The following is a 70,858-nucleotide window of genomic DNA, read 5'->3' as shown; positions in this document are numbered from 1 at the left end:
GATGATGGCCACTAACTTAGATGGCTAGCTTCATTACCCCAGTTTGCTGGTCTAGGTGGGTGGGTTGGATGTCTGTCAAAAGAGGACAGAGAAAAGAAGAATGTAAGAAGAACCCTAAAGCTGGATCACATTAAAGAGCTATTCAGAGAAGGAACTGGAGGACACAGCAATGTTTCTTTCAAAGGATTCCATACACAAATTGGCTATTTCGGGGGCCATGGGGCACCCCATGGCCACCCCTTTAATCTGCCAATAATACGAATTGCCAAACCTGAAATAATTTCTTCACATTGCTATTTCTGCCAATGTGCAAAGAAAGTAAGTGGGAGGGATGTCTGTCAGTACGCTTATCCAAAGTTCGCTGAATAATGTCTAGGGCTTGTTCCTGCGGAATATTGGTGTAGAGAGATCTAACATCCATTGTCACCAGGATGTCCAAAGGTTCTACAGAGGTGGACTGTATCTTATTCATAAAATCTGTAGAATCCTGTATGTAGGATGGAATACTGGGTATGAACGGTTTTAAAAAATGATCGCAAAGACAGAGGTTCTAGAATTGAATTACAACCCGAGACAATGGGGCGACCAGGAGGAGACATTATACCCTCATGAATCTTAGTTAGCGTGTAAAACAATGGAACCCTGGGATTTTTATTCAACAGGAATTTATACTCATCATTGGTGATGTGACCCAGGTTAAGACCTTCCTCGAGGACATTAATAATTTCATGAGCAATGCTGGAAGTGGGATTGTCAGAACATATCATGTACTCTGCTCTGTCCGACAGTTGGGAAAGAATCTCCTCCTTATATTGCTGGGCATCCTGGATGACTATGGCACCACCCTTGTCAGCTTGTTTAGTTATTATGGAGGGGTCCCGTGACAGACCCCTCAGAACTTGTTGTTCTTTAGTGTTCAAATTGCACCAAACCCGCTGAGATGTAACTTCTATCCTCTCCAAGTCTTGAGAAACTAGCCTTTCGAACGTTTGTATGGAGGGATCCGTGGGTCCAGGAGGCATGAACTTAGAGGGAATCCTAAACATGCTTTTGGAATCTGTGAATTTAGAGACAGTCCCTCCAAAGTACTGACGTAACTTGATATTCCTGAAGAAACGAAACAAGTCTAATCTCACTTGAACTGGATCATGCAGGGGAGTAGGTACAAAAGAAAGTCCTTTGTCAAGTACATGTCTTTCCATATTGGGTTAGATATCCCATATCCGGGTCAGAGGCCAAAGCAGGCAGAGGAATGGATGTGGCTCTTCCCTTTCTGCAGTAGGCTGCATTCCAGCTACACAAAAGTGGGAGGCGTCTACACTCTCTCTCTCTCTCTCTCTCTCTCTCTGTCTCTGTCTCTCCCTCCCTCCATCCTGTGCCAGGCAAGCCAAAACGCATTATCACAGTTCAAGGACACCTTCAAGCCAGTCAAAAGCACTTGGAGAGGGTCAGGGACGTGTGTGGCTTGGAGCAGTGGCATGGACTGGGAAGAGTCCCAAGGGCCAGATAGAGAGGTCTGGGGGCCACATTTGGTCTCCAGCCTTGAAGTTCCTCACACCTGGATTACTGTAGTGCACTCCCTGTGGTGCTGCCTCCGAGGAGTGATCAAAAATTTTCAGCCAGTTCAGAAAGCAGTGGTCAGACTTTTGACTGGTGCAGTTATAGAGTCTGTGACCACACGTTACAACTGTAATGGTTCTTCTTCCTGGGCTATTACATGGGGTTGGCCTTTGAAGACTGTTCAGAAGCAGCAGCTAGAGCAGAGTGCAGCTCCCTGATTGCTGACAGCCTAGAGGTGAGCCAGTCGCATAACGCTGATCCTGGCACAACTGCACAGGCGGCCTCTATGTTTCTGGGCCCAATTCAAAGTGCTGATTTTGACCTATACAGCCCTGCATGGCTCAGGACCCCAACATCCCTCAGAGCACCTCTCCCGATGTGAACCTACCCAAAACCTACATCTGAGGCCCTCCTCTGGGTGCCTCCTGGAAGAAGACTACAAGCCCTTTCAGCACTGGCTCCCTGCCTGTGGGATGCTGTCCCCAGTGAAGTCTGCCTGGCGCCATCATCAACACCCTTTCGGCGCCAAGGAAAACCTCGTCTTTTCTCCCAGGCGTGTGGCAGATTGTGCTATGTATCTTTCCTTTTTAATTCTGATTTTATGGTGTGCCTTATAGCAGCAATGGGGAACCTCAGGCCAGGGCCCAGATTTATCCCTCCAACCCTCTTTATCCAGCCCTCCCCCAGGGTCACACCCCTCGCCTCCTTGCTTTGCACCCTCCATTGACTATTTTTGCGTGGCTAAAATGTGTCCTTGACCTCTGAAAATGCTTGGATGGAGGATAAAGAGGAACGTGTGGGTGTATACAGAAACTAGTCAAGTATATCAAGGCGAAATTCACATTTGCTGCTCCGCCCACTTCTGCATCTGGCCCCTCCCACCATTGGCAAGCGGCCCCCAAAAGGCTGCCTAGAAAGGATTGTGGCCCTTGGGCTGAAAAAAGATATCCATCCCCAATTACACACTTAAAAGCTTGGAGACTCATGTGGTGAATGATTAATAAACTGAATTCATACTAATAATAATACAAAGTTTTGATCATGACAGTGTGATGAGCCGCAAGGGTTCAATGGTCCTTTTGCAGCACCTTGCCCTTTAAGAGGGCCCCGATCCACACTACCAAGCATCAACCGGGCCATGGCTTCTGACCATATGTAGAAACTGCCCAGGGGTTCCACCTGTGCTAGAATGAGCTGGGCAGGGCCCTCTTGTTCATCTATCCAAGAGAGAGAGTGCAGCTAAAGGATTTTACCTGGAATGAATGGAGGGGACACCTAAAGGATCTAAAATGCCTCAGAGAGGGGAAAGATGGGCAATGGAAGTCTAGGAGAGAGAGAGGCTGGAGTCGCTAGGTCTCTCAAGGGAGGGGCCCCCACCAAAAGAAGGCTTGGTTCTCCCTCTAAGCTCCACTGGGTGGGGCCAAAGCAGGAATAGCTGCATGTCAGGTTCCCCCAGCCACCTTCCTCCCCCGGAAGACCCTGGAGTCCTGGACTTGAGCCTGCCAAGGCCAACCCCATGGAAGCCCAGCACCCCAGGAGCAGAGGCCTACAGGACTGGGCCTACTGGTGAATGTAACCTGGGAAGCAACAGACCTGAAATAAAGACCCCTTTGGAGCAGACCCATCACGAGTCTGTGCCTTCTTTGATCCCCTAGTCAGCTGTGGGTCCCTGGGAGATGTGGAACACCCCTCTTTGGACAGGCCCCTTCTACAGGGTACAACACGAACAATCACAGCTTTAAAGAGTTTGGGGCCCAGAACCACCTTCTCCCGAGAGCCTGACGAGGCCTTGAGACTTTCCGAAGAGGTCCTTCTCTCAGCCCCACCAAGATCCCTGGCCCATTTAGCAGGCATTTATGGTTTAATTGTGTATTTATGCAATTTATGAATAGTTTTCCATCAGGCATCCTTAAAACCTCATAAGAGCCACATTCCCTTCACTGGCATATCAGGACCTTTTCAACATCAGCTGTGCACAACCGGTGCCATTCAGTCTCTCGAGAAATAATACAGCAGCTCCCTCTCTGATACTCTTCCACCATCATGCAAGCCTTTAGTTTGAATTGAATGACTTTTCAATTGATGCCATGGCTTCCTCCATTTTAACGTGCCTTTCTTGGAGTCTTGGGGAAGAGCCATAGCTCAAGGGTAGAGCACCTGCTTTGCATGCAGAAGGTCCCAGGTCCAACCCCTGGCAGCATCTCCAGGTAGGGCTGGGAATGTCCCCTGCCTGAAACCCTGGAGAGCTGCTGCCAGTCAGTGTAGGCAATACTTAGCTCGATGCCTCCATAGTCAACTCACCTGCCTGTTTTATCGGCTCTGCCTTTTAACTTTCTTGTGGTTGACATTTATTTTACTTTGTGCCTTTATTGCTTTTGATGCTCCTAGCTACCCACTATGCTAAATGCAACAAATCCAGATAAAATGAAATCAACAGATAAGTAAACAGAATCCACAGGTGCCTCCAGACTGTCAATATTTTGTGGGAAGGACTAAAGCACATAGTGGGACCTTTCAGTTTGTGCAATTCATTTATTTATTTACTACCTTTATTTCCCACATTTTCCTCCAAGGAGCTCAGGTAGCATACATAGTTTTCCTCCCTCTCCAGTTTATTCTCACAACAACCCTGTGTGGAAGGTTAGGTTGAGAGACTGTTGACTGGCCCAAAGTCACCCAGCAAGCTTCATGGCTGAGATGGGGATTTGAACCCTGGTCTCCCAAGTCCTAGTATGACAATCTAACCACTGTGCCACACTTGCTCTCCCATTTCATTCTCTCAACAACCCTGTGAGGTAGGTTAAGCTGAGTGGATTAAAGGGCTCTGCCACCCTAGCACAACAAAGCCACCCTGAAAAAATAGCACACTTTTTGTGGTTCAGAAAGCGGTGGGGAAATACATGGGGAAGTGTGACATGAATGTTTAACAAGACGATGTATAAACACCCTGCAAGGAAATCAGGATGAAAGTTCATCATCCTATGACCACCCCGTAAACACACCTGAACGAATGCTCAATAAAAGTGGATATGATATAACCTCCCTGTAAGCTGTAAGCAAGCAAACCAGGATGAACGCTCGATATATCTTGAAGGACTTACCTGCCACAATAGTTTTTCTTTTTCTTCAAGCCAGATGACATCAGATTTGGGCATCAGAGGCCCTTCTGACCTAGATAATTAAGAAACCCCAATCCTGTTATTCATGGCACCTGTGATTTGAAAAACACACAAGAAATTCACAACCTCTCTCTTTTCCACCGTCATCCCCGCAAAAGGCAAATGGACTGAAGATAAGTTGCTTGAAAACAAGCAACATTGGGCTCCTCTTTATAGTTCATTCATGAGGATTTGTGCTCATGATGCTATCAGGGCAGTGATACATGAACCCATTTTCAATACTATTTACACCTGCAAACATTTTTGGGCCATCATACTGCTTCGTTCCCAATCAGTAGACTTTCCATAACTTGAAATCAAATACTTTTTCATATCACAAATGTTTTGGGTTGGTGGTTTGTTTGTCCCATTTTTGTTTCAAAATAGCCCTTCTGGACAGCAGTAATCAGAATCATTGGGGAAGCATCACAGAACAACTAGTATCACAGAGTGATGTGCGGTCTGTCCAGTATAAATCCACCATTAACACCATTAATCCACTATTATTATGTAAAAATGTTGCAAAATACACCTGCAAAAAACACCAGTCTGGAGGGGCCCACTGTCAGCCTTTAGGTTAAGGCATTCCTGTATTAATCATTAGATGGTAATTAGATGGTAATGTGGTATTACCCTGGCCTCTTTCAGTGTTCCGCTTTTAGTGGGGTGGGGGTAGGATTCATCCATCTTATTCTTGTTGATGAGTGTTTTTGTTAGCTAACGTATTGTGCTAGCACTAGGGTTAAGCACACTCCTTCCCGCGTGCACTCTGCACCATCCCCAGATCTGCTCTGGAGGGTTGGGGGAAACCCCAAAATAGATTTAGGGGGCACACAGGGGGAGGAGAGGGGGAGGGGAAGAAATCCTTGTGCTGATGGAACAATTGTGTTAGCGCTATGCTGAAAACAACCCCTTATTTTTTTTTGTTTTCTTCTGTGTTTTGGATTTTACATATTTGGTATGGTGTTCTATATTTTAATATTTTTGCAAGTGACTTTGAGAAGTTTAAACAAATTTAATGATATTTGGAGGGGGGAGGAGCAGATCAGGCAGGGAAGTTAAGCTAGTTGGCTAAGCAGCTGCAGCAGATGGGAGCCAGCCCTGGGGACGAGTGGGCAGGCAGCAGGTCGGGCTGGTTAAGGCCTTTCCTCAGGGCTACTGCGGGTGCTAGGCATGCTTAGTGCAGCCATAAAAACCAAACGTCCAATTCTTACAAACTCAGAACACCCCTGGAAAGTGTCAACAGCATCACTCATGGAAATCCCAGGAGCCTCAAAGTGCAAACAGCCTCCTCTTCCTTCAAGCGCATCATTGTCACCAACTGTGGAGGGGGCAGGAGGAGCAAAACTGTCTAGAACAAGGATGGGGAACATGCGGCTCTCCAAGAGGCAGATGGGCTACGACTTCCCTACTACCCCAATCACCCTCTGCCTGGAGACTTAAGCCTGAGAAGCGCAGATAAGGGCCTGCGACCAGTTTCCAGCTGCCTCCACTTTCCCTTGCCCAGAAGGGGAACCTGGCAAGGCCCTTCAGAGGGGAAGGAAATTCAGAAGCTGTGAAATCCTCACACTCTTTGGCAGACTGGAAGCAGCACAGCTATCCCCCCTCTCAAGCAAGTCTGGTTCTTGTGGCCACATTCCATACAAATCACTTAGTTTTGCCTATACTCGTTATTTGAGGTGTAATTCCTCCCCCCGCTTGCCATTTTCCAAACATTTTTATACACCACACACAACCACACCCAGTCCCTCCAGAGATCCTCATTTCTAGGCTCAGAATAAACTTCACCGCTGTTGTGAGAAAAGGGAGCTACTCTGTCCCTTGAACCCTTTCCTCGGTTGGTTTCTTTGAGACAGAGAGAGAGCGCTCTGCCTCCCCCAGGCAAGCATGGCCGGTTCCTCTGCCCCAGCGCGTCCCCCCTCTTCACCCCCAGGGGGCCGGGCTGATCTTCAAGGGGACCTTGCAATGGAAACCCTGCAGCTCTTTGAGGCCCACTGTGCATAGATCACCCCCTGCCTTAAACTCTGAGAGGGGAGTTGGGGAGGATTTCCCCTCTTTTCACCCCAACCCTCCCCCAAAAGCACCTTCTGGGTCCTTTCCCCCCACGTGCCACTTTTACCTCTCTCTCCTGTCTGCATCAGCCTCGTCAAAGGATTCTCCCCAGACCGATTTCCTGCCCTGCCTACTAAGGGGGCATTCCCTATTGTCTTCCCCCACCTCAAACTTCCTCCCTCTCTAGGAACCGGATTTCCAATTGATATCTAATAGATCTTTGGAAAGTCCATTCAACAGTGTTTTCCTTGTGGCAAGGAGTTCTGGAGCTCACCTTTCCTTCAGTGAGGTACAGACATTTTCTCTGGAGTTATTGTGTCTCAGCCTTCCCGTTTTAGGCAGCATTTGCTCATCCTGAATCTGTAAGCGCAGAAACCTTTTTCTTTTTTCTTTTCCCCTTCCTACCTCCACATGCCTCTCACGTCCAGAGGGTTGGGGAACCTCAGAACAGATTGGGGGGCCTTGCGCGTGAGGGGAGAAGGTGGGGGAAGTCCTATTCCACAAGCAGAAATCCTCACACTGATGGGTCCGTGACTTAGCACTACTTTGGATAAAACCCAAAGTATTTTTATCCGGCTCCTGTAATTTCCTAGTTCCTTATCTCCCCCCACCCCCCAACCATTTGCCAGTTTCTTTCATCCCTCCTTCCTGGTCCTTTCACATTCACTTCTTCCTTTCCTCTCTTATCCCCTCCCTTCCATTTGCAGTTTATTTGTTTATTTATTATTCCAAAATACCAATATTCACCTTTTTCATTTCCTCTGGCCCTTTCTGCTCTGAGGAGGGAGACCTTCTTCTCCCCCCCCAACTTCTTTGTTTCCAAGCTCCCTTTATTCAGCATTCCAGGAGGTGCACTGGTCCTACCAAAAGATTGGGAGTGGCTAGTGGATGGTGCAGGAAGGTGAGGAGGCAGGGGGCAGGAGACCGACAGAGGCCAAGGCACACTCGAGGATCCTGCATCCCCCCACTGAGAAACCCTGCTCTAGAGTTCTGCATCAGGCTACACAGTAAGCTGTGAGGTGGGGTGGGTGTGCTTTAGATGGCTCTGTGTATTCCGTCAGTTGTGAGGCACATAATTAACATTTTTCTTCTTGCACCCCCACTGACACGAATGAAAGCCTATTTTCCCTTTTCCGTATGCACGATATTTGTATTTTCTTCTGCCCATACGAACGATGCCACTACAGCAAGGCCCCACTCATATGGCAGGTTACGTTCCAAACCCCCACCTTAAAGCAAAACCCACTGAAAAGCGGAATTTCATCAATAAACTGGCACCCGACACCCGAAAAACACCATAAAAGCGGAACAAGTGCCGTATGCTTGGGGGCCTTTAATTGAAAACCGCTGTATTAGTGGAATGCCAAAAAGTGGGCCGCCAAAAAGCGGGGCCCTACTGTATATGCTTCTACCTATGCATGTATTTGCAGTATTAATTAATGGATCTGTGCATAGGTTGTTTAGGCATTATTTTGTTATCCCACTTGTAGTAAACCATTATTATTATTAACATTATTAACTGATTGATTGGGTTTATTTATATGCCACCTTTCCACAGTGACCTGTGCCCAAAGTGGCTTACAACAAAAATAAACAATTTAGCAAACATAAAATAAATTCAATATTACAAAAGAAATAATCTTGACTTAAATACATAATTTCAAAGAAGAAAGCCAACAGCTCCAGGTGTGCATCTCGCTATTCTTATTTATTAAATTTATATCCTGCCCTTCCTTCCTCCCAGTAGGAGCCCAGGGCAGCAAACAAAAGCACAAAAAACTCTGTAAAACTTCATAAAAACAGGCATTAAAATATATTACAGCAAAATATATTTTGTTGTTGTTATGTGCCTTCAAGTCGATTACGACTTATGGCCACCCTATGAATCAGCGACCTCCAAGAGCATGTGTCATGAACCACCCTGTTCAGATCTAAAACATTAAAACAAAACATCTTTAAAATCATATTTTAAAAAAGCTTTTAAAACATCTTAAAAAGCAATTCCAACACACAGACTGGGATAAGGTCTCTACTTAAAAGGCTTCTTGACAGAGGAAGGTCTTCAGTAGGCACCAAAAAGATAACAAGAGATGGTGCATGTCTAATATTTAAGGGGAGGGCATTTCAAAGGGGAGGTGCCACTGCGCTAAAGGTCTGCTTCCTATGTTGTATGGAATGGACCTCCTGATAAGATGTTATCTGCAGGAGGCCCTCACCTGCAAAAGGGATAAGATGGTATTTCAGGTATCCTGGTCCCAAGCTGTATAGGGCTTTGTACACGAAGACTAGAACCTTGAACTTGGCCCAGTAGCAAATGGGCAGCCAGTGCAATTCTTTCAGCAGTGGGCTGACATATTGGCAGTACCCTGCCCCAGTGAGCAACTGTGCCACCACCATGTTGCACCAGCTGCAGCTTCTGGACCAACCTCAAGGGCAGCCACACATAGAGTACATTACAGTAATCCAACCTGGAGGTTACTAGTGCATGGACAACAGTGGTCAGGCTATCCTGGTCCAGAAACAGCCACAGTTATCTTACCAGCCAAAGCCTGAAACAGGCCCTCCTAGCCACTGAGGTCACCTGGGCCTCTAGTGTCAAAGATGGATCCAGGAGCACCCCCCCAGACTACAGACCTGGTCTTTCAGAGGGAGTACGACCTCATCCAAAGCAGGCAACTGACCAATAATCCAAACTCGGGAACCACCAACTCACAGCGCCTGCGTCCAGGGACATCACTACCGGGGTGCGGAGGGTGCGGCCCACACCCGGGTGTCACCATGAGGGGGGTGACACCCAGAGCCGCCCCGTGCCATTGCCCGGCAAGGCTGCTCCAACTCCTCCTCGGAGGCGGGCGGGCAGGCGAGACCGGGAGCAGCGTCGGCAGGGCAAGGGAGGCGCGCCGGCGTTCCCAGGCCTTCTCCGGCTGGGTGCCCCTCCAGCGCGTGCCCTCCCAGGGGCATGGATGGGGTGGCTGGCCTTGAGTGCGCCTGCACATGCGCACGCCCGCACATGCGCGCGCACGCAAACCCAGCCACCTCGTCCATGCCCTTGGGAGGGCGCGCACTGGAGGTCCGCACCCCCCTGCACTCCCGGTAGTGACACCGCTGCCTGCGTCTTGTTAGGATTCAGACTCAGTTTATTGGCCCTCATCCAGCCCACCACCAAGTCCACACACTGGTCCAGGGCTTGCACCGCCTCTTCCGATTCAGATCTTACAGAGAAGGAGAGCTGGGTATCATCAGCACATTATAGGTGAACCTGGATTTAATACCAGGAAGCATTGTTACAGTACAGCGTTTCACACCATGGCTGTATATTTTAGAGTTTAGCATCTGACATAGCATCCTATAATGTAGGAGCATTTCAGATAAAGCCAGGAAGGTTCACATCTCTTTCCATTCTGTTTAAATAACAACGTCTGAAGTGGACCAAATGTTTGCATGTAACTCGGAACTAACGAATTGCTCCAAGGCCAGAAATGAGAGCATGACCTGAATCCTGCAAGAACATGTAGTGGATGTTTGGGTGTGAAGAGTGAATGGCTCTTCTTTCTAGGCAACAAGGCCAGACTTGGAGGAGACTTCAAGGGCACTGAAGGTCATAAAGAGAGAGGGCAGGTCCTGGGGGTGTATGGAGAAAATCAAATATAAACAAATGTTACAACTGGAATGTACCTCAAAAGATCCTGTGATCAGCAGACTTGACAAGGCACCAAGCTGGTAAAGGAAAGTAGGCATGAGCTCCTGAGAGCAAAGATGTGCCAGGATATTGACATCATGAATGCCAATTCACAGATTGATGGGTGAGATACCAGGGACTCGGTGAAGACATTAAAAAACTTCAAAGGTTACTTTGGCTATAAAGACAGCCCCATCTTCACAGAATATTCTAGAAGTCTTCCACCACGGCCTGCAACAGAGACCCAGTGAGCATACCACCTCCTTCTCCAAGTCTCTCCTTTCCGCAGCAGCAACTGGTTGGCCACCACTGCTTGTGTGATTGTGTCCGTGTGAAAGATTAGGACTATTGGGCATCCTGAGTTCTGCACGCTTGTTTACTTGCATTGGATGACTCACAAGAGCATCCTGGCTGTGTTCATTGGTAATTTTCAATAAACCTTTTAAAACGTCTACAGTGGTGTGGTCTCAGACTCTTCAGGCTAGTATCCCATTCCTCCAAGCCTGATCAATTGGAGGCTCTGGACAAACTGGCAAGACCTAATTTCCCAGCACAACCACCTTTCATAAGCACCTAAGAGCCTGTTGGATCAGGCCAGTGGGCCATCTACTTCAGCACCCTATTCTCACAGTGGCCATCCAGATACATATGGGGCGTCCACAAGCAGGACCAGAGTGCACCAGCTGTCTTCCCTCCTGGTATTCAGTGGAAGTACAACAGAGCCACCAGGGTTAGTAGCCACTGATAGCCTTCTCCTCCATGAATTTGTCTAATCCTCTTTTATATCCATCCAAGTTGGTGGCTCTCACTGCCTCTTGTGAGAGTGAATTCCATATTTTAACTATGCGCTGTGCAAAGAAGTGCTTTCTTTGGTCTGTCCTGAACCTTCCAACATTCATTGGATGTCCCAACCCGACTGAGTTCTAGTATTCTGAGAAAATCTTCTATCCACTTTCTCCACACCAGGCTTAATTTTATAGAGTTCTGTCATGCTTTACAACCTTCCATGCTTTACAACTGCTTCTGCATTCCTGATACCTTAGAGTAGCAAAGAAACAGAATCGAGTTTGCCAGCCCTGCTAAAAAGAGGAATACCTCTGAGCATGTGCAATTTTGCATTTTTAAATCTCATCTAAACTGCAGCACCACGACTACAGGAATAAAATGGGAGCTGGAAGGAGAGATTTAATGCATTTACACTTAAAAATGTTTAAACTGGTGTTAAACTGAATACTTTCCAGTCCTCAGGTACACAGGCTGATCTTAGCAACATTACACATTTTTGATCAGCAATTTCACATTTGAGTTCTCTAGGAACTCTTGGGTGGATGCCACCTGGACCTGGTGATCAGCTGACCCCACCCACCTGTCAAAAGAGGTCCATGGAAGGTGGGCCTGTTCTGGATCTGACCCACTGGTATCCAATTTCCCTCCTCTACTTGGCCTTCTTATCAGTTCCCTGATATATACTAAGATCTCCATGTATTTAAACTTATTTATTTAGTCACCGCATACTTAGTAGTCTCTGAGTGATTTACAACACATTTTAAAATCATGTGATATAAAATGAATTTTAAATACACAATATACAAAAATCTAAAAACCCAAAGAAAGAAGACTAAGACAGCATACAAAACGTCTGCGTGAAAAGGAAAGTCTTTCCTTGGCACCTAAAGATGGATAAAGAACGTGCCAAGCATGCCTCTCTGGGGACACCATTCCGCAGATTAGGAGCCACCACTGAAAAGGCCTGTCCTTGTGCTGCCACCATCCAAACCTCCCATGGAGGGGGCACACAAAGAAGGGCCTCAAATGATGAACACAGGACCCAGGTTGGTTCATACAAAGAGAGACAGTCATTGAGATACTAAGGTCCTGAGACACATATGGGTTTAGAGGTCAAAACCAGATCTTTGAATTGAGCCTGGAAACTAATCAGTAGCCAGTCAGCCGAGCCAGAATTGGCATTATATATGTGAATCAACCTACCCCAGTCAGCAATCTGGCTGCCATGTTCTGCACTAACCGGAGTTTCCAAACTGTCTTCAACAACAGCCCCATGTATAACACATTGCAGTAGTCTATCCTAGAGGTTACCAGACCCTAGACAACTGTTAGGTTATACCTGTCCCGATATGGGTACAGCTGGGCCATCAGTCGAAGCTGATGGAAGGCACTCTGTGCCACTGAGACCACTTGAGTCTCAAGTGACAGCAATGGATCCAGGAGGGGGTTACACTCCCCTTGAAGGAACAGGTTCGTAGCTTGGGAATTCTTTTCGATCCTTCCTTGTCTCCCGAGGCCCAGGTGGCCTTGGTGGCATGGAACGCTTTCTACCGTCTTCGATTGGTAGCCCAGCTACGTCCCTATCTGGACAGTGATGACCTCGCCTCAGTTGTTCACACTCTGGTAACTTCTAGGTTGGACTACTGCAATGCGCTCTACGTTGGGCTGCCCTTGAAGATAGTTCGGAAACTACAGTTAGTCCAGAATGCAGCAGCCAGACTGTTGACGCGGACCAGATGGTCCGCTCATATAACACCTGTTCTGGCCCGTCTGCACTGGCTTCCTATTTGTTTCCGGGCTAAATTCAAAGTGCTGGTTTTGACCTATAAAGCCCTACACGGCATGGGACCGCAATACCTGGTGGAACGCCTCTCCCAATACGAAACTACCTGTACACTGCGCTCGATATCTAAGGCCCTCCTCCAAGTGCCATCACATCGAGAAGCTCGGAGGGCGGTGACTAGATCCAGGGCCTTTTCGGTGGTGGCCCCTGAATTGTGGAATAGTCTCCCCGATGAGGTACGCCTGGCGCCGACGCTGCTATCTTTTCGGCGCCAGGTGAAAACCTTTATACTCCCAGGCATTTAAAAAATTTTAAATATTCTTTTTAAAGAAATTGTTTTGTAGTGTATTTTAAAACAGTGTTTCATTGCTGGTATGTTCTGATGTTGTTTGGTTTCTGTTCTTTGTTTTGCTTTTTGATTTTCTTATATTTGTTCTATTCATATATTTTCTTGTTTATCCTCTATGTACACCGCCCAGAGAGACTTTTTGGCTTAGGGCGGTATATAAATTAAATAAAATAAATAAATAAGGGTCCCTAAGCTATATACCTGCTCCTTCAGAGGGAGTGTAACCCCATAGAGAGCAGCCATAACCCATCTAGTGAACATCCCATTGAAGAAGAAACTCTTCTTCTTAGGCAAAGAATGTGTATGTGCCTGGTGAGAGGAAATGGTTAAGAAGGAAGGGAGGAAGAGTTGCCAAGGCAACTAAGGAATGCAGCACAAACCTCAAGGTCCAGCCACATGTTTATATTTTGTAAAAGTTGAGTAAGGGAAAACAAGTACTGACTGTGGGGAACAGAAAGAACAGATTGCCTGAACATGTAGAGTCATATGCATGCGTAATTAAAACTAACAAGGGAGAAGGCCTTCTCAGTGGTGACCCCCAAATTATGGAATGATCTCTCTGACAAGGTGCTCCTGGCGCCAACACTGTTATCTTTTCGGCACCAGGTCAAGACTTTCCTCTTCTCCCACGCTTTTTAGCATGTGTTTTTAAATTGCTTTTTAAAAATGTTTTTCAGATTTGTATACTTGTGTTTAATGTTTTTAATTGTAAACCACCCAGAGAGCTTCGGCTATGGGGCGGCACTACGGCATCTTCCTCAATGGCTGTTTCAATAAAACGTACCTACTTGATTAGAATTGAGTCAGGATGGATTTTCTTTAACAGCATCTATTCTGTTTCATACATAACTATGTAACATGGTCTCTCTCCTGTATGTTTTGGTGCTATGAAGGACTGTGTTTTGACATTTCACACTTTCCTGTACAATAAGGCTTGTTTTTTAAGACTCCATTTATGTGGTTTCTCCCACTTGTGGATTGTGTGGCTAAAGCCCTTTCCGCTTTATGTACACTTATATGTGAAACTGAGGTACTTAATTTGCCCCGGTGGGCAAAAGGATTGTGACCAGATGTGAGCAAAGGCTGGAATCAGTTTGGAAATATTATTTAAACTACTTCAGTAGGAGATTATGAATCCCACCCATTCTGAGCACAGGAGAGGGGCCTTCTTCCCTGGGCTACTCTCCTGCCCCATTTTCCTAACCTATTGTGCCTTCTTCATTACAGACATGAAAGCAGGCTGTAAATTGCAACAAGCCATAAAATAATAATTTTGGCATCTCTCCAGGGGCAGATTTCCCTTAAGCCTGGCAGAAAATCCCACTGTTTAACAGTGTTAGAAAGAGGAAAAAGTGTTTTGTCTCAGAGGGCCAGGAAATGTACTCTCCCAGCACAAAACCATCCCATTTCACCTCTCCTTTCATATGAATTCTGTGAAGAGGAAAGTATATTTCAGAATGCAGTTTGAGGGAGATCTGAGCTCCAACATGCCTCTACACTCTCAAGGAATGCAACACAAATCTGGAAAGGAAGTCTGTGTCTCTGTGCAAACCTTGACACAGAGAGATTTCTTCCTGCTTTTAGTCGCAACTCCTTCACATCAGAAAGCTGAACTTCACTTGGCCTAGTCAGGTCATTTCTGCCACCTGTTATTTCTCATAGAAGTAAGGGCTTTTTTACCTCTTTAGTTCAGAGGTATGAATGTATTAGGATAATGATTAACATTACAGCATATGCAATGTATGAAAACAGATGTGTGCCACACATTCATTTAAACAGATTCTCCTGCATGTGGGTTCATAGATATGATGTCTATCATCAATACCTGGAAAAATTCTGGAGCAGATTATAAAGCAGTCAATCTGTAAGCCCCTTGAAAACAATGCTGTGATTACTAGAAGCCGACATGGATTTATGAAGAACAAATCCTGCCAAACTGATCTTATCTTGTTTTTTTGATGGGGAACCTCCCTTGTAGACTGTGGGAATGCTGTGGACATAATATATCTCAACTTCAGCAAAGCTTTTGACAAAGTGCCCCATGATATTCTGATTAGCAAGCTCGCTAAATGTGGACTGGATGGAACAACTATCAGGTGGATCCACAGGTGGATCCAGAATTGTACTAAAAGAGTGCTTATAGATGGTTCCTGCTCAAACTGGGCGGAAGTAACGAGTGGGGTACCACAGGGCTCAGTCCTGGGCCCAGTGCTCTTCAACATTTTTATTAATGACTTGGATGAGGAGGTACAAAGCATGCTTATCAAATTTGCAGATGATACAAAATTGGGGGGCACAGCTAATACCGTGGAAGACAGAAACAAAATTACATGGGACCTTGATCGGCTGGAGCACTGGGCTGAAAACTACAGAATGAAATTCAACATGGATAAATGCAAAAGTTCTACACCTAGAAAAGAGAAACCAAATGCACAGTTATAAGATGGGGGATACTTGACTCAGCAATATGATATATGAGAAGGATCTTGGAATTGTCATTGATCACAAGCTGAATATGAACCAACAGTGAGAAGTGGCTGCAAAAAAGGCAAATGCTATATTAGGCTGCATTAACAGAAGTACAGTTTCCAAATCGCATGAAGTATTAGTTTCCCTCTATTAAGCACTGGTTAGGCCACATCTTGAGTACTGCGTCCAGTTCTGGTCTTCGCACTTCCAGAAGGATGCAGACAACCTGGAACAGGTTGAGAGGAGGGCAACAAGGATGTTTTGGGGACTGGAAGCCAAGCCCTATGAGGGGAGACTGAAAGAACTGGGCATGTTTAGCCTGGAGAAGACTGAGGAGAGATATGATAGCACTCTTCAAGAACAGGAACGGTTGTCACACAGAGGAGGGCTGGGATCTCTTCTCTATCATCCCAGAGTGCAGGGCATGGAATAATGGGCTCAAGTTGCAGGAAGCCAGATTTCAACTGAACATCAGGAATAACAACCTAAGTGTTACAGCCATGTGACAATGGAACCAAGTACCTAAAGAGGTAGTGGACTCTCCGACACTGGAGGCATTCAAGAGGCAGCTGGAAAGCAATCTGTTGGGAATGCTTTGGATTCCTGCATTGAGCAGGGGGTTGGACTTGATAGACTTACAGGCCCCTTCCAACTCTGTGATTCTATGATGTAAGCTTTCCACTACACTTGAAGCTCTTCCCACAAACCATATGTTTATATGGTGTCTCCCCTGCATCGATTATTTCAAGTACGGTAAAGTTAGTACACTGAATAAAGCTCTTTCTGCACTCCATTAATTTCTATGCATTCATCCCCATGTGGGTTCTTTGATGTGTACTAAGGCAACTGCTTTGCATCAAACTCCACACATTCATATGGTTTCACCTGTGTGGGTTTTTTGATGTCTAGCAAGATGTGCTCTTTGACTGAATGTCTTTGTACACTCCACACATTTAAATGGTTTCTCCCCTGTGTGCATTCTTTGATGTGAAGTAAGGTGATGTGTACGACTGAAACTCTTTCCACACTCCACACATTCATATGGTTTCACCCCTGTGTGGATTCTTTGATGTGTAGCAAGATGTGCTCTTTGACTGAATGTCTTTGTACACTTGACACATTTAAATGGTCTCACCCCTGTGTGGGTTCTTTGATGTGCAGTAAGGCTATTTCTATCAGAGAAACCCTTTCCACACTCCACACATTCATATGGCTTCATGCCTGTGTGGGTTCTTTCATGTAAAGTAAGGCTTCCACTAGAACAGAAGCTCTTTCCACACTCCACACATTTATGTGGTTTATCCCCTGTATGGGTTCTTAGATGTAAAGTAAGGGTTCCACTCTGACTGAAGCTCTTTCCACATTGCATACATTTAAATGGTTTCTCTCCTGTATGGGTTCTTTGATGTTTAGTAAGGGTACTGCTGTCGATAAAGATCTTTCCACACTCCACACATTCATATGGCTTCACCCCTGTGTGGATTCTTTGATGTAAACGAAGGCTGTCACTACGTCTGAAACTCTTTCCACACTCCACACATTTAAATGGCTTCACCCCTGTATGAATTCCTTGATGTGAAGTAAGGTGTTCTCTACGAGTGAAACTCTTTCCACACTCCACACATTCATACAGTTTTACCCCCATGTGGGCTTTTTGATGTGTAGCAAGGTTTCCTCTCTGACTGAAGCACTTTCCACACTCGATACATTTAAATGGCTTTACCATTGTGTGGGTTCTTTGATGATTAATAAGGCTATCTCTATGAGAGAAGCCCTTTCCACACTCCACACATTCATATGGCTTCACCCCTGTGTGGGTTCTTTGATGTGAAGAAAGATGGCTACTTGAACGGAAACTCTTTCCACACTCCACACATTTATGTGGTTTTGCCCCTGTATGGATTCTTTGATGTACACTAAGGGTTGCACTTTGACTGAAGCTCTTTCCACACTCCACACATTCATATGGCTTCACCCCTGTGTGGGTTCTTTGATGTGAAGTAAGATGGCTACTCAAACGGAAGCTCTTTCCACACTCCACACATTTATGTGGTTTCACCCCTGTATGGATTCTGTGATGTAACGTAAGGGCACTACTCTGACTAAAGTGCTTTCCACACTCCATACATTTATATGCCTTCATCCCCAAGTGGGTTGTTTGATGTATAGTAAGGACATCCCTGCGAGTGAAACTCTTTCCACATTCCATACATTTAAATGGCTTCACCCCTGTGTGGGTGCTTTCATGGTGAAAAAGTTGTCCATATTGACTGAAGCTCTTTCCACACTGCACACATCCATATGGCTTCACCCGTGTGTGGGTTCTTTGATGTGAAGTAAGTTGTGTACTAGAATGGAAGCTCTTTCCACACTCCACACATTTATGTGGTTTCACCCCTGTATGGATTCTTTGATGTAAATTAAGTTTTCTGCTTTGACTGAAGGTCTTTCCACACTCCACACATTCATATGGCTTCACCCCTGTGTGGGTTCTTTGAAGTAAAGTAGGGCTGTCGCTACGACTGAAACTCTTTCCACGCTCCACACATTCATGTGGTTTAACCCCTGTGTGGGTTCTTTCATGTGAAGTAAGAATAGCTCTACGACTGAAGCTCTTTCCACACTCCATACATTTATATGCCTTCATCCTTGTGTGGGTTCTTTGATATGCAGTGAAGTTATCGCTATGAGGAAAATGCTTTCCACACTGCACACATTTAAATGGCTAGACCCCTGTAATGACTATTCGTCATAAAGTCTGTAATGACTGAAGCTTTTTACACATTCCACAAGTTTGCATGGCTTCTTCCCTGTATGGGTTTTTTGATGCAAAATAAGTTTTCTGCTGTCACCGAAGGACTTTCCCTACTCAACAGTTTCACTCCTTTGTGGATTCTCTGATGTAAAATACAGCTTTCGCTATGACTGAAGCCCTTTGCACACTTCATGCATTTAATTGATGCATATTAATTCCCCTCGTATGGATTCCTTATGCTCAATTAGGCCAGGACTGTGACTCAAGCTCCTCCTACACTCCATTCATTTACATGTTTTCCCCTTGTGTGAATTCTGTGGCGTCAATTTATATTTGATGTTTCCCCCTCACACTGGACGCTTTTCCCTTCTGTTTTCCTTGAGGTCTCTTTACTGGATCAGGCATTCATAGATGTCAACACCCTAAGGAGTAGAGGATTTCTTCATCTGAATCTTAGCCTGATTTCCCTCATGTCTTTTAAATCCCTTTCACTTCCAATCATTCATTTCACCATGTTATACTTCTTTCCAGTGACGCTGCAGATGGCTCTCAATCCTTCTCCTTCTCCTGCCCATTCACTGTATGGAAGGAAAAAAATTAGGAATCCAGATCAGAAACCAAGGATTGTATCAGGGACCAACTAGAGGCTTCTCTTTATTCAGTTTTCCCTCTTTTCTCACTCCACTAACACTGCAGAGCTTTGCTCTGTTGCTCTGTACTAAGGGGAATACCTCACCAGTTAACACCCAGTAACATTTCACCTGAAATCTGTGAATCTAGTCTATTAAAGGCAGGTGTTTATATTTCATATTTGTTTGTTGTTGTTATGTGCCTTCAAGTCGATTATGACTTATGGCAACCCTATGAATCAGTGACCTCCAAGAGCATCTGTCATGAACCTCCCTGTTCAGATCTTGTAAGTTCAGGTCTGCGGCTTCCTTTATGGAATCAATCCATCTCTCGTTTGGCCTTCCTCTTTCTCTACTCCCTTCTGTTTTTCCCAGCATCATTGTCTTTTCTAGAGAATCATGTCTTCTCATGATGTGTCCAAAGTATGATAACCTCAGTTTCATCATTTTAGCTTCTACTGATATTTCTGGTTTAATTTGTTCTGACACCCAATTATTTGTCTTTTTCACAATGGCTAACCGGGTGCCCCAATGAGAGGCCTACAAAAGGGACCTGAGTGCAAACCTGCTGTCCTTATTTGCGATTCCCAGCAACTGATATTCAGAGGCATACGGCCTCCAACAGTGGAGGGATAACAAGGTCATTGTTGCTAGTAGCCAATGATAGCCTCACCTTCCGTGAATTAGTCTAATCCTTCCCATAAGGAAAATGCTGAGGCAAAGAATATAGCACTTTAATCTGCCTTTAAAGCCATCCAAGTTGGTGACCATCACCACCTCTTCTGGGAGGAAATTCCAGTCATGTTGCGTGAAGTATTTTCATTTTTCACTCCTAAATATTCCAACATTCAGCTTCATTGCATAGCCTAGGTTCCAGTCCTATGAGAGACTAGTCAGTCTGCCCCTGCTCACTTCACTCCCAGCTCGCCTATTGTCACCAGCGCACCCCCCAATGGGTTGCCAGTGCTCCCCCTCCTACCCATGGATCACCAGCGCTCATTCTCCCTCCCCATGCACATGGGTTGCCAACACTCCTCCCATTCAGATGGGTTGCCAGCACTCCCCCTCCCATGGGTCGCCAGCCCTCCCACCCCTCCCATGGGTCTCCCCTCCGGGTCTCCTTACCTCTCCCCCTGCGCCGGCTGACCAGCCGTCCCACTAAGGGTCAGGCCAAGCCACCACTGGACGCCTTGCTTGCCTCTACCGCCACCGCAATGTCTCGTTCACCTGCTTGGGGCCACCACTGCTACTGGGTACCTCTGCTCCTGCTGCCACCGGGTGCCTCAGGCTGCTGCCTGCACAGAAGCATGTAGCATGACGCTTATGAAAATATTGGATTTGATGGCCTTATAGGGCCCTTCCAACTCTATGATTCTATGCAGACTGTTATGTTCTTTGTGCAAGCAAATCAGGATAAATGTGCAATAAACAGGTCATCTGGAGGGGCCCACAGTGTATCTTGAAGGACCTACCTGTCAGTCTCTCCCAGACAGATATATTCTTTGCCACAGCATTTTCCTTATGGCAAGGATTAGCAAAATACACCTACAAAAAACACCAGTCTGGAAGGGGCCACTCTCAGCCTTTAAGCTAAGACATTCCTGTTTAATCAGGCTTCTGGATCATAATTTGATGGTAATGTGGTATGATCCTGGCCTCTTTCAGTGTTCATCTTTTAGTGGGGTGGGGTAGTATTAATCCTTCTTATTCTTGACAATGGGTGATTTTATTGGGCAGTATTCAGTCAATGGTTTGCGCCAGCACGGAAGTTAATACTAGCACAATGGAGTTCTCCCCTCCTCCTTCCGTGTGTGTCCTGCACCATCTCCAAATCTGCTTTGGAGGGTTGGGGGGAAACCCAGAACTGAATAGGGGTGCATGAGGGGAGGAGAGGGGGAGGTCATTCCATCATGTACGGAAAAATCCTTGCACTGATGGAACAATTGCCTAAATATTACATTAATTTTCTGTTTTCTTCCACGGTTTGGATTTTAAGTACTTGGCAAGCAGTTCTACATTTTGTAAGTCGCTTTGAGCCACTTTGTAAAATAATATTGCAGCTGGCTAGGCAGTTGTCACAGATGGAAGCCAGCCCTGGGCTTGAGTGAGCAGGCAGAAGGTTGGGCTGGTTAAGAGCCCTTTTGAGTCCTTGGCTAGTGCTTGACTTTGGCTGATTGCTGGCACCAGCCATGCTTACTGTAGCCATAAAACACCGAAGTCCCCATTCTTACAGCCCTGGGACACCCGGGAATGGGTCCACAGAGTCACTCATGGAAATCCCAGGAGCCTCAAAGTGCAAAAAGCCTCCTCCTCCCTCAAGCACTGAATTGCCCCCAATTATGAAGGGGGCAGGAGCAAAGATGTCTGGAATAGGGAAGGAGAACCTGCGGACCTCCCAGAGGCAGATGGGCTACAACTCCCCCCACCCCTAACCATCATCTGCCTTGAGACTTGAGCTTGAGAAGGGCAGATCAGGGCCTGCTCCCAGTTTCTAGTTCCCTCCACTTTCCCATTATCAGCAGAAGGGTAAACTGGCAAGGCCCTTCAAGGGTGAAGGAAATTCAGAGGCTGTAAAATCTTCCAGCTCTCTGGCAAACTAAAAGAAGCACAGCCATTCCCTGCCCCCTATATCCACACATCTGGTTCCTATGCATGAAAATCACTTGTTTTGCTTGACCCACTGAGGTGCAACACTCTCCCACCCAGCAATTGCTACTCTCCAAATATTTCTATGCCAGAAAGCCACCTTCGCCCTTCTCCCAAGGACAGCAAACACTGTTTGTGCTGGCTGATAAGGAGAGAGATGGAAGAAGCCAGCAAATCTGTACGGACCTTGCAGCCCAGGCAGTCTGTCAGGGCTGGGGAGAGGAATAGCTGCTGTAGCTTGTTGCCACCCTCTTTGTCTTGTGTGTCTGTGCTGTGCTCTGATGCTCCTGGGGCCAAGAGGTAGGAGGGTCTTGCTGTGGATGCTTGTGGGCAACAATGCGTACCATTCAGGGTGGGAGCCTGGATGGGCTGGACGAGAGGGTGAAAGGAGCCACAGAGTGAGAGTCTGCTGGTGCAGAGTGGGGCCGTCTTTGGGTGAGAGACAGAGGGGGAGTGAGTGGGCCGCTATAAATCTATGTATAAATCTATGGTGCGGCCGCATTTGGAATACTGTGTAAAGTTCTGGTCGCCTCATCTCAAAAAGGATATTATAGAGTTGGAAAAGGTTCAGAAGAGGGCAACCAGAATGATCAAGGGGATGGAGCGACTCCCTTATGAGGAAAGGTTGCAGCATTTGGGGCTTTTTAGTTTAGAGAAAAGGCGGGTCAGAGGAGACATGATAGAAGTGTATAAAATTATGCATGGCATTGAGAAAGTGGATAGAGAAAAGTTCTTCTCCCTCTCTCATAATACTAGAACTCGTGGACATTCAAAGAAGCTGAATGTTGGAAGATTCAGGACAGACAAAAGGAAGTACTTCTTTACTCAGCGCATAGTTAAACTATGGAATTTGCTCCCACAAGATGCAGTAATGTCCACCAGCTTGGATGGCTTTAAAAGAAGATTAGACAAATTCATGGAGGACAGGGCTATCAATGGCTACTAGCTGTGATGGCTGTGCTCTGCCACCCTAGTCAGAGGCAGCATGCTTCTGAAAACCAGTTGCTGGAAGCCTCAGGAGGAGAGAGTGTTCTTGCACTCGGGTCCTGCTTGCGGGCTTCCCCCAGGCACCTGGTTGGCCACTGTGAGAACAGGATGCTGGACTAGATGGGCCACTGGCCTGATCCAGCAGGCTCTTCTTATGTTCTTATAGCTGAAAAATGGGCTAAAAGTTGTTACTAAGCCCATTGGTCGGCCTGTCTTCACTTTCTACCTAGGTCTTTGGTTATATTGGAAACTTTACCTTTTCTCCTTGATCAGATTCACATTACACATTTATTCCACTATCAGTCCACTCTGAACACGCCTGGCTCCCCCCCCCAAAAAAAACAAATCCTGGTTAGTATAGTTTGTGAAGTGTGCTGAGATTTGTTATGAAACCCAGTTCCCCTCACAGAGGTACAATTCCCAGAGTGGTTTAACAGCCAGTCCCTTTCCCCACAGAACTCTGGGAATTGTAGCTCTGTGGGGGGAACTGGGGCTCCTAACAACTCTCAGCACCCTTCACAAACTGTACTTCCCAGGGCCAACAAAGTGGCCCTCAGTGTAGTTTGGCTGGCTTGCTTTATGACAGAATTGTTCCATTTGTTCATTGGACTTGTTTATTGGATTTGTTTATATGATTTTGTAACTTTTTGTATATTTTCCCCTGTTTATCTTTCATTATTTCATTCACCACTCTGGTATTGAAATTATTCAATGAAGAGTGGGCATAAATACTATACATAAATATAGCAAACATTCATTTATTACATTTATACCCCGCCTTTCTTTTCATCAAAGAAACCCAAGGCGGCTTACATATGGTTCCCAGGCGGTTTCCCATCCGGGCACTGACCAGACCTAACCCTGCTTAGCCTCAGCAGAGTGCTGGCCTCATGTGCCTTCAGACCATAGCCTGCCTTCCCTCTAGATATCCCCGTTTCTCGGCTAATACTGAACGTGCCGCTGTTGGGAGAATCTCTTCCTGTATTTGTTCCCTCCGGGCAGAGAGAGAGAGTGAGAGAGAAGAGAGAGCGCACTCTGTCTCCTCCAGGCTAAGAGCTGCCAGAGGTGTGCAGGTGTCAATCCAAAGGAGACGGAGAAAGTACAAACATGAGAAGAGCCCTGAAGCGGGATCACACTAAAGACCCATCCAGCCCAGAATCCGGTTCCTCTGGGAGGAGGCCACAAGCCCTTTCAGCCCTGGCTCCCTGCCCATGGGATGCTCTCCTCAAGGAGGTCTGCCTGGTGCCATCATTAACACCCTTTTGGCGCCAAGTAAAACCTCGTCTTTTCTCCCAGGCATGTGGCAGATTATGATGATTTTGATGTCCATTGATGGAGTGCTTTTGCTGCTGAAGTTTGTGCTGCTGTTCAATCGGGTCTGCTTCATCAGGGATTGCATGGCTTGTACTCGTATGTTTCGTTCTTTTTTATTCTGAGTTTATGTTATGCTCTATACCAGGGATGGGGAACCTCAGGCCAGGGGCCAAATGTGTCCCTCCAGGCCTCTTTATCCACCCCCCCAGGGTCACACCCCTCACCTACTTCCTTTGCACCCTCCATTAACTTTTTTTGCCTGATTGAAATGTGTTCTTGAACTCTGAAGATGCTTGGATGGAGGACATAGAGGAGCGTGTGAGGGTATACATAAACTAGTCAAGTATATCAAGGTGAGATTCACATTTGCTGCTCCGCCCACTTCTGCATCAGGCCCCACCCACCATTGGCAAGAGGCCCCCAGAAGGCTGCCTAGAAGGGATTGTGGCCCTTGGGCTGAAAAAAGTTCTCCATCCCCAGTCACGCACTTAAAAGGTTGCAAGTTGCTTGGAGACTCATGTGGCCAGTGATTGTTAAACTGAGTTCATTATCATCATTATAATACACAGTGTTGATCATGACATGTGATGAGCCGCAGGGGTTCGACGGTCCTTTTCCAGCACCTTAGAAGGCCCCAATCCACACTACCAAGCATCAACCAGGCCATGGCTTCTGACCATATGTGGAAACTGCCTAGAGATTCCACCTGTGCTAGAACGAGCTTGGCAGGGCTCTCTCGTTCATCTGGAAGGGAGAGGAAGGAGTGTAGCTGCAGGGGAGCTGATCTCCTCTCTGAGATATTGTACTGCCCTACAAATTTGTCAAAATGCAAACACAATTTGGGTTGGTCTTTCACAGTCCAATCCACTTCCTGTGCATTCATTATAGCTGCCCAATTTCCCTGCTTTTTAAAGTTTGATAGAAATATCTGATGGCTATAGGTATGTTCTTAAATTGCAAGGGTTTTTTTGCCTATTAGTGAATTTCTCTGCTTTTTAATCCAGGAGGTAAGAAATGGGATCCTCTGTAAGTTTGCTGGGAATGGATTGCTCATTTGCATGTTTATTGTATTCAATGGGATTTACTCCCCTGCATTCATGCTTAGGATGGGTGAAACTGACCACAGGGGGATGGGGAGGGAAAGGAGGAAGAAGGGCAGAGGGGAGGAGGGGGATGGAACCAGGCGGGAGGGGCAGGGAAGGTGAGGGAAGGTCTGGTCAGCTGCATACTTATTGAGTTCAGTGGGATTTATTCCCACACAATCATGCTTAGGAGAGGTGAAACTGACCATGAGGAGGAGGAAGAAGGAGGTGATTGGAAGGGGGAGAGAAGGGGCAAAATGGAGAAGATAGGAGGGAGGAGAAGGGGAGGGGAGGTTTGATAATTTGAATGCTTTTTGAGTCCAGTAGGATTTACCCCTGTACAATCATGCTTAGCACAGGCGAAACTGACTTGGGGGAGAGGCAGGGAAGGGGAGGGGAGGAGGTAGGATGGGCGGGCACTGGGCAGAAGGAAAGCCCCTTTCCTTTCCAAAAGGAAAGCATTGTGAACATTATCATTGCTTTTCAGGGTTTCCCCCACCTTTTTATTCTACAGCAGGCACATGTAGTCTCCCACCCAAATTTAAACCAAAGCCGTCCCTGGCCGCATCCACACCAGGCCTTTATTTCACTTTAGACGGTGATGGCTTCCCCCAAAGAATCCCGGGAAGTGTATTTTCTGAAGGGTGCTGAGAGTTGCTAGAGAGGCCCTCTTCCGCTCACAGACCTACAATCTCCACAAGAGGGGCTGACTGTTAAACCACTCTGGCCACTGGAGGGGCCCACAGTGCATCTTGAAGGACTAACCTGCCAGAATAGTTTTTCCTTTTCTTCAAGCCAGGAGGTGACATCAGCTTTGGGCATCAGAGGCCCTTCTGACCTGGACAATTAAAGAAACCAAAAGCCTGTTATTCATGGCACCTGTGAGAAATTCACTTCTCTCTTTTCCACCCTCGTCCCAGACAAATAGACTGATGATAAGTGACTTGAAAACAAGCAACATCGGGCCCCTCTTCCTTCATGAGGATTTGTGCTCATGATGATTTCGGGGAAGTGATAAAATTACCCCACATTCAATACTATTGGCACCTGCAAATGTTTTTGGGCAGTCACACTGCTTCACTCCCAGTCAGGAGAGTTTCCATAGCTTGAAATCCCAAGATTTTTCATATCACAAATGTTTTGGGTTGGTGGGTTTGTTTGTCCCGCTTTTGTTGCACAAAAGCCCTTCTGGACAGCAGTAATGCAGAATCATTGGGGAAGCACCACAGAACAACTAATATAGCAGAGTGATGTGCAGATTGTCCAGTATAAATCCACCACTCCACTACTATGTCAAGTTGTTGCGGAATGCACCTACAAAAACACCACTCTGGAGGGACCCATTGTCAGCCCTTAAGCAAAGGCTTTTGGATCTTAACTTGATTGTAATGTGGTAAGATCCTTAGTGGGGTGGGGTAGGAGTCAACCTTCTTTCTCTTGTTGATGGGTTTTTTTTGTACTAGCACTAGGGTTAAGCACTCTCCTCCTTCCTGTGTGCACCCTGCACCACTCCCAAATCTGCTCTGGAGGGTTGGGGGAAGCCACAGAATAGAGAGCGCAGGTGAAGAAGAGGTCATCACACAAGGAGAAATCCTAGTAATGATGGAACAATTGTGTTAGTGCTACATTGAAAACAACCCCTTCTTTGCATGTTTTCTTCTGTATTTTGGATTCTGCCTTCCGACTTTTCTTATTCACACAGGATCATTTGCACTCCTACTAACCAGGTGCAGCCCAGCCTAGACTAGACAGTGTACACAAGACAGATACCTGGAAGCAAGTCTGGACTGCTTGTTGATTCAAGGTTTGGGATGCAGTAAGCCTACGGATGGATTGGGAGCCTACAGGCAGCCTCCCCTCGTAACCCCACAGTAGAGATTTAAAAGCTCTCTCACCTTAGACGTGGCACAGCAGGGTTCGAGAGGGAGTGGTCCGTGATCCTCACTGGTCAGTCTCCAGGCATTTGCATCCCACTGCTAACACCAAGGAAATGTCGTGGAAAAAGAGGCACATGAGATGTTTTTGGTAACAAACCAGCCAGAGGCACCTTTTCTTGTTGCAACAAGGGGTCAAGCATGCAGGGGGAAAACAGCAGGGGTGTCCCCACTGTTGCAGGCAGCTCTGACTAACAGCAAGGCAGTGTGATTTTATAATGTCTCAGTGAAACGAAGCAAGGCTGCAAGGCTAGTTTACTCTCTCTTTTTAGCTACCCAATGGAAATTCCCACAGCATCAAGCATTGGAGCATTTTACCAGTTTAAACCGGCTTCTTTGTGGTTAGAGCAGTTACAGAACACAGAACATCTGTAGTTTAAGTCCTCCCCCTCCCATCCATTCTGTCACATATACAACACATCCCTACATAGAGGAAATGATCCAGGGGTCTTTGCTCTTCCACAGTAAGACGTTCTATATTTTAATATTTTTTGTAAGTGACTTTGAGACTTTTGTAAAAAGTGTTGAACAAATATAATAATATTTGGGGTCGGAGCGGGAGCAGGTGAGGCTGGGAGGTTAAGGCAGTTGGCTAAATGTAAATGTACTGCCTTCAAGTCAATTCCGACTTATGGTGACCCTATGAACAGGGTTTTCATGAGGCTGAGAGGCAGTGACCGGCCCAAGGTCATCCAGTGAGTTTCATGGCTTTGTGGGGATTCAAACTGTGGTCTCCCAGGTCATAGTCCAACACCTTAACCACTACGCCACACTGGCTCTCTAAGGCAGTTGGCTAGGCAAATGGAAGCTGGCCCTGGGGATGAGTGAACAGGCAGCAGGCTGGGCTGGTTAAGGCCCTTCTGAGTCCTGAGGCCGTTGGCTGGTGCCTGACCTGGGCCAGGCATGATTAGCAGAGCCATAAAACATGACCCCCCCTTCTTAAAACCGTGGATCACCCCAGGAAAGGGTCAACAGCATCACTCATGCAAATCCCAGGAGCCTCAAAGCACAAACAGCCTCCTCTTCCTTCAAGCACATAATCACCAATTGTGGAGGGGGCAGGAGCAAAGCTCTCTGGAACAGGGACGGGGAGCCTGTGGCCCTCCCAGGAGGGGCTACAACTCCCCCCACCCTTAACCATCGCCTGCCTTGAGACTGGAGCATGCGAAGGGCAGAGATGAGCCTGGTCAGTTTAAAGCTCCTTCCGCTTTCCCTTGCCCAGACGGGGAAATCGGCAAGGCTCTTCAAAGGGAAAGGAAATTCAGAGGCTGTGAAATCCTCCAGCTGACAAACGAAAAGAAGCACAGCTATCCCTCCCCCGCTGGACCCCCTCGCAAGTCTGGTGGTTCCTCTGCCTAAACTGCCTAAAAATCACGTAGTTTGCCTATACTTATTCTCTCAGGTGTGATTCCCCCATTGCCATTTTCCAAACATTTGTATACACCACACAACCACATGCAGTCCCTCGAGAGATCCCCGTTTCTGGGCTAAGGATAAATATCCCGCTGTTACGAGAAAAGGGAGCAACGCTGTACACTGAATCCCTTCCTCTGTTTCAGAGGTCTCTGCCTCCCCCAGGCAAGCACGGCCGGTTCCTCTGCCCCAGCGCTTCCCCCCTCTTCACCCCAAGGAACCGGGCTGATCTTCAAGGGGGGGTGGCTTCAAAGAGGACCTTGCAATGGAAACCCTGCAGCACTTTGAGACCCACGTTGCAAGGATCACCCCCTACCTTAAACTCCGAGAGGGGAGTTGGGGAGGATTTCCCCTCTTTTCACCCCAACCCTCCCCCAAAAGCACCTTCTGGGTCCTTTTCCCCCCACGTGGAACTTTTACCTCTCTCTGTCTCTCTCTGTCTCTCTCCTGTCCTTGCATCAGCCTCGACCAAGTTTTCTCCCCGACCGACTTCCCTCTCTGTCTACTCGGAAGGAAGGAAAGGACGTTCCCTACAGTCTCCCTCCACTTATCAAACTTCCTGCCTTTCTAGGATCCGGAGCTCAATAACCCTTGGAGGACTGAGTGGCGGGAGAGGTATTTCAAAGACTCCCCCCTTCCAAAACTTTCCTCTGCATTCAGATGGTGCAGAACTTGGCGTGATCAGCTGGCAATTAGCGGCGTCGCTTCTGTAGAGATCTGATCCAGCTTTGGAAATTCTTATGTTCTTTGCCACAGCGTTTATCCTTGTGGCAAGGAATTCCACGGCTCATCTTTCCTCAAGCTCAGTACAGACATTTGCTCTGGAAGTATTGTGGCTCAGCTTCCTCATTTTAGGCAGGATTTGCTCATCCTGCAGCTCTAAGTAGGTAAGCTTCTTTCATATATCTCCCTTTCTGCCTCCACATGCCTCTCACGTCCAGTCGGTGCAAGGATTTCTGCTTGTGGAACAGGACTTCCCCCACCTTCCTCTCCCCTCGCTCCCCCCCCCATATCTTCCAGGAGTTCCTCTAATCCTCAGGAGCAGATCCGAGTAAAGTGTGGGGGTGGGGAGAGGGGTAAAAGACCCATTGCTCTGATGGGACCCTGACTTAGGCTGCAATTCAAGACATGTCTACTCAGGAGTAAGCTCCACTAGGTTCAATGGGACTTGCTCCCAGGTAAGGACTGCAGCCTTAGTGCTATTTTGGATAAAGGGAGGTGACATGACATGTATAAAATTGTGCATAAAATGGAGAAAGTGGATAGAGAAAAGGTTTTCTCCTCTCATGACACTAGAAGTTGTGGACTTCCAATGAAGCTGAATGTTGGAAGATTCAAGACGGACAAAACAAATTACTTCTTCACACAGCGCATAGTTAAACTGTTGAATCCGCTCCCATAAGAGGCAGTGATGGCCACCAACATGGATAGCTTTAAAAGAGGATTAGACAAATTCACAGGGGACAAGACTATCAAGACTAGATAAGACTAGCCACGATGGCTATGCTCTGCCTCCATAGTTGGAGTCCAAATACCAGGTGCTGGAAACCACAGGAAAGAGGGTGCTCTTGTACTCAGGTCCTGCCTGCGGGCTTCCCATGGACATCTGGTTGGCCACTGTGAGAACACGATGCTGGACTAGATGGTCCGTTGCCCTGAACCTGCAGGCTGTCCCTATGTTCTTGTCATCTAATGTCCCTGTAAGATTTGTGCCAGCAAATCAGGATAAATGCTCAATAGACAGGTCCTCTGGAGGGGCCCGTGGTGTATCTTGAAGGACCTACCTGTCAATCTCTCCCAGACAGACAGTTTTTCTTTTTCTTCAAGCCAGGAGATGATGTCAGCAGATCAGAAGCTCTTCTTCATGAGATTAAAAACAATAACACCATAACTGTCATTCATGGCATCTGTGATTGGAAAAATACTGAGAAATTCAGAACATCCCTCTTCCCCATTACCCATCCGAACCAAAGGAAAATGGACTAAAGGCAAGTTATTTGAAAACAGGCAACATTGGGCCCCTCTTTGTAGGTCATTCATTAGGATTTGTGCTCATGATGCTATTGGGGCATGATCCCACTTTCAGCACTATTTGCACTTGCAAAAGCTTTGGGGCAATCATACTCCTTTATTCCAATCAGGAACTTTTTGTAAGTTGAAATCCCATAGTTCTTCATATATCACAAATGCTTTGGGTTGTTGGGTTGTTGGTTTTTCATCCTGCTTTTGAAAAAAACCATTTATTTATTTCATTTATATCCTGCCCTTCTGGACAGCACTGATGCAGAAACACTGAGGAAGCATCGCAGAACAAGTAATATAGCAGAATGATGGTCAGACTATTCAGCATAAATCCACCACTAATGCATTATTATTATGTCAAGAACATGTTGCAGGATACACCTTCCAAAAAACCCAGTCTGGAGGGGCCTATCCTGTTTAATGGGGCTTTATTTTATCTTAATTTGATGGCAATGTGGTATGATTCTGGCCTCTTTGGTGTTCATCTTCTAGCGGGGTCAGGTCGGATTAATCCTCCTTATTCTTGTCAAAGGGTGATTTTATTGGGCAGTATTCATCTAATGGTTTGTGCCAGCACTAGAGTTAACACTAGCACAATGTAGTTCTCCACTCCTCCTGCTGTGTGCACCCTGCACCATTTCCAAATCTGCTTTGGACGGTTGGGGGGAAACCCAGAGCTGAATGGGGGGTGCATGAGAGGAGGAAAGGGGGACATCATTCTCCCATGCATGGAGAAATCCTTGCACAGATGGAACAATTGCCTTAATGCTACGTTGGATACAACCCTTTAATGTCCTGTTTTCTTCTTTGTTTTCAATTTTAAATATTTGGCAAGCAGTTCTACATTTTAATATTTTGTAAGTCACTTTGAGCCATTTTGTAAAGAGAGGTAAACAAACAGAATAATGTGGTAGTTGGCTAGGCATGTGCTGCAGACGGTGCTGCAGAGGGAAGCCAGCCCTGGACTTGAATGAGCAGGCAGAAGGGTGAGCTGCTTAAGGGCCCTTTTGAGTCCGGGGGCCTAGGCCAGTGCTCAAATTTGGCTGACTGCTGGCTCTAGGCAGGCTCAGCATAGCCATCAAACACCAAAGTTCCCATTCTTAGGACCCTGAAACAACCTAGGGATGGGTCAAGAGAGTCACTCATGGAAATCCCAGGAGCCTTGTAGAGCAAACAGACTCCTCTTCCCTCAAGCACTGAATTGCCCCCAATTGTGGAGGGGGCAGGAGCAAAGCTGTCTAGAACAGGGAAGGGGAACCGGTGGCACTCCCAGAGACGGATGGGCTACAACTGCCCTCAGCGCCTAATATTGCCAGACTTAAGCTTGAGAAGGGCACAGATGAGCCTGCTCTCAGTTTCCAGCTCCCTTCCCGTTTCCCTTGGGCAGCAGAAGGGGAACCGGGCAAGGCTCTTTGAAGGTGAAGGAAATACAGAGTTTGTTAAATCCTCCAGTTCTCTGGGAAACTAAAAGACAGCCCCCTGTATCCACAAGACTGGCTCCTATGCCCAAATTGCATGAAAATCACTTGGTTTGCTAGACCCATTGAAGTGCAACACTCTCCCACCCGGCAATTGCTACTCTCCAAATATTTTTATGCCAGAAAGCCACACTCGCCGTTCTCCCAAGAATAGCAAATGCTGTTTATGCTAGCTCATAAGGAGGAGAGAGATGGAAGAGGCCAGCAAATCCGTGCAGACCTTGAAGCCCAGGGGGTTTGTCAGGGCTGGGAAGGGGAGAGGAACAGCGGTTGTAGCTTTCTGCCACCCTCTTTTTCTTGTGCGTCTGGGCTTTGCTCTGATGCTCCTGGGGCCAAGAGGTAGGAGGGTCTTGCTGTAGATGCTTGTGGGCAACAATTCATACCATTCAGGGTGGGAGCCTGGAGGGGCTGGAGGAGAGGGTGAAAGGGGCTAAGGTGCTCAAAAGCCACAGAGTGAGAGTCTGCCAGTACAGAGTGGGTCCCTCTTTGTGTGAGAGGCAGAGGGGAGTGGGCCGCCACAGCTGAAAAATGGGGTGATAGTTGTTACTAAGCCCGTTGGCCATTTAATCTCTATGAATGGGCTTTCTTCGCTTTCTACCTAGGTCTTTGGGTACATTGGAAGCTTTACTTTTTGTCCTCGATCACATTCACACTATACATTTATTCCACTCTTATTCCATTTTAAACAGTCCCCGCTCCCGCCCACAAAAAAATCTTAGGAAGTGTTGTTTGTGAAGGGTGCTGAGAGTTGTTGGGAGACCCCCTATTCCCCTCACAGGGCTACAATTCCCAGAGTTGTTTGTCAGTCCCTTATCCTGGTGAACTCTGGGAATTGTAGTTCTGTGAGGGGAATAGGCGTATCCTAACAGCTCTTAGCACCCTTCACAAACTACACTTCCCAGTGTTCTATGTATGGTGTCAATCATAGAGTTGGAAGGGACCTATAAGGCCATCAAGTCCAACCCCCTGCTCAGTGCAGGAATCCAAATGAAAGCATACCCAACAGGTGCCTGTTCAGGTGCCTCTTGAAGGCCTCTAGTGCTGGAGAGCCCACCGCCTCCCTAGGGAATTGGTTCCATTGTTTGTCGTACTGGACTAACAGGACGTTTTTCCTGATGTTCAGTAGAAATCTGGCTTCCTGTAACTTGAACCCATTATTTCGTGTCCTGCGATCTGGGCTGATCGAGAAGAGATTGTGGCCCTCCTCTGTGCGATGATCTCCCCTCAGACTTCTCTTCTGAAGGCTGAACATGCCCAGTTCTTTCATGCTCTCCTCATAGGGCTTTGTTTCTCGTCCCCTAATTGTTCTCATTGCCCTCCTCTGAATCAGTTCCAGCTTGTCTGCATCTTTCTTAAAGTATGGCGTCCAGAACACGGTACTCAAGATTAGACCTAACCAGTGCCGAATAGAGGGGAACCAATACTTCAAGTGATTTGGAAACTATGACAGTTCTGCCTCCACTGCTTCAGACCCTCCAGGGGAGAGTCCACCTAACCAGCCAGGGGGTTCACAACCCAACATCAGCACTCTCCCTGAGCCTGTGCCACCCTGCATTCAGCGCCCCTCCAAGCGGAAAGATGGGACTTTGACAGAACCTCCCTCCTTGCCTCCCACCCTGAGGAGGGAGGCTCAACAGACTCAACTGAGGAAGAGCCAGTGGATTAGAGCGTGTTCACAGACTATTTAAAGGGATTACCAGGGAGGGACTAATAGCTGAGTCAGCATCTTAAAGCTGTGTATTTGAGCATAGTTCTAGTGTTAGGGATGCTAAGATTTAAGCAAGCTTAGGAGTATTAATGAAGTGCTCTGAACTGGAACTTTCTCTTTCACCAATAAAAGGAAAAACCACAGTCATGTCTGAGTCCGAGTTCCTTGCATACAGGCAGGACAACACTCAGTTGAAGGGCTGCCACCATGGCGGCGCTCCACAAGGATTTACCGCTGGAGGAAATTTGCAAGCTGCCACATGGGCTCACCCATCCACCTTCATCAAGCACTACACGGTGGATAAGTTGAAGGATTCTTCCAAGGGTGGTGGCCTAGGTTCGCTCCCACCCAAGCATGTAGGGGGTGGTGGTCACTGCTCAGGTATATCCCATTCCTGTCTGCTCCACTCCTCTGCTGACCGAAAACAGAAAGTTGGACTTACCGTGAACCGTCCTGCCCGTCAGCAGAGAGTGGAGCAGACAGCCCCACCCTGCAACAAAACCTAGGCTGGGGGGTGGGGAAGGCACCTCTCCGGGAACCCTCAGATGAACACTAGTCACTCACCCTCCGGATAGAGTCGTAAGGGCCTCCTACATCCCTTCCTGGCACTGTCTGCTGAGTTGTTAATGTTTGTTCGTATTCTAACCAAGTTTTCCATGTTCAGGTTCATGTAGGTGGAATGGCCGGCTGCTGAGGACTCGCTTTTTACAGCTGTGTCACAAACTGGAGACTGGGAGGTTTCCTCCTCCTTCCGGCTGGCCAACAATTAAGCTTTTTTTATAGTGTTGACTCTGCCTTCAGGAGGAGTTAACCCATTCCTGTCTGATCCACTCTCCGCTGATCAGAAGGACACTTCATGGGGCACATTTTGAATTTTGATAGAGTGCTGAGGGTGCATATCACAAAATGGCTGCCATGGGGTTGCTTTCTTTGGTCTGTCCTGAACCTTCCAACTGAGTTCTAGCATTCTGTCCCGACTGAGTTCTAGCATTCTGAGACAATCTTCTATCCACTTTCTCCACACCAGGCTTAATTTTATAGAGTTCTATCATGCTTTACAACCTTCCATGCTTTACAACTGCTTCTGCATTCCTGATACCTTAGAGTAACAAAACAAACAGAATCCAGTTTGCTAAAAATACTGCTAAAAAGAGGAATACTTCTGAGCATATGCAGTTTTGCATTTTTTAAATTTCATCTAAATGGCAGCACAACCATGACCACAGGAATAAAATGGGAGTTGTGCTGGAGGGAGTGATAATTAATGCATTTACACTTAAACATTTTTAAACTGGTGTTAAACTGAACACTTTCCAGTCCTCAGGTACAGAGGCTGATCTTAGCGACATGTTACATATCTTTGGTAGAAGATCAGCAATTTTACATCTGAGTTCTTTAAGAACTCTTGGGTGGATGCCACCTGAACCTGGTGATCAGCTGACCCCACCCACCTGTCAAAAGTGATCCACGGAAGGTGGGCCTGTTCTGGATATTTCCTTCCTCTGGTTGGCCTTGTTAGTTCAGTGATGTTTACTAAGATCTCCATGTATTTAAACTTATTTATTTATTCATTTTGTTAGTTGCCTCATACCTACTGGTCTCTAAGCAACTTGAAAATGGAAATGGACTGCCTTCAAGTCGATCCTGACTTATGGTGACCCTATGAATAGGGTTTTCATGGTAAGCAGTATTCAGAGGTAGTTTTATCATTGCCTTCCTCTGAGGCTGAGAGGCAGTGACTGGCCCAAGGTCACCCAGTGAGCTTTATGGCAGTGTAGGGATTCGAAAACTGGTCTCCCAGGTTATAGTCCAACACCTTAACCACTACACCACACTGGCTCTCCTAAGCAACTTACCACACATTTTAAAACCACACACTATAAAATGAATTTTAAAAATATACAATATACAAAAATTTAAAAACCCAAATAAGACTAAGCATACCAAAGGTCTGAGTGAAAAGGAAGTTATTTCCCTGGCTCCTAAAGATGGATGAAGAAGGTGCCAGGCGTGCCGCCGAGGATAACATTCCACAGCCGAGGGGCCACTACTGAAAAGGCCTGTTCTCCTGCTGCCACCTGTCAGGACCCCTCCTGTGGTCACTGCCATGTCACGGTCCCACCTCAGGGTCCTGCTCTCAAAACAGTTATCTCACTGGCTCTAGCAAAGATCTCTCAAGATCCCACTGCTAGGCAGCACCACCAGACACTCCCTGTAGACAATATTGCCTTGAGACTGTGCCTTAGTCTCCTCCTGGCTTATTGCTACTTTGTGTCTGGGTGCACTTGCAGGCCACAACCCCCCTGTATCATTGTGCCTATAAAGAATACAGCCGTGGGTTGCTGTGGATACCTGATGATGTTACACTATCTCTTCACTGCTGCCACCATTGATACTATTTCCCAACCTTGGTATATGCCCTGCCCACCCTTCTGGTCTGTGTAAACCCAGCCAAGGATCAGGTGTTCTGGTAAACCAAGAAATATTTATTTATATACACAGGGAATAACAAGATTACTTAAAGGTATAGTCAACAAGCGTGTGGTTTCATAAGTTGCGTTACTGTTTATGTTTCTAGTCCTCAGTAACCTGCCTCACTACCCGCCTAATCCAATCCACCCAACAAAACCAACCCACAGAACCAACCAACCCCTGAACAACCATCATCCTCTCATTTCTACCTTCAGACACTCAAGCGCTCAGCCAATCATAATACAACACTCATCAGCATTCCAACCCATGTACTCCCCCCTCTCACTGAGTCCACTTACCTCATTTACTCTAATAAACCCACACTTACCATATTTACAGTATTATATATATACAGGGACATCACACCACCATCCAAACCTCCCGTGGAGGGGGCACATGAAGAAGGGACTCAAATGACGAACGCAGGGCCAGGTCGGTTCATAGAGAGAGAGGCCGTCCTTAAGATACTGGGGTTCAGCATATGGCTTTCTAGGGCAAAACCAGCCCTTTGACTGATTCTGGAAAGTAATCAGTAGCCAGTGTAGCAGTGCCAAAATTGGTGTTATATATGTGAATTGACCTATCTCGCTCAGCAATCTGGCCACCATATTCTGCACTAGCACTTTCCAAACTGTCTACTGAGGGGGAATTGTTATATATAAAGGACTAAGCAAAATATATTCTTTTATAACACTATAAAGGCTTGTAATATTATAACAGGCCAGCTTAAAAAAGAAAAGAAAAAATGCTCCTTAACAATGTCATCTCTGTTTGCTACGCAAGTGTTTCCATGGTAACTAGCATGCATGGTACTGACGTTGAGTCTGGCTCAATGGATAAGGGGAACAGGCCTAATACAGAACATCTCTGTACTTTCAAAGGCCTGAGAAGGATCAAAACATGGAGATAGAATGATAATTGATGGATATTACCTGGTTGGCTAGAAGATAATGTAAGCAGATAATGTTGGCTAGAAGATAATGTAATGCTTATGTGAAACCCCTTGATTGGTCTATGCTAATTTCCAGACCTTGGAAAAGTTACTTTTTAAACTACAACTCCCATCACCCCCACCCAGCATGGCCACTGGTTTGGGCTGATGGGAGTTGTAGTTCAAAAAAGTAACTTTTCCAAGCTCTGCTAATTTCTTTGTCCTGGGGGGTATAAAGATCTAGGCAGCAGCGTCATGTGATGCAGAGCTCCACCAAACATCATGGGAGACTGACAGTGCCTACACTTACTAAATAAAGGCCTACATTTTTACTGCAAGCCTGTGTCTTCAATTTCTTCAGGACTCCCAGTCCACTGGACCCTAAAATTCCCTGTCACTTCAACAGCAGCCCTGTACCAGCCCGTGGGCAAGCTCAGCAGCTATATCAGCAAAATAGCTGCCTGTAGGCAAGGGGGGGCTTGTATTCCCCCCCAGCCTTAGTTCTCTCTAGTTTAGCATTCAGTGTCTAAGCAAGCAGGGAGATGGGTCAAAGCACGCTCAGAGCCACCTGGGGGCCTAATCTGGGGTTCCTAATAGACATTCCAGTCTGATGCTCTGCCAATAGTGTCTGTGTGATGCTGGGAAGGTGCCTCTTTAACCAGATAGTGTAGACCTTGGAGCAGTTAATGCCCCGCCAGGCAATTAGAGGCTTTGCTTATCAGCTGTTGTTATACTGTATGATCCTGGGAAAGAGCCCCATCACTGAAGGGCTATGTTGGGAAAGTGATGACTTAATCCTATGTAGTAATTAGTTGCTTATTACTGTGCTGTAAACATGTATCCTATAAAAGGGTTCTCTGGTGCCCAGTTCGGGGTTCAGAACTGGTCACGCTCTGTGCAAGACGTGCAGTCAGTTCCACGTTGGGTGTGCCTGAGGGCTGAAAGTTACCCAATAAACTTTCTCCTTTTAAGTAAACCTGCTAAGTCTGCCTTCTTCATCTCTCCGGTACCTCGGAAACCTGAATGCCCAGGAAGGAGGCATACAAGCCCCATGAATAATACATTGCAGTAGTCAAACCTAGAGCTTGCCAGACCATAGACAACAGTTGTTAGGCTATACCTGTCCAGATATGGGCGAAGCTGAGCCACCAGTCGAAGATGTGGAAGGCACTCCACGCCACTGAGACCACTTGAACCTCAAGCGACAGTAATGGATCCAGAAGGGCCCCCAAGCTACGTACCTGCTCCTTCAGAGGGACTGTAACCCCATCCAGAGCAGGCCGTAACCCATCCATCTGGTGTAGAGAACCACCCATCTATTCTGTTTCATACAGAATTATGTGAAATGATCGTTTCTCTCTTGTATGTCTTTGTGGCATGAAGTAAGGTTTGTGTTGACTGATGATCATTTCACACTGTAAGCATTCTTTCCTGTACAGCAAGGCTTCTGTTTTTTTAAGCCTCCATTTATGTGGTTTCTCCCACTCGTGGACTGTGTTGCTGAAGCCCTTTTCGCTATCCATGAACTTATATGTGAAACTGAGGTTCTTAATGTGCCCCAGTGGGCAAGAGGATTGTGACCAGATATGAAGAAAGGCTGGAATCAGTTAGGAAATATTATTTAAACAGCTTCATTAGACCATGAATTTAATTTTATTAAAGATTAAAACATCATCTACAAAGAATATCAAAGGAAAATCAAAAGCACATGATGGATAGATGAATCTTGGGGAAGGTAAAATATATGGAAACAGTGTATGCAGGCAACAGTAAAGTTACATGGGAAACACGGTATTAAAACATCAGGTAAAATGCCTATGACGGGTTGCCAATGTGGTGCTCGCAGGTGCCAGTGTGTTAAACAACACCTCATATGGCACACATGAAATATCTGAATATATAGCCCCTCAGAAACCCAATACATGCAAGATTGTTTGCTCTTCCAGCTCCCCATTTGCACTGGCTCACCTTCTACACTGAAGAAGCCTCCTCAGGCATGTCCACATTTCACTGGATGCCAGGATTGGACATGCACCCTCCCATTCATTCTGAGTACAGGAGAAGGGCCTTCTTCCCACTGATGATGGGATATGCCTACACCTTTTTATGGCCCATCTCTCCCTGATCCTCAGCTCTTTGAGAAATGACAGCCATTTTATGCCGTGCCATTCCTTAACAGCAGACATTTTTGTCATTGGCACCCCAGCACTTTCTCACAATTCCAAACGTGCCTGCTGGGCCAAAAATGTTAATGACCCCTGGTTACATAATTACAATTAATTACAGCTTCCATTGCTAAATTCTACCTAAACTCTACCAGCCCTCTGGTTAATGCATACTATATTCCCAGCTGTCCTAGTACAGGAGGCATAGGAAAATTCTGACCCGTGGGCCACATTCGGCCAACAAGGGTCATTATCTGGCCCATGAGGCTGTTCTCCCCTAAGGACACCTATGTAAGCTCACAGCTGAAAATAAAAGATTGGGAGCCTTAGGGTATGCTCCTGAATGTTCTTCTGCAAGCGGAGCAATTCATACAATACATCATTCATTCATACAGGTGTATACCAATATATACAATAAAACATAACACACTAAAAATGTAAAAACATTCCCCAAGGGCACATTTCGCTTAAGCCTGGCAGAAAATCCCTTTGTTTAACAGAGTGCTAGAGTGTTGTTTTTCAGAGTGCCAGCAAATGTGCTCTCCCAGCACAAAATCATCCCATTCTCACCTCTCCTTTCATATGAATTCTGTGAAAAGGAAACTATATTTCAGAATGCGGTTTGGAACACAAGATGGAGATCTGAGCTCCAACGTGCTTCTACGCTCTCAAGAAACACAACACAAATCTAGAAGGGGAGTCTGTGTCCTTGAGCAAACCTTGACGCACAGAGATTCCTTCATGCTTTTGGTCAGAGCTCCTTCACATCAGAGAGCTGGACTTCACTGCCCAACTCCCTTGGCCTAGTTAGGTCATTTCTGCCCCGTTATTTCTCATAGAAGTAAGGGCTTTTTACCTCTTTAGTTCAGAGGTATGAATGTGTTAGGATGATAATTAACGTTACAACATATGCAATGATTTTAGCTCTCTCTATTTTCTCTTTTCAGGCCTTGTTCTAGGACATGCTTCATTCATCTCTAACATAAGATCCCCCTCCTCGCTATGAGGCATGTTTAAAGGGACACGTGAGTGGCAGGTTCACACACAAAGGTTCCCTATGGCAATAGACACAGGTGGAACAAAACCCACCCATAGGCCAAAGCTCAAGGAGAAAAAATTACTCTGTTCTGAACATGGAGAATTTAAAAATCTCCCAAAACAAATAAAAAGATTAAATCAGAGCTGTACAAAAAGTATGTGGAGAACTCCATGCAGAAAACCCTTCAGCAATGTAAAATTACAAACAAGAAGAATGATACCTAAAAGCAATAGTTTCTTCTCTTGGTATATGTCCCAGAGAAGACATAAATTAAAATCAAGAGCACATAAGGAAATAAAATACTGCTTGTGTGAAATATGGATGAAGCTAGGGTGGCACCTACTTCTTCGGTAATTTCTGCAAGCCCTTTTCATGCCCTTGACTGCTCCCTTTAATGTAGCTTTTTCCCTCTTTCTTACCTTCAGTTTCAATGCAAACCACTTCCTGCTACTGAAGCAGACATGCTCCCACTGCCCAGGGGCTGATGGGTGCTGGGAGTGTGCCATGCTCCAGTAAAAGAACAACTGGAAGTCAGTTTAAGCTCTAGATCAGCCTTTCCCAACCAGTGTGCCTCCAGATGTTGTTGGACCACAACTCCCATCAGCCTCAGCCAGCGTTGCCAATGGTCACGAAAGATGGGAATTGTGGTCCAACAACATCTGGTGGCCCACTAGTTGGGAAAGGCTGGTCTAGATTGTTACTTTCTAGCCACACTGTTACCTGTCCAACACCTGAGGTCACATATCAGGTGTGGGGCAGATGACTGTTTTTCTGAGGAACAGCCTTGTTGGTCAAATAGACAGACCTCTGTTGGGCTAAATATCAAAGAATATTAAAGGAAAATCCCCACTCGTGATGTAATGTAATACTTTTTCAAACACATGCTCTTTTCACACTTTAGACCAGGAGTTGTCAACCTTTTTGGACCAGGGGACACATTTTGAATTTTGATAGAGTGCTGAGGGTGCATGTCACAAAATGGCTGCCATGGGGTTGTGGCATAACACAAAATTAGAGAAATTGCTGCTCCTCCCCTCACCCCCACCCCAATGCAAGACCTCATGTTTACCTTGGAAGGTCAGCTATGTCCTGGTGGTCCTGATTGTGGAGATACAGCTGTTAAAAGGACAAGAACCCTGTTTTCCCAAACACAAAGCCTAAACCAAAGCCTGGGCTGCCATCTTGCACCCACCGACCTGGGCGTAAGCGCATTAAGCACAAAGAGACTTACATCTGAAGCAGACACGTATACCTTTCTCTAAATGTAAGTAAAGTGTACAGATGGTATTGGAGGTCACTGATTCATAGGGTCGCCATAAGTCGTAATCGACTTGAAGGCACGTAACAACAAAAATAAACTATACACTGTCAGTAAACCGTACAGTAAATTCTTAATAAACACCTAGACATCAGCTCTACTAGCAGGAGCAACGTCTAAGGCATTTGGCAAAGGTTTCACAGGTTGTATTTGCCAGCTGGGGAGGGGGCTCTTTAACATGCTCCCATAGCACTCACAGAAAAATGTTCCCACTGGTCCAAAAATGTTGGTGACCCCTGTTCTAGGCAGTACACGATGTCAGACGAGCATACCACTAAAAAGATGCATCCTGGTCACTAGGAAAAAAGGAACTGCAAACTACAGAGATTTCAAGTGCTAGAAAATAAGAAGCAGGAAAAGTGCACTAAAGAAGGACAACAGGCGCTCTTTAGGACCACAGGGATTCCTATTGCCTGGTGTCCAAACTACTCACTTATGAATCACAGCTCTGTGTTCATTTATTGAGTAAAAACATTGACAGGTGGGAGCAGGCAGACTGGTTCATTTTGCAGAAATGTTGTAGAAGGGTACCTGCACATTTTGCTTCATAACTTTCTAGGAGGGACAGAGACTTGCATGTTTTTTTAATATGAAAGCTCAGAGTCTGGGCCCTTGGCTGGGGCCATCAGTGAAGGTCTTTCCAGGTGTCACAGTATCTCTGAGTGCCAGGTTGGCAATCCCAACTCTATCCCTTTGCAGCTTCTCAAATGTGAAGTAAAATGTATGCTATGCCAGAAACTCTCCACAGGGAGGAACTGTGCAGGGTGGAGTCTCTGCCAGATGTGGTCCTGATGTTGGAAGACTGGAAAACAGTCTTGGCAGTTTGAAAATGGGTGTGTGCCACACATTCATTTAAACAGTTTTTCCTGCATGTGGGTTCTTTGATGTGATGCAAGCTTTCCTCTATACTCAAAGCTCTTTCCACACTCCACACATTTAAATGGCTTTATCATTGTGGGTTCTTTGATGTGAAGTAAGGTTTCCACTTTGAGTGAAGCTCTTTCCCCACTCCAAACATATTTATATGGCTTCACTCCTGTGTGGGTTCTGTAAAGAAAGGTGTGAACTAGAACGGAAACTCTTTCCACACTCCACACATTCATATGGTATCACCCCTGTGTGGGTTTTTTGATGTCTGGCAAGGTCTCCCCTTTGACAGAAGGACTTTCCACACTCAACACATTTAAATGGTTTCACCCCTGTGTGGGTTCTTTGATGTGCAGTAAGGCTACTCCTGTCACTAAAGTTCTTTCCACACTCCACACATTCATATGGCTTCACCCCTGTGTGGATTCTTTGATGTGTAGTAAAGGAGCCACTACAAGTGAAGCTCTTTCCACACTCCACATATTTAAATTGTTTCACTCCTGTGTGCGTTTTTTGATGTGAAGTAAGGTGTTCTCTACGACTGAAACTCTTTTCATACTCTACACATTCATATGGCTTCACCCCTGTGTGGGTTTTTTGATGTTTAGCAATGTCTCCTCTTCGACTGAAGGTCTTTCCACACTCGATACATTTAAATGGTTTCTCCCCTGTATGGGTTCTTAGATGTAAAGTTAGGCTTCCCCTGTGACTGAAGCTCTTTCCACACTCCATACATTTAAATGGTTTCTCCCCTGTATGGGTTCTTTTATGTGAAGCAAGGGTACTCCTATCACTAAAGTTCTTTCCACACTCCACACATCCATATGGCTTCACCCCCGTGTGGGTTCTTTGATGTCTAGCAAGATCTCCTCTTTGACTGAAGGTCTTTCCACAGTCAACACATTTAAATTGTTTCTCCCCTGTATGGGTTCTTAGATGTAAAGTAAGGCTTCCCCTCTGAGTGAAACTCTTTCCACATTCCATACATTTAAATGGCTTCTCCCCTGTATGGGTCCTTTGATGTGTAGTAAGCCTACCCTTGTCACTAAAGTTCTTTCCACACTCCATACATCCATATGGCTTCACCCCTGTGTGGATTCTTTGATGTACAGTAAGGCTGCCTCTACGACTGAAACCCTTTCCACACTCCACACATTCATATGGCTTCACCCCTGTGTGGGTTCTTTGATGTAAAGTAAGGTGTTCTCTACGACTGAAACTCTTTTCACACTCTACACATTCATATGGCTTCACCCCTGTGTGGGTTTTTTGATGTTTAGCAATGTCTCCTCTTCGACTGAAGGTCTTTCCACACTCAATACATTTAAATGGTTTCTCCCCTGTATGGGTTCTTAGATGTAGAGTAAGGCTTCCCCTGTGACTGAAGCTCTTTCCACATTCCATACATTTAAATGGTTTCTCCCCTGTATGGGTTCTTTTATGTGAAACAAGGGTACTCCTGTCACTAAAGTTCTTTCCACACTCCATACATTCATATGGCTTCACCCCTGTGTGGATTCTTTGATGTACAGTAAGGTTACCTCTACGACTGAAACCCTTTCCACACTCCACACATTCATATGGCTTCACCCCTGTGTGGGTTCTTTGATGTAAAGTAAGGCTTCCCCTTTGACTGAAGCTCTTTCCACACTCCACACATTTATGTGGTTTCACCCCTGTATGGACTCTACGATGTAAAGTAAGATCACTACTCTGACTAAAGCTCTTTCCACACTCCATACATTTATATGCCTTCATCCCTGTGTGGGTTGTTTGATGCATAAGAAGGACATACCTATGAGTGAAACTCTTTTCACACTCCATACATTTAAATAGCTTCAGTCCTGTGTGGGTTCTTTTATGGTGAAAAAGTTGTCCATATTGACTGAAGCCCTTTCCACATTGCACACATTCATATGGCTTCACCATTTTGTGGGTTTTTAGATGTATATTAAGCATTCCACCTTGACTAAAGCTCTTGCCACACTCCACACATTCATATGGCTTCACCCCTGTGTGGGTTTTTTGATGTGAAGCCAGTTGTGTACTAGAATGGAAGCTCTTTCCACACTCCACACATTTATGTGGTTTCACCACGGAATGGATTCTTTGATGTAAATTAAAGTTTCTGCTTTGACTGAAGGTTCTTCCACACTCCACACATTTATATGGCTTCACCCTTGTATGGGCTCTTTCATGTACCTTAAGGTGTTCACTAGAACGGAAGCTCTTTCCACACTCCACACATTTATGTGGTTTCACCCCTGTATGAATTCTTTGATGTAAGGTAAGGTTTTTGCTTTGACTGAAGGTCTTTCCACACTCCACATATTTATATGGCTTCACCCCTGTATGGGTTCTTTGATGTGAAGTAAAGTTATTTCTATGACTGAAGCTCTTTCCACACTCCATACAAATATATGTTTCCATCCTTGTGTGGGTTCTTGGATATGCAGTAAAGCTATAGCTATGAGTGAAACGCTTTCCACACTGCACACATTTAAATGGCTAGACCCCTGTACTGGTTATTAGTCATAAAGTCTGCTATGACTGAAGCTCTTTACACATTCCATAAGGTTACATGGCTTCTTCCCTGTATAAGTTTTTTTGAGGCAAAATAAGTTTTCTGCTGTCACAAAAGATCTTTCCCTACTCAACACATTAAAACAGTTTCACTCCTTTGTGGATTCTCTGATGTTAAATATAGCTTTTGCTATGACTGAAGCTCTTTGCACACTTCATGCATTTAACTGATGCGTATTAATTCCCCTCATGTGGACTCCTTTATGCTCAATTAGGCTATGACTGTGACGCAGGCTCCTCTTACACTCCATTCATTTACGTGGTTTTTCCCTTGTGTGAATTCTGCAGAGTCAATTTAATTTATCTTTGATTTCCCCCCCCTCACACTGGACTCTTTTCCCTTCTGTTTTCCTTGAGGTCAGGCATTCACGGATGTCAACACCCTAAGGAGTAGAGGATTTCTTCCTCTGAATCTTGGACTGATTTCCCTTGTGCCTTTTAAATCCCTTTAATTTCCAAACATTCATTTCACCATGTTATACTTGTTTCCAATGATGCTGCAGATGGCTCTCAGTCATTCTTCTCCTGCCCATTCACTGCCTGGGAAGGAAAAAATTAGGAATCCAGATCAGAAACGAAGGATTGTATCAGGGACCAATTACCGGCTTCGCTTTATTCAGTTTTCCTTTTTTTCTCACTCCACTAACACTGCAGAGCTTTTGTACTGTAAGGGGAATACCTCACCAGTTAACACTCAGTGACATTTCACCTGCAACCTGTGAATCTAGTCTATTAAAGGCAGGTATTTATTTATCTTTCATATTTGTTAATCATCTCATAACATATATAATATAAAAATACATTTGAAGGAAAAAGTTAACATAATGTATAGTAATATAGTGCAATAATAGTTCAAATTCAATGAGAACTGCCAAAGAGAACTTAAGAGCCTGACTGATGGATCACACATATTTAGTCTCAGCTATTGCCGGTTTATTGCAATGTGCATGGATCCTTCACAGCTTTGGCTGCCACAAGATCATGGCCACTTAAGGCTTGCTTCATTACTTTCAACACTCTGCTCCGGGAAGCGTGGAGGAGCTGGATGTCAGTGTAAAGGGGACTAGAGAAGATGAGAACGTAAGAAGAGCCCTGAAGCTGGACCAGGCCAAAGATCCATCTAGTCCAGCATCCGGTTTTCACAATGGCTAACCGGGTGCCCCAATGGGAAGCCCACAAAAGGGATCTGAGTGCAAACCTGCTCTCCTTATTTGATTCCCAGTGACTGATCGTCAGAGGCATACTGCCTCCAACAGTGGAGGGCTAACATAGTCATTGTTGCTAGTAGCCATTAATAGCCTTACCTTTCATGAATTAGTCTAATCCTTCCCATAAGGAAAATGCTGTGGCAAAGAATATACCAGTTTAATCTGCATTTAAAGCCATCCAAGTTGGTGACCATCACCACCTCTTCTGGGAGGAAATTCCAGTCATGTTGCGTGAAGTATTTTCATTTTTCTCTCCTGAATATTCCAACATTCAGCTTCATTGCATAGCCTAGGTTCTAGTCTTATGAGAGACTAGTCAGTCAGCCCCTGGTCACTTCACTTCTAGAAGCTGAATGTTGGAAGATTCAGGACAGACAAAAGGAAGTACTTCTTTACTCAGCGCATAGTTAAACTATGGAATTTGCTCCCACCAGACGCAGTAATGGCCACCAGCTTGGATGGCTTTAAAAGAAGATTAGACAAATTCATGGAGGACAGGGCTATCAATGGCTACTAGCCATGACGGCTGTGCTCTGCCACCCTAGTCAGAGGCAGCATGCCTCTGAAAACCAGTTGCCGGAAGCCTCAGGAGGGGAGAGTGTTCTTGCACTCGGGTCCTGCTTGCGGGCTTCCCCCAGGCACCTGGTTGGGCACTGTGAGAACAGGATGCTGGACTAGATGGGCCACTGGCCTGATCCAGCAGGCTCTTCTTATGTTCTTACTCTTCTGCCACGATGCAAAGACTTTATTATTATTTAGCAGGTGCCCAGGTGGCCTGACTTTTCTGTATAAGGCATGTTTTCATCCCCTCTGTTGGAGTCTTGGGGAAGGGGCACAGCTCAGTGGAGAGCATCTGCTTTGCATGCAGAAGGTCCCAGGTTCAATTCCTGGCAGCATCTCCAAGTAGGGCTGGGACTGTCTCCTGCCTGAAACTCTGGAGAGCCACTGCCAGTCAGAGTAGGCAGTACTGAGCTAGATGGCCCAAAACTCTGTTTTGGTATAAGTCAGTTTCCTATGTCCCTAAATCCATAGATTAGCTTTTATCTGCTTTGCCATTTAATTGTATTCAGGTTGATGTTTGCATCTTTCTTTTTTTTACTTTGGGCCTTTATTGCATTTGGTGCTCCCAGCCACCCTTAAATCGCTTGGAGGCATTGGGAATGGGAGGCACTGTTTTACGGTGGTTCCGTTCCTATCTCTCCAACAGATATCAACGAGTAGCGTTGGGGGATGAGGTTTCAGACCCTTGGCCCCTTAATTGTGGTGTGCCACAGGGCTCTATCCTCGCCCCCATGCTATTCAACATTTATATGAAACCGCTGGGAGCTATCATCAGGAGTTTTGGGCTGCAGTGTCACCAGTATGCGGATGACACGCAGCTCTATCTCTCGTTTAAATCCTCACCAGAGTTGGCTGTGGAAACCTTGTCCAATTGCCTGGAGTCCGTAAGTGGATGGATGGGAGAGAACAGGCTGAAGCTGAACCCCGACAAGACCGAGGTGTTACTGGTGGGGGATAAGGGAAGGTTGGGAAACTTTGACCTGGTGTTTAATGGGGTGAGATTGCCCCTAAAGGACCAGGTCCGCAGCCTGGGGGTCATTTTGGACTCTCAATTGTCCATGGAGCCCCAGGTATCTGCAGTAAGTCGGGCAGCCTGGTACCAACTTCATCTGGTACAGAGGCTGCGACCCTACCTTCCTATACATCTGCTTCCACGAGTGATACATGCCCTGATCTCCTCTCGATTAGACTACTATAATGCGCTTTACGTGGGGTTACCCTTGAAGACGGTCCGGAAATTGCAGCTGGTACAGAATGCGGCGGCACGCTTAATAAAGCAAAGCTGTCGCCGGGATCATGTCACCCCAGTGTTGATGGAGCTACACTGGTTGCCAGTTGTATACCGGGCCCAATTCAAGGTGTTGGTATTAACCTTTAAAACCCTAAACGGTTTTGGCCCAGTTTATTTGAAGGAACGCCTCCAGTATCACCAAATATGCTGCCAAACAAGATCGGCCTCACAAGACCTTCTCTTGGTCCCACCGGTGAAAACAGCTAGGCTGGTGCGGACCAGAGAGAGGGCCTTTTCGGTCGTGGCCCCCACCGTCTGGAACTTGCTTCCTTTTGACCTTCGACATGCCGCCTCCCTGATGGCTTTTCGTCGAGCCTTAAAGACCTTGTTATTCAGGCAGGCCTACGGGATTTCTGGGGTGGGTTAGGCTATTATGTTGTATTACTAACGGGTGGTTTAGATGTATTGTTGTTTAATATGGTGACTGTTGTATGAATATGTTTTAAATTGTATTTTATATTGTGTAAGTCGCCCAGAGTGTCTGTTAAGTCAGACAGATGGGCGACTAACAAATAAAATTTTATTATTATTATTATTATTATTATATCTATACAGTGCCTTGCAAAAGTATTCAGACTCCTGACCAATGCTCTCATATTACTGAATTACAAATGGTACACGGTGATTTTGTTCTGTATGACATTTTATTTTGAAACACTGAAACTCAAAATCAATTATTGTAACGTCACATTGGTTCTATGTTGGGAAACGTTTGTAGGAAACATAAAAGACGGAAACATGTTGCTTGTATAAATATTCACCTCCCACACATTAATATTTGGTAGAGCCACCTTTCGCTGCAATAACAGCTTTAACTCTTTTGGGGTAGGTAAGTACCAGCTTTGCACACAGTGTCGGAAGGATTTTGGCCTATTCTTCTTGGCAGATTCACTCCAGGTCGTTCAGGTTGGTTGGACTTTGCTTGTGGACCGCAATTTTCAAATAGCGCCACAGATTCTCAATGGGAATGAGATCAGGACTTTGACTGGGCCATTGTAGAACATTCACCTTTTTGCTCTTGAGCCACTCCAATGTTGCTTTGGCCTTGTGCTTGGGATCATTGTCCTGCTGAAAAGTGAATTTCCTCTCAAGCTTCAGTTTTTAAGTGGACTGAAGCAGGTTCTCTTGCAGTATTTCCCTGTATTTTGCTCCATCCGTTCTTCCTTCAATGTTAACAAGATGCCCAGTCCCTGCTGCTGAGAAGTATCCCCACAGCATGATGCTGCCACCACCATACTTCACTGTAGGGATGGTGTGTCTTGAGGCATGGCAGTGTTAGGTCTGCACCACACATAGCACTTTGAGTTGTGGCCAAAAAGTTCTATCTTGGTCTCATCTGACCACAAAACCTTTCCCCACATCGCAGCTGGGGCACTCTCTTGCTTTCTGGCAAACTCCAGACGTGCTTTCAGATGGTACTTTTTGAGTAACGGCTTCTTTCTAGCCACCCTCCTGTACAGGCCAGTGTGATGCCGAGCTCTTGATATGGTTGACTGGTGCACCATTACTCTACTCTCAGCCACTGAACTCTGTAGCTCCTTCAAAGTGATTGCTGGCCTCTCTGTGGCTTCCCTCACAAGTCTCCTTCTTGTTTGAGCGCTGAGTTTTGAGGGACGGCCTTTTCTTGGCAGTGCCTGGGTGGTGTGATGCAGCTTCCACTTCCTGATTATTGATCCAGCTGTGCTCACTGGGATATCCAAACACTTGGATACTATTTTGTACCTAGCTATGCATTTGTATTAAATTATCTCTCACTTCTGTAGGATGCTCGGTCTTCATTTTCCTTCAAATCCACAGTCATAGTGGGGGTTTTATCCTGACAATGTGACAGCAACTTTAATGGTTCACAGGTGGAGGCCAATGGTAAGGTAACTGTGTCCTCAATAGGGCAATTTCTTTTATCTGTGTAAACTGGGAGCTTCCACAGCACAGGGGTTGAACACTTACGCAAACAACATGTTTCAGTTTTTTATGATTCTTACAAATATTTCCCAACATAAAACCAATGTCACCTTACAAGAAGTGATTTTGCGTTTCAGTGTTTCAAAATAGAAGACCATACAGAATGAAATTGCAATGTACTATTTGTAATCCAGTAATATGAGAGCATTGGTCAGGGGTCTGACTACTTTTGCAAGGCACTGTATATATAAAAGAAACCCACACTCTACAGGTTCCTCCATACTGTCAGCATTTTGTGGGCGGGACTGAAACCCATACCTGCAACTTTAGGTTTCTGCAGCTAAAGTGGATTAAAGGGCTCTGTTGCTCTAGCACAACAAATCCACCTTTAAAAAATGCACAGATTTTTTGTGGTTTGGGAAGTGATGGGGAAATGCACAGAAACACGTGGAATGAAGGTGTATAAAACTCTGCAATAACTGCCTCTTAAACAAATCAGAATGAATTCTCAATAAAGGCTAGATATAAATCCTTGCTAGGGATAAAAGATTAGCGACATTAAAGAGAAATTTAAACCAAGAGTAGGGATGTTGAATAACCAACGGGAACACACTGACTGATTGAGATAAAATCAAAGGAAGATTATTATTATTATTTATGGAAGCAGTACACTGAAGAACTCTATAAAAGAGATGCCAGGATGACAGATTCATTCATGGAGGAACCGTATGATGAAGAACCAGAAATTTTAGAATGTGAGGTGAAAGCTGCTCTTAAAATACTTGAAAAAACAAATCACCAGGAACAGATGGCATACCGATAGAATTGTAACAAGCTACTGAGACTGAATCAGTCCAAATTTTGACAAACATTTCTCAAGAAATATGAAAAACTAAACAATGGCCCACAGACTGGAAGTGTTCCATATACATCCCAATTCCAAAGAAAGGGGATCCCAGGGAATGCAGTCATTATCAAACTATTGCCTTAATATCCCATGCAAGTAATGCTCAAGATTCTACAACAAAGGCTCTTACCATGTATGGAGCAAGAAATGCCAGACATCCAAGCTGGATTTAGAAAGGGAAAAGGCACCAGAGATCATATCGCAAACATATGTTGGATAATGGAATGGATATGGAATGCTTTAAAAGAAATGGGGGTGCCACAGCATCTGAATGTCCTGATGCACAACCTATACTCTGGACAAGAGGCTACTGTAAGGACAGAATATGGAGAAACCCTCTGGTTCCCCATCGGAAAGGGTGTGAGATAGGGGTGTATTTTATCACCCTATTTATTTAATCTACACACAGAACATATCATATGGAGAGCGGGATTGGACCAAGATGAAGGAGGTGTGAAAACTGGAGGGAGAAATATCAATAATTTAAGATATGCAGACGATACCATACTATTAGCAGGAACCAGTAATGATTTGAAACGAATGCTGATGAAAGTTAAAGAGGAAAGCACAAAAGCAGGACTTAGCTGAACATCAAGAAGACTAAAGTAATGACAACAGAAGATTTATAGAATCATAGAGTTGGAAGGGACCTATAAGGCCATCAAGTCCAACCCCCTGCTCAGTGCAGGAATCCAAATGAAAGCATCCCCAACAGGTGCCTGTTCAGCTGCCTCTTGAAGGCCTCTAGTGCTGGAGAGCCCACCGCCTCCCTAGGGAATTGGTTCCATTGTTGTACAGGTCTAAAAGTTTTTCCTGATGTTCAGTAGAAATCTGGCTTCTGTAACTTGAGCCCATTATTTCATATGTAACTTTACAGTTGACAATGAGGACATTGAACTTGTAAAGGATTATAATTACCTGGGCACAGTCATTAACCAAAATGGAGACAATAGTCAAGAAATCAGAAGAAGGCTAGGACTGGGGAGGGCACCTATGAGAGAACTAGAAAAGGTCCTCAAATGCAAAGATGTATCACTGAACACTAAAATCAGGATCATTCAGACCATGGTATTCCCAATCTCTATGTATGGATGTTAAAGTTGGACAGTGAAAAAAGCGGGTAAGAGAAAAATCAACTCATTTGAAATGTGGTGCTGGAGGAGAGCTTTGCTCATACCATGGACTGCGAAAAAGACAAATAATTGGGTGTTAGAACAAATTAAACCAGAACTATCACTAGAGGCTAAAATGATGAAACTGAGGTTATCATTTTTTGGACACATAATGAGAAGACGATTCACTAGAAAAGACAATAATGCTGGGAAAAAGAGAAGGGAGTAGCAAAAGAGGAAGGCCAAACAAGAGATGGATTGATTCTATAAAGGAAGCCACAGATCTGAACTTACAAGATCTGAACAAGGTGGTTCATGACAGATACTATTGGAGGTCACTGATTCATAGGGTCGCCATAAGTCGTGATCGACTTGAAGGCACATAACAACAACAAAGGGATAATTAGGAAAGGTACTGAAAATAAAACTGCCAACAACATAATGCTGTTACACAAATCTATGGGATGGCTGCATTTGGAATACTGTGTACAGTTCTGGTCGCCTCACCTCAAAAAGGATATTGTAGAGTTGGAAAAGGTTCAGAAAAGGGCAACCAGAATGATCAAGGGGGTGGAGTGACTCCCCTATGAGTTGTAGCATTTGGGGCTTTGTAGTTTAGAGAAAAGACAAGTCAGAGGTAACATGACAGAGGTGTATAAAATTATGTGTGGCATGGAGAAAGTGGATAGAGAAAATTTTTTCTCCCTCTCACATAACACTAGAATTTGTGGACATCCAAAGAAGCTGAATGTTGGAAAATTCAGGACAGACAAAACAAAGTATTTCTTTGCACAGCAGATATGAATTTCACTCCCACAAGAGGCAGTGATGGCCAGCAACCTGGATGACTTCAAAAGATGATTAGACAAATTCATGGAAAAAGCTATCAATGGCTATGTTCTGCCTCCATAGTCGGAGGGAGTAAGCTTCCGAATACCAGTTGTTGGAAACAGCAAGAGAGACAGCGCTCTTGCAGTCAGGTCCTGCTTGCGGGCTTCCTGTGGGCATCTGGTTGGCCACTGTGAGAACACGATGCTGGACTAGATGAGCCATTAGCCTGATTCTGCGGGCTGACCTTATGTTCTTATCATTTAACGTCCCTGTAAGGTTTGTGCAAGCAAATCAGGATAAATACTCAACAAACAGGTCATCTGGAGGCCCACAGCGTATCTTGAAGGACCTACCTGTCAATCTCTCCCAGACAGATAATTTTTCCTTCAAGCCAGAAGCTGATGTCAGTGCAGCAGAAGCTCTTCTTCGTGAGATAAAAAATCCACCATAACTGTCATTCATGGCACCTGTGATTGGAAAAATACCGAGAAATTCACAAGATCCCTCTTGCCCATTCTCCATCTGAACCGAAAGGCAAATGGACTGAAGGCAAATGATTTGAAAACAGGCAATATTGGGCCACTCTTTATAGTTCATTCATGAGGATTTGTGCTCATGATGCTATCTGGACGGTGATACATGATCCCACTTTCAACACTATTTGGACCTGAAAAGCTTTGGGGCAATCATACTCCTCTGTTCCAATCAGGAACTTTTCGTAACTTGAAATTCCATATTTTCATATCACAAATGCTTTGGGTTGTTTGCTTTCTGTCTTGCTTTTGTTCCACAACAGCCCTTCTGGACGGCACTAATGCAGAAACACTGAGGAAGCATCGCAGAACAAGTAATATAGCAGAATGATGGTCAGACTATCCAGCATAAATCCACCACTAATGCTATTACTATTATGTCTTCCAAAGAACACCAGTCTGGAGGGGCCTGTCCTGTTTAATCAGGCTTTATTTTATCTTAATTTGACGGCAATGTGGTATGCTTTTAGTCGGCAGTATCCAGCTAATGGTTTGGGCCAGCACTAGTTAACGCTAGCAGAATGGAGTGCCCCACTCCTCCTCCCACATGCGCCCTGCACCATCTCCATCTACTTTGGAGGGTTGGGAAAAAACACAGAACTGAATAGGGGGTGCATGAGGGGAGGAGAGGGACAGGTCATTTCATCATGCACAGAGAAACCCTGGAACAATTGCCTTCATGCTACGTTGGACACAACCCCTTCATTTCCTATTTTCTTCTGTGTTTTGGATTTTAAATATCTGGCAAGCAGTTCTAGATTTTAATATTTTGTAAGTCGCTTTGAGCCATTTTGTAAAGAGTGGTAAACAAATATCATAACATGTCAGTTGGCTAGGCAGGTGCCGCTGATGGAAGCCAGCCCTGGGCTTGAGTGAGCAGACAGAAGGTCGGGCTGGTTAAGGGCCCTTTGAGTCCTGGGGCCTTGGCCAGTGCTCGACGTTGGCTGCCTGCTGGCACCAGACATGCTTAGTGTAGCCATAAAACACTGAAGTCCCCATTCTTACAATCCTGGGACACCCCGGAGTGGGTGCACAGAATCACTCATGAAATCCCAGGATCCTTGTAGAGCAAACAGACTCCTCTTCCCTCAAGCACTGAATTGCCCCCAATTGTGGAGGGGGCAGGAGCAAAGCTCTCTGGAACAGGGAAGGTGAACCTGGGGCCCTCCAGAGGCGGATGGGCTACAACTTCCCTACAACCCTTAACCATTGCCTGCCTTGAGAGTTGAGCTTGAGAAGGGCAAATCAGGGCCTGCTCCCAGTTTCTAGTTCCCTCCACTTTCCCATTATCAGCAGAAGGGTAAACTGGCAAGGCCCTTCAAGGGTGAAGGAAATTCAGAGGCTGTAAAATCTTCCAGCTCTCTGGCAAACTAAAAGAAGCACAGCCATTCCCTGCCCCCTATATCCACACATCTGGTTCCTATGCATGAAAATCACTTGTTTTGCTTGACCCACTGAGGTGCAACACTCTCCCACCCGGCAATTGCTACTCTCCAAATATTTCTATGCCAGAAAGCCACCTTCGCCCTTCTCCCAAGGACAGCAAACACTGTTTGTGCTGGCTGATAAGGAGAGAGATGGAAGAAGCCAGCAAATCTGTACGGACCTTGCAGCCCAGGCAGTCTGTCAGGGCTGGGGAGAGGAATAGCTGCTGTAGCTTGTTGCCACCCTCTTTGTCTTGTGTGTCTGTGCTGTGCTCTGATGCTCCTGGGGCCAAGAGGTAGGAGGGTCTTGCTGTGGATGCTTGTGGGCAACAATGCGTATCATTCAGGGTGGGAGCCTGGATGGGCTGGATGAGAGGGTGAAAGGAGCCACAGAGTGAGAGTCTGCTGGTGCAGAGTGGGGCCCTCTTTGGGTGAGAGGCAGAGGGGGTGGGCCACCACAGCTGAAAAATGGGGTGAAAGTGGTTATGAAGCCCAATGGTCGTTTAATCTCTTTGAAAGGCCTGTCTTTGCTTTCTACTTAGGTCTTTACATTGGAAACTTTACATTTCCAAAGTTTACATTATCCAGAATTTGGCAGTGGGCAGGAGGGGTTTTGCACAGTTGATGCTGATATGGCATCAGTGTACCCCCATTCCCAGAACTGTTCAGATCTGGACATGGTCACACAGGCCTTAGTTCAATCACATTTGAGATGAGGAAACTTTTTCAGCCCAGGGGCCGCATTCCCCCTGGGGAACCTTCCAGGGACCGCATGCCAGTGCTGGATGGAGTCAGAGGCCAAAGCAGGCAGAGGAATGGATGTGGCTCTTCCCTTTCTACATTAGGCTGCACTCCAGCTAAACAAAAATGGGAGGCGTCTACACACACAATTCTCCACCCTGTGTCACACAAGCCAAAACGCATTATCATAGTTCAAGGACACCTTCAAGCCAGGCAAAAGCACTTGGGGAGGGAGAGCATCAGGGAAGTATGTGGCTTGGAGAAGTGGCATGGCCTGGGAAGAGTCCCAAGGGCCAGACAGAGAGGCCTGGGGGCCACATTTGGCCTCCAGGCTTGAGGTTCCCCACACCCGGATTACTGTAGAGCTCTTGTTGTGGGGCTGCCTCCGAGGAGTGATCAGAAACTTCAGCAGCCAGACTTTTGACTTGTGCCCGTTATAGAGAGACTGTGATTACAGCAACTGCAGTGCCTCTTATTCCCGGGCACAGTTACATACGGCTGCCTTTGAACAATGTGCGCGTGTAGCATGCATATGTGCCATCAACCAAGATGGCGGTGGAGGCATCAGTCCCTTAGGGAAGCCTTGGCCACCATCTTGGTTGATGGCAGGCATGTGCTCATAGCGCAACCAGCATTTACGTCAAGGGAGAGGTAGGGGTGGCATGCAGGTGCCCATTGCTGGCTTCTGTGGCAGTAGGGGGGTGTCTGGGAGCTCCCTCTCCATGATCTGCAGCAGGCCTGCCATGGATCACGAAAGGTAGATAGGTGGGGCATGCATGCAGGTACCGGGGCCCGGGCAGGCTGGGGCCCAAGGTCTCCGGCATGCTTGGTGCCGGCCCTGGTCACATCCCTCGCCTCCTTGCTTTGCACCCTTCCTTGAGTTACTTAAAAGGCTTGTTGAAAGAGGAAGGTCTTCAGTAGGTGCCAAAAAGATAAAAGATCCCTACACAGAGGCCATGATCCCGGGGACTTTGCTCTTGCACAGTAAGATGTTCTACATTTTAATATTTTTTGTAAATGATTTTGATGCATTTTGTAAAAAGTGTTGAACAAATATAACGTGGGGGGGCTGAAGCAGATGAGGCGGTGAGATTAAGGCGGTTGGTTAGGCAGTGGCTGCAAATGGAAGGACAAGTGAGCAGGCACCAGGTCGGGCTGGTTAAGGCCCTTCTGAGTCCTGAGGCCCTTGGCTGGGGTCTGACATGAGAAACTGCTGGTGCCAGGCATGACTGGGACTGCCTTCAAGTCGATCCTGGCTTATTGTGACCCTATAAAGAGGGTTTTCATGGTCAGCGGTATTCAGAGGCGGTTTACCATTGTCTTCCTCTGAGGCTGAGAGGTAGTGACAGTACACTCCATGGCTGTGTGAGGATTCGAACCATGGTCTCCCAGCTCGTAGTCCGCATGAAAGCCTCCATTCTTAAAACCGTGGATCACCCCAGGAAAGGGTCAACAGCATCACTCATGCAAATCCCCCAAGCCTCAAAGCGCAAACGGTTCCTTGAGCCGTCTGATCCGGTGACATATGCCTTAGTTACATCCCGCTTAGATTACTGTAACGCGCTCTACGTGGGACTGCCTGTGAAGACTGTTCGGAAACTTCAGTTGGTGCAACGTGCTGCAGCCAGAATGTTTACTGGGGCTGGTTACAGGGACCATACGACTCCCCTGTTACAAAAGCTCCACTGGTTGCCACTCTGTTTCCGGACACAATTCAAAGTGCTGGTGATGACCTATACAGCCCTATATGGCTTAGGTCCAGGCTATCTGTCAGACCGTATCTCCCTATATGAGCCTGCCCAGCCCCTGAGATCCTCACGAGAGGCCCTTCTCTCGATACCTACGTCCTCACAAGCACGACTAGTGGGGCCGCGAGATAGGGCCTTTTTGGTGGCTGCCCCGAGGCTTTGGAACTCCCTTCCTAGGGAAGCAAGAATGGCCCCCTCCTTGCAGTCCTTCCGTCGGCAAGCAAACACTTTTTTATTTCAACAAGCCTTTGGAAGTGAAAGCTGTTAAGGACAGGTCTTGAAGGGTGCTGCATTGCTGTTGCCTAACTGTATTATTTTAAACTGAGTTTGAATGATTTTAACTGTATGTATGAATGGTTTTAATACTGTAAATTGTTCGATTTGATTTTAATCTAGACTTTTGTATGTTTTTAATTATATGTGTGCTTTTATCTGGAAGCCGCCGTGAGTTCCAGTTTTGGAAAAAGGGCGGGGTAAAAATAATAATAAAATAAATAACTAAATAAATAAACAGCCTCCCCTTCCTTCAAGCACTGAACAGACACCACCTGTGGAGGGGGCAGGAGCAAAGCCTCCTTGGCATCTGCTCTCTGGAACAGGGAAGGGGAAGCTGCGGCCCTCCCAGAGGCAGATGGGCTAGGGCTCTCCCCACCCATAACCATCGCCTGCTTGAGACTTGAGCTTGCAAAGGGCAGATAAGGGCCTGCTCCCAGTTTCCAGCTGCCACCGCTTTCCCTTGCCAGGAAGGGGAAACTGGCAAGGCTCTTCGGAGGGAAAGGGAATTCAGAGGCTGCAAACTCCTTTTCTGCAGACTGAAAAGGCACAGCTATCCCCCCCTTGCCGCCGCCCCCCCACGAATCTGGTGGTTCCTCCGCCGAAACTGTATAAGAATCGCTTAGTTTGCCCATACTCAACATTTGAGGCACATCCCTCCCTTCTCCCATTGCCATTTTCCAAGTATTTTTATACGCCACAGAACCACATTCAGTCCCCCTAGAGATCCCTATCTCTAGGCTAGGGATGATAAACTTCTCCGCTGTTGTAAGAAAAGGGAGCAACTCTGTCCCTTGAACCCTTTGCTAGGTTTGTTTCTTTGAGAGAGAGAGAGAGAACGCTCTGCCTCCCCCAGGCAAGCACGGCCGGTTCCTCTGCCCCAGCGCGTCTCCCCTCCTCACCCCAAGGGGCCGGGCTGAACTTCAAAGGAGGGGTGGCTTCAAAGAGGAACTTGCAATGGAAACCCCGCAGCACTTTGAGACCCACTTTGCAAGGATCACCCCCTACCTGTAACTCTTTGGGGAGGATTTCCCCTCTTTTCCCTCAACCCTCCCCCAAAGGCACCTTCTGGGTGTTTTCCCCACCTTGAACGTTTACCTCTGTCTCTCCTGTCCTTGCATCGGGCTCGACAAAGAATTCGCCCCAGACCGATTTCCAGCCCTGGCGACTCGGAAGGAGGGGCATTCCCTTCACCTATCAAACTTCCTGCCTCTCTAGGAACCGGACCTCAATAACCTTTGGAGGACTGAGTGGCAGAACTGGTATTTCCCCCTCTACCAACCTTTCCACTGCATTCCAATTGATGGCATATAGAGGCAGTTTGGCACGGTCAGCTGGCAATTAGCGGCGTTGCTTCCTTTTGAGATCTGATCCATCTTTGGAAATCCCTATGTTCTTTGCCACAGCGTTTTTCCTTGTGCCAAGGTGTTCCATAGCTCAGCTTTCCTCAAGCTAAGTACAGACATTTGCTCTGAAAGTGTTGTGGCTCAACCTCCCCATTTTAGGGAGGATTTGCACATCCTGGTAAACTTCTTTTTTTATTTCTCCTTCTCCCTCCACATGCCTCTCACGTCCAGTTAGTGCAAGGATTTCTGCTTGTGGAACAGGACATCCCCTAAATCTGTTCCAGGGATTCTTCTAACCCTTTGGAGCAGATCTGGGGAAAGCACCGGGTGTGCGGTGGAGGGGAGCAGTAAAAGTCTCATTGCTCTGATGGGATCCTCTTAGGCTGCAATCCAGGACATGTCTGCTCAGGAGTAAGCTCCACTAGGTTCAATGGGACTTCCTCCCAGGTAAGGATTGCAGCCTTTAGTGCTACTTTGGATAAAGCCCAACGTATTTTCATCCACCTCTTGTAATTTCCTGGCTCCTAATCTCCCGCCAACATGCACACTTTTCCATCCCTCCTTCCTGGTCCTTTGACAGTCGCGCAAAAGCCAGGAACTAATGCCCAGCACTTCCAGCCAAGCAAACGATCAGAAAACTTCTCAGACATCAGTTACAAGATATTTTCTCGGTGACAAAGTTACTGTAACAATGACAGCAGATACATTCAAAAAACATATCATAGAACTTGTTGCAAAGGATGGTGTGCCTTTATCATTATTTTCACTAACGGCTTTTACAGATCTGAATGGAGAAATGGCCCGCAAACTTGGTGTTTCTCTGGGAAGAGATAGTATTAGAAAAATAGTGATTGAAGAAGCCCTTAACCAAAAAGAAGAACTTCAAAAAACTCTCAGGGGACGCTTTGTATTTCTTGAAATAGATGCCTGCACATGCCACAGAGTGAACTATTTTGCCATCAATGTCCGATTTGTTTGTGACAAGAATGAAATAGTTACCAAGATGCTGGCAGTAAAAGGACACAGAAGCTCATCACACCAGCGAGTTTCTCCAGCTCTTAGTGGAAAAGGTTCTGCAAGATTATGAACTTAAAAAAGAACAAGTTCTTTGTATTGTAACTGACAATGCTTCAAACATGTTAAGTGCAATTAAACTAATGAATGCAGATAATGAAGGTGACAAACAGCTAGAAGAACACTTAGAGATATAGGAATGTTTGAAACAGAAGAGCAAGCTCCTGCAACTGAGGAACAAACTGAAGTTGCTACAGAACAACAACAAAATGGTGATCCTTTAGAGGATCTTGTTGAAGCTGCCTCAAAACTCTCCCGAATTCATCATATGCGCTGTGTTGCGCACACACAGCAGCTGGCAATAAGAGACAGTCTGAAAGAAGGACATGCTGCTGCTCTGATTGGCAAGGAGAGGAAATTAGTTACTGCTGCCAGAACACCAAAAGTTGATCCCATTTTGAAGAGACGCGCTGGAAAAGGGGCAATTATAGATCAAGCCACACGCTGGGGCAGTACCTACTTAATGACTCAGTGCTTGCTTGACCTGAAACCTTTTCTTGTGGACATGGCCAACCCTCAAGTGATGCTAAGCGAAGGTCAATGGACACAGATGACAGAATTGGAAGAGTTGCTTCATCACCCATTCACAGTGATGGGCAAGATCTCAATGGCTATCTAGCTGTGCCACCTTCCCCAGGTAAGACACGAGCTGCAATTGGACCCTGAATCAAGTGAGGAAAGAAAACATGATCCAAACACAATAGAACTTTGATCAAAGGTTCTGACTGCCCCAAAGAAGCTCCCAGTCCAACTGAGAGTGCAACCTTGGTCAGAAAGACAACTTTATTCAGGAAACAGCAACAATTTATAGATCAACAAGAGTCATCAAATGAGGATGTAAACAGACATAATATAGGGAACATATGTGTTCAAAGAAACAGAAGGTGAAGTCTCATCCTTTCTGTCTTCCTGTTCTTGTTAGATCTTACCCTAATGTTATCACCCCTTCAAACAGACACTTTGTGACCAGTGGTTAAATGCATCATTGAAATTGTCTCTAAAAGGAACATTCTCTGTCTTTGTTCTAGATAAAGTGAGGCAGTTACAACAGATTATAGATGTCATTGCTTTGCCAAGAATTAACACATACTTAGCACAAGCCTAAAAAGTTAGGGAGAGATACATTTTTTATAACAGACATAAACCTCAGAAGAGGGAGAATTTTCCACGCCAACAGCAGTGACTAAAAAATTACAAGCTGAGGACTTAACTCCAGGCATTTTCTTGAAGGAGTGGAAGAACCTGATGTTTTGCCTGTCCCAAAGGAGGGTTAATTGCAGATGGCATTGCTACTTCAATGAAACGAAGAGAGGCACTATTATTACAAAACAAGATTCTTTTGGCAGCTGTTTATGTAGACCCAATGCACCGGATTCTGCTGGATGGTGAACAGCTGACTAAAGGGAAAGATGCTCTGCGTGAGGTAGCAGTTAGGATGACTGGGTTACAGAAATGTCAGGAGGAAGAAGTTAGTGTTGCCATGTCTTCAGCCTCATCAAATGAGGATGAATTTGATTTTGAAAAAGATTTGGATCACAAGGAGCGTGCAAAGCATCGCCGCATAGAAAAGGATTCCTCCGAACCCATGCAGAACAAACTGAGTAAATTTCAGCAAAATTTCTCACTTGCACTAAAAGAAGTAGAAAAATTTGATCGTTCATCAAAACTAACAGTGCAAGAAGCCATTCCCTTATATCCTGAAATGGTCAGAGATGTTGCCCTGGTGGTTACTGCTTTGCCACCGACCCAAGTTAGTGCTGAGAGGTTGTTCTCTGCTCTTAGAATAATTAGATCAGATTTGAGGGCATCCATGGAGGAGGAGCTGATTGAGGCGATTCTTTTTCTGAGGACAAATTCTTTGTAGATTTATTAAAAATATTAAGTGCGTAACAGTGTCTTGTATGTTTTCATCTGACAGCATTTTTTTTGTTCAGATTCTTTGCTCAAATAAATAATTTTGTGGTCTATTAGACCTAATTCTGTAGTACATATGTTTATTAAAGAAATTATAGGAAAGCATTTGGTAATGTAATTATAAAAAGTTTGTAAGAGGACAGCTTATGTATTCTGTTAGTCATAATTTTATATATTCTTTAGTTTTAAGGTATATCCTATGTTTCTGTTAAAAACCTTTTTTTTAATTATTAAATGCATAGCTTGTTGCATTCACTTTCATAGGAATTTAGGAAAGCTTTCTTGTTCAGAAATTTTAATCAAATAAATATATTTTATGTTCTATCAATCTAGCCTGATGATTCATGTGGTGGTGATGAAATGCCTTGTGCTACCATTTTACTACAGTAAATTTGTTATTACTAGTTAATATACATTTGACATTTATGAAGGAGTCGGGCAGTAGAAAAATAGAGGAGTCGGAGGCGAAGGTTTGGCGTACCGACTCCACAACCCTGCCTAGAACACCTTTCCATCCCCTCCCTTCTGTTTGTACTTTGTTTGTTTATTATTCTCAGCAGGTTTTCTTTTTTTTAAAATACCAATATTCACCTTTCACCTCCCTTTCCCATTTCCTCCAGTGCCTCCTCTGGCCCATTCTGCCCACCCACTGACCCAGAACTTTTTTGTCTTCTCCAGGCTGCCTTTACTCTGCCTTCCAGGAGGTGCTGGCATTGGTCCAACCAAAAGGTTATGGGAGGGCTAGTGGATGGTGCGAGCCAGTGTGGTGTAGTGGTTAAGGTGTTGGACCAGGGTTCGAATCCCCACATAGCCATAAAGCTCACTGGGTGACCTTGGGCCAGTCACTGCCTCTCAGCCTCATGAAAACCCCTGTTCATAGGGTTGCCATAAGTCAGAATCGACTTGAGGGCAGTACATTTACATTTAGTGGAGGATGCAGACAAGGGAGGAGGTGGCACTGGGCAGGCTGTGAGACCCACCTGGATATAACCCAAGGCTATCTGGTGGCTTCTGCCTCACCCTCCCCACTGAGAAATGCTACTCTAGAGCTCTGCATCAGGCTAGATAGTAAGCCGTGAGGTTGGGGACTAGGGTTGCCAGGCTCAGGGCCTGAGAATGATTTTGTATCTTTAAGAGAAGAGAAAATTCAGCCAAGTGCAGATTTTCTTGCAACAGTATAATGGGAAAAACCACAAGGTGAAATTCTCCCTTCCCCCTGCACAACTTTTAAAGATACAGAAGGCCTCTTGCCTTGAGAATTATTCTCAGGCCCCAAGCCTGGCAACCCTATTGGGGACTGTTTTATATGGCCCTGTGTATTACTAAAGTTGTGGGGCACATCATTACCCCTTTTCTTCTTGCACCCCACTGACACAAATGAAATCCCTTTTCTGTGCCGTCATCTGTGGTTTGGGGTCCCCTGGGCTGCGAACATAAGGGACGTAGGAAGCTGTCTAATAGCAAAACAGACCATTGTTCCATCTAGCTCAGTGTCACCTATACGGACTGGCAGCAGCTCTCCAGGGTTTCACATGCAATTCTCTCCCAGCTCTACCTGGAAATGCTGGGGGTTGAACCCAGGACCTCCTGCATGAGAGGCAGATGCTCTCTCACTGAGCTACAGCCCTTTCCTTAAGAGATAGTCTCTCGCTCCGCATTGTCTACACTGACTGGCAGTAGCTCCCAGAGGTTCAGGTAGGGGGCCTAGACTCGTTCTGTCCTGCTCTGGACTAGCTAGAGCCCTTCCTTGATTAAAATACATAATATACCTCAGTATGATGGAGGAGGTTTTCTCTGGACAGAATGGAGGCTCGGTGGATGTTGCAGTTCATAATATGTGGAGAATATCCTCTTTGAAGGTGTTCTTTAAGTTCACTGATCCGTCTCTGGTATTTATCTTCAGTGTTGCAAATAAGTTTGATTCTCAGAGCTAAGCTATACACAGTGTTCTTTATATGCCTAGGATGGCAGGATTTCCAGTTTAAATAGGTGTGGGCATCAGTGGGTTTGCTGTAGAGATCAGTGGCTATTTTGTTGTTTTCAATGGTAAGAAGGACATCCAGAAAAGAAATGTGCGGATTGTCATTTGTACTATTAAATGTAAACTTAATAGAGGGATGGATAGAGTTGATGTAATTTTTAAATTGTTCCAGACTCTCTTTACCATTCGTCCAGACCATAAAGATGTCGTCAATGTATTGCCACCATATAAGTGGTTTGTTGATGGCCTTTTTGAGGATCTCCTGTTCCAGTTTACCCATAAAGAGATTTGCATATGATGGATATTTATATATATAAGCGATGCCTGGGCACCTTTCCCAGAATGCCAGGCTCTGAGAAGACTGACCCCCCCCCATTTCACCCTTTCTCAGGGACCAAATGGGGCAATGAGGTGGAGGCAGTTGGCTTGCTGTCTGTTGCAGATGAGAGCTTTTATTTGGATGCCTGCATTAAGCAGGGGGTTGGACTCAATGGCCTTGTAGGCCCCTTCCAACTCTGCGATTCTAGGACTCTGTGCCTGAGGATGAGTGAGCTGGCAGCAGGGTGGGCTGATTAAGGGCTGAGTCTGAGTCCTGGAGCCCTTGAACAGGGCCTGACCGGGGCAAGCGCTAGCACCAGGCAAGCTTAGCGTAGCCATAAAACACCAAAGTCCCCAGGCGCACAACCCTGGGACACCCCAGGAATGGATCAACAGAGTCACTGTGGCAGATTCCAGAAGCCTCAAAGTACAAACAGCCTCCTCTTCCTTCAAGCACATTTATAGACAGATCTCCCCTCCTTTTACTTAAAATACCACCAGACGTGGAGGGGCAGGAGCAAAGCCTCCTGGGCATCTGCTCTCTGGAACAGGGACGGGGAATCTGCGGCCCTCCCAGACGCAGATGGGCTACCACTTCCCTACTACCCCTAACCATCCTCTGCCTTGAGACTTGAGCCTGAGAAGGGCAGATCAGGGCCTGCTCCCAGTTTCCAGCTCCCGCCACTTTCCTTTGCCTAGCAGAAGGGAAATTGGGAAGGCCCTTTGGAGGTGAAGGAAACTCAAGAGGCTGTGAAGCCCTCCAGCTCCCTGGCAGGCTAAAAGCACCACAGCTATGCCCCCTGCCCCCTCCCAAGCAAGTCTGGTTCCCAGTAGAGGGCAGGGGTGGAGCAGCGTTGTTCACCTAATAACCTGCTTTATACTGAGTCAGACTGTTAGTCCGTTTAGCTCATTTTTTGTTTTAATATGTTTTAAAGTCTTGTTCTGAAGATAGTATTGTCCACACTAACTGGCAGTTACTTTCCAGGCTTTCAGATGGCGGCCATTCCCAGCCTCACCTGGAGATTCCGGGGACTGAACCTTGGATCCAGGGTTGCAGTTCAGCCAGGGCACTCCGGGTCGTCATTATTATTTATTTATTTATTTATTTATTTTATTAATTCAATTTATATACCGCCCCATAGCCGAAGCTCTCTGGGTGGTTTACAATCCTCCCCTTACTGTTTTGGCAGCAGGAGCCCTATGCCTCCTACGAACCAATCAGCACGAAAGGGGAAGCCTGTTAGCCTTGAGAACAGTTTCTTCACTCCTTCCTAGTCAGTTCATGCTGATTGGAGCCCATCAGAGTGGAAGGGGGTGAGTCAGCCACTGAGAAGACCATATGCCTCCCCTTTCAGGCTGATTGGCTCCTAGGAAATGTCTGTTAAAGAGGAGGGAAAGTGGAAAAGGAGGTAAGTAGGATTTTGAGCTGCAGAACAGCAGTTTTCTTCTCCCAGTTCCCAAAGTAAATGTGCCTCGGACTGCAGTGTTATAGCCCGTTCCTATGCATGCTTACTTGGAAGTAAGTCCCACTGGGTCCAGTGGGGTTTACTACCAGGTAAGTGTACATCTCAATAACAACCAGAGGAAGATTATCAGAAAACTCTTGACAATGCAAATGAAATCTTCTATGACTGATTGGAGGGGGGGGGGGTCCCACTCTAAAGCAGTAACTAGAAACCTTCTCGGATTGGTGCTTTACTCTTTTGGAGCAATCATGCCTACAATATTGGGGGGCAACATTATCAGTCAAGAGCTCTTGATCATAGAATAGTATTTTATTCATTTTTATGCAATTTAAATCCCACCCTTCCTTCCAGAAGGAGCCCAGGGTGGCAAGCAAAAACACTAAAAGCAGTTTAAATCATCTTAAGAACAAAAGACTTTAAAACACATTGAAACAGAACATCTTTAAAAATGTATTAAAACAGAATATCTTAAAAATATCTTTAAAAAAAACAACTTAAAAAGTTGTTCTAGCACAGATGCACAGATAAGGTTTCTACTTCAAAGGATTTCTGAAAGAGGAAGATCTTCAGTAGACACCAAAGAGATATCAGATATGGCACCAGTCTAATATTTAAGGGGAGGGAATTCGAAAGTGTAGGTGCCACAACACTAAAGGTCCACTTCCTATGTTGTGCGGAATGGACCTCCTGATAAGATGGAATCTGCAGGAGGCCCTCATCTGCAGATCATAGTGATCAACTGGGTATATAAATGGTAGAATGATCTTTCAGGTATCCTGGTCCCAAGCGGCGTAGGGCTTTGTACACCAAAATCAGAACCTTGAACTTGGCCTGGTAGCTAATGGGCAGCCTGGGAAATAAGAGTTAAGAAGATTCTCTACTCTTTTCTGTCTACTCTGTGGGCTGCTATGAACTCACTTTGACAGCCAACCCAATTCCAGTGAATAATTGACAGAGAGAAAACCCACATGGTTTGATCAGCCTTCATAGGCAGTAGCGTGGGAACAACAAGAATTGCAGCCACACTTCCCAATATGTGAATTCTCTTTTATCACTATTGGGCAAGAAAGAAACTATCATGCGAACAACAAGGTGCATCATCAGTGAGTTTAAGGGGGTTGAGCGACCACATGCAACCACTGTTGTTTCTTCCAAGGATAAAAGGGAGTGAGGTTAAAGGTAAATGAAATGCAAACAGAAAAAGAAAAAGAAAAGACAGTGATGCTTTATTAAATGCAATACCATATAAACCACAACAAGATTCCTATGAGTAAGGCAGGAGTGGGGGGTGGATAGGTAGGCAGGGAGAGAGCGAGCAGGGTGGGGGGCGGCAGGGAGAGAGCGAGCAGGGTGGGGGGCGGCAGGGAGAGAGCGAGCAGGGTGGGGGGCGGCAGGGAGAGAGCGAGCAGGGTGGAGGGCGGCAGGGAGAGAGCGAGCAGGGTGGGGGGCGGCAGGGAGAGAGCGAGCAGGGTGGGGGGCGGCAGGGAGAGAGCGAGCAGGGTGGGGGCGGCAGGGAGAGAGCGAGCAGGGTGGGGGCGGCAGGGAGAGAGCGAGCAGGGTGGGGGCGGCAGGGAGAGAGCGAGCAGGGTGGGGGCGGCAGGGAGAGAGCGAGCAGGGTGGGGGCGGCAGGGAGAGAGCGAGCAGGGTGGGGGGCGGCAGGGAGAGAGCGAGCAGGGTGGGGGGCGGCAGGGAGAGAGCGAGCAGGGTGGGGGGCGGCAGGGAGAGAGCGAGCAGGGTGGGGGGCGGCAGGGAGAGAGCGAGCAGGGTGGGGGGCGGCAGGGAGAGAGCGAGCAGGGTGGGGGGCGGCAGGGAGAGAGCAGAGGTGGGGGGCGGCAGGGAGAGTAAGCGAGCAGGAGGAAGGCAGGGGGAGACAGCAGGGGTGGGGGTGGCAGGGCAAGTGAGCGAGCAGGTGGAGTGAGCGGGGGCAGGTGAGCAGGTGGGGGGATGAGAGAGCGGGGGTGAGGTGGTAGGGCAAGCAGGGGGCAGGCAGGGGGCAAGAGAGTAGGCAAGGTAAAACAGAATACCTAAGAGAGTTCAGTCACAAATACAAAATAACAAAGTCTAGCTAGCCTGTTCTATACTTACAGAACAAACAGACTTGCAGTTGGTTAGCCTTCTCCCCTCAGAGAGCCAGTCAGGATAGCTGATGGTAAGCTGGATCCTAATCGGGTCACATCAGGTAGTCATGATGGCACCCAAAGAAGGAACAAGAACATAGATTTTCCTGCCTATACTTATGGCAAAAGGCCTTAGCAACAGCTGGAGGCAATTAACCAATCAAGGGCTTCATGATGAGGTAAGGGCTCATCACTCACCTGCCAAATGGCACATCCTCCCTAACACTTCCCAAGGGTTATGGCCTTGAAGGAACCAGGCCCCTTACTGATAAGGAAGTGTTAGCTGGGCCTTGTACTTCTCTGCAGCTGAGCAGTAAAACTGCCAACTCATGCCTGTTAGCAAAAACCAGTTGTTAACCTTTCAGGATCCTAGGCTATCGAAAAGATATCAAAAAAGAAAACCCCACAATTCCCTGCTCTTCAGCCGTCTTAGTGCAGGCTGGCACAACACCCTCCACCCTAAACAAGCTACAGTTCCCATGATTCTGTGGTGGGATTCATGTGCTTCAAATGCATGTCAAATGTGCTTTAAATGCATGGTGTGGATCTGTCCTAGGTATGCTGTGCATTCATTAGTGAACTGCAAGAAATAATTTTCAAAGATACTTTATTAAACAGGGGAAGGACTGTAGCTCTGTGGTAGAGCACATGCTTTCCATGCAAACATTCAACATTCAATCTCTGGAAAAGACTATCTGGAATCCTGGAGAGCCAATGGCAGTCCATATTATCAGTATTGAACTAGTTGGTACCAAATGGCCCAAATGATTGGTATAAGGCAGATTCCTTTGTTCCCAAGGGCCACAGTGACTCTGAAATTTATTTATTTTACTTACAACATTTATATACCGCTTTATTGTAAAAAACCTCCATAAAGAGTTTACAGAAGAAATTCAGACAATACAATTATTGGCAAAAACAGGTAAAGACAGGTACAAAACAAAATTTAAAAACATTCAAAATAATAAAACCAACAGAGTTTAAAACAGATAAAAAGCATTCTACATGACTGGGTAGGCTTGCCTACCGAAAAAATGTTTTAGCAGGTGCCGACAAGAGTACAATGAAGGTGCCTGCCTAATGTCAATAGGCAGGGAGTTCCAAAGTGTAGGTGCTGTTACACTAAAGGATCAATTTCTTACAAGAGCAGAACCAGTACTGTGTGGCAACCCCTACATGGAAACCGCACCTTTAACTTGGCCTGGTAGGAAATCAACAACCAGTGCAGATTTCAGAGCAGAGGTATTGTGTACTGACAGGATCTCACTCATGTCAACAAGGGAGGGGCTTCAAAGAGGACCTTGCAATGGAAATCCCTCAGCTCTTTGAGGCCCACTGTGCATGGATCACCCCCTAGCTTTAACTCTGAGAGGGGAGTTGGGGAGGATTTCCCCCTCTTTTCCCCAACCATCCCCCCAAAGTACCTTCCGGGTCCTTTCCCCCCACGTGGCACTTTTACCTGTCTCTCCTGTCTTTGCATGAGCCCAACAAAGGATCCTCCTCAAACCGATTCCCCACCCTGGCTACTCGGAAGAGGTGGCATTCCCTGTTGTCTTTTCCTACTTATCAAACTTCCTCTCTAGGAACCGAAGTTCCAATTGATATCTAATCAATCTTTGGAAATTCCAGTGTTCTTTGTCATGGCATTTTCCTTGTGGCAAGGAGTTCCGCAGCTCACCTTTCCTTCAGTGAAGTACAGACATTTGCTCTGGAGGTATTCTGTTTCAGCCTCCCCGTTTAGGCAGGATTTGCTCATCCTGCATCTCAAAGTGCAGAAACCTTTCCCTTTTTTATTTCCCCCTTCCTACCTCCACATGCCTCTCATGTCCAATCTGCCAAAAGATCTCTGCTTGTGCAATGCGACGTTTCTGCTCAAGAGGATTGGGGGGGGGAGGGTTTGGGGAGTGAGAGGAAGAGAAGGTGGGGTAAGTCCAATTCCACAAGCAGAAATCCTTGCACTGATGGGTCCATGACTTAGATCTACTTTGATAAAACCCCAGAGTATTTTATCTGGCTCCTGTAATTTCCTTGTTCCTTATTTCCCCTCTCCCTATTTGCCAATTTCCTTCATCCCTCCTTCGTGGTGCTTTGACATTCACTTCTTCCTCCTAGAACACCTTTCCTCTCTCATCCCCTCCCTTCCCTTTGCAATTTATTTATTATTCCAAAATACCAATATTCACTTTAATCATTTCCTTCAGCATCTCCTCTGGCCCTTTTTTGCTCTGAGAAAGGAGACCTTCTCCCCCCCCCGGACTTTTTTGTCTCAGGGGCAGCTTTATTCAGCATGCCAGGAGGCTCTGGTTCTGGCATTGGTCCAATCAAAAGGTTGAGGGTGACTAGTGGGTGGTGCAGGCAAGTGAGGAGGCAATAGGGAGAAGACCCACCTAGCCATAGGCCAAGGCACCCTGGTGACTGCTGCCTCCCCCCACTGAGAAAGCCTGCTCTAGAGCTCTGCATCAGGCTAGATAGTAAGCTGTGAGGTTGGAAGTGTGTGTGTGTGCGTGCTTTCCATCAGTTGCAAGGGACACAATTTACATTTTTCTTCTTGCACCCCCATCCCCACTGACACGAATAAAAAGCCTACTTTCCCCTTTCCGTTTGCACCATGTTTGTATTTCTTCTGCCTGCATGTACTGTGCCACTATTTGCTTCTATCCATGCCTGTATTTGCAGTATTAATGGATGGATCCATGCATAGGCTGTTGAGGCATTGTTTTGTTATCCCAATTGTAGTTCTAAACCATATTATAAGTGCACCTGGATTTAATACCAGGAAGAATTATCGCAACGCAGCATTTCACACCATGGCTGTGTATTTTAGAATTTGGCATCTGACATAGCCTCCTATAATGTAGGAGCATTTCCGATAAAGGCACAAATATCCACGTCTCTAAAAACATGTGAAGTGGACCAAATATTTGCATGTAAC

The 70,858-nt window shown here is 46.1% G+C and overlaps 3 protein-coding genes and 1 non-coding gene across 16 annotated transcripts in view; all 4 read right to left on the bottom strand.

Moving 5' to 3' along the window:
• LOC133381324 (zinc finger protein 135-like) overlaps positions 1 to 7,226 on the bottom strand; it is a 10,825-nt gene extending 3,599 nt beyond the window's left edge. Inside the window, exons 1-2 of one of the 2 annotated variants that reach the window (XM_061620313.1) lie at positions 7,176 to 7,226; positions 4,662 to 4,731 (exon numbers count right to left, since the gene is read on the bottom strand). The gene's annotated coding sequence lies outside the window, so the exon portion shown is untranslated. Of the gene's footprint in view, positions 1 to 4,661; positions 4,732 to 6,837; positions 6,912 to 7,175 lie in introns of those variants that run through there. The other variant, XM_061620312.1, reaches the window with a different exon arrangement.
• An 8,350-nt stretch (positions 7,227 to 15,576) lies between these two features.
• Positions 15,577 to 34,528, bottom strand: LOC133381308 (zinc finger protein 420-like). 7 transcript variants are annotated; one of them, XM_061620275.1, is made up of 5 exons: positions 34,369 to 34,528; positions 30,381 to 30,456; positions 27,145 to 27,225; positions 26,015 to 26,087; positions 15,577 to 19,169 (listed from the first exon to the last, which is right to left on the bottom strand). In XM_061620275.1, exon 5 carries the CDS (start codon positions 18,481 to 18,483, stop codon positions 16,708 to 16,710), a length of 1,776 nt encoding a protein of 591 aa, XP_061476259.1. In that variant the 5' UTR covers positions 18,484 to 19,169; positions 26,015 to 26,087; positions 27,145 to 27,225; positions 30,381 to 30,456; positions 34,369 to 34,528; the 3' UTR covers positions 15,577 to 16,707. The 7 variants fall into 7 exon arrangements, 6 of the variants coding, with proteins under 6 accessions (XP_061476259.1, XP_061476261.1, XP_061476260.1 ...); XM_061620277.1 differs by lacking the exon at positions 34,369 to 34,528 and adding an exon at positions 34,247 to 34,317; XM_061620276.1 differs by lacking the exons at positions 30,381 to 30,456; positions 34,369 to 34,528 and adding exons at positions 22,053 to 22,235; positions 29,017 to 29,202.
• Positions 34,529 to 38,853: 4,325 nt separating this feature from the next.
• LOC133381294 (zinc finger protein 850-like) lies at positions 38,854 to 67,996 on the bottom strand. Of its 6 annotated transcripts, none has more exons than XM_061620236.1 (4): positions 67,895 to 67,996; positions 55,131 to 55,313; positions 53,345 to 53,458; positions 38,854 to 45,719 (listed from the first exon to the last, which is right to left on the bottom strand). In XM_061620236.1, the coding sequence occupies exon 4, from the start codon at positions 45,024 to 45,026 to the stop codon at positions 42,750 to 42,752; it is 2,277 nt and encodes a 758-aa protein (XP_061476220.1). In that variant the 5' UTR covers positions 45,027 to 45,719; positions 53,345 to 53,458; positions 55,131 to 55,313; positions 67,895 to 67,996; the 3' UTR covers positions 38,854 to 42,749. The 6 variants fall into 6 exon arrangements, with proteins under 6 accessions (XP_061476220.1, XP_061476219.1, XP_061476216.1 ...); XM_061620235.1 differs by lacking the exon at positions 67,895 to 67,996 and adding an exon at positions 58,796 to 58,938; XM_061620232.1 differs by lacking the exon at positions 67,895 to 67,996 and adding an exon at positions 58,809 to 58,938.
• On the bottom strand, positions 63,601 to 63,676 carry TRNAE-CUC (transfer RNA glutamic acid (anticodon CUC)). The gene has a single exon. It is a non-coding gene; the product is annotated as a tRNA-Glu (tRNA).
• Positions 67,997 to 70,858: the final 2,862 nt, after the last annotated feature.

This window comes from Rhineura floridana, chromosome 3 (genome assembly GCF_030035675.1).
Source record: "Rhineura floridana isolate rRhiFlo1 chromosome 3, rRhiFlo1.hap2, whole genome shotgun sequence".
NCBI classification, from domain to species: Eukaryota; Metazoa; Chordata; class Lepidosauria; order Squamata; family Rhineuridae; genus Rhineura; species Rhineura floridana.
Note: the sequence above shows the minus strand (reverse complement) of the source record. Positions and strands in the feature narration are given on the sequence as shown.

Bases quoted from the DNA above. Each gene is read 5' to 3' on its own strand.
- LOC133381308 (XM_061620275.1), bottom strand. From the start codon at position 18,483: ATGAAGGCATATAAATGTATGGAGTGTGGAAAGAGCTTCAGTCGTAGA.
- LOC133381294 (XM_061620236.1), bottom strand. From the start codon at position 45,026: ATGGAAACATATATTTGTATGGAGTGTGGAAAGAGCTTCAGTCATAGA.